The 72,089-nt window shown below is 39.5% G+C and overlaps 1 long non-coding RNA gene and 1 other non-coding gene across 2 annotated transcripts; both read right to left on the bottom strand.

The window, feature by feature from the left end:
* Positions 1-47,480: 47,480 nt before the first annotated feature.
* Positions 47,481-49,806, bottom strand: LOC121982793. The gene is made up of 3 exons (XR_006112255.1): positions 49,424-49,806; positions 48,512-48,576; positions 47,481-47,542 (listed from the first exon to the last, which is right to left on the bottom strand). It is a non-coding gene; the product is annotated as an uncharacterized LOC121982793 (long non-coding RNA).
* A 6,700-nt stretch (positions 49,807-56,506) lies between these two features.
* LOC121983476 lies at positions 56,507-56,612 on the bottom strand. The gene has a single exon (XR_006112526.1). It is a non-coding gene; the product is annotated as a small nucleolar RNA R71 (small nucleolar RNA).
* Positions 56,613-72,089: the final 15,477 nt, after the last annotated feature.

The raw sequence follows: 72,089 nt of genomic DNA on the forward strand, positions 1-72,089 counted from the left end.
TTCCGAATTTAACTTATCTGTTCTTAATAGTTTAGATTTGAATCGCAAGCGGAACTTAACACTATTGATTCAAATCTACCTAGGTTATTAATTTCATAAATATTAATTTCCAAAATTAACTTCCAGGACTGCATGGCGAGGCACATGACCTTCTTGGATATGGGAGCAACCACCACCGCCTAGGTAAAGCCTTTTAAGGAAAGCTAATATTTATTTCCTTAAATAACTCTAGGTTAACCAAAAGGAACAATCGAATCACAAGTTCGAAAAAGAAGAAAACACAAACTCGAAAAACTATTTCAAAAAACTAGATATAATTACCTCTTGTATTTAGAATTCTTACAAAGAGAAAAACTAGCATGATGCGGAAAACAATTACTAATTATACCTTCTCTTTGTATGCTAATGACCTTGAGATCTTCTGCCGTATTCCTCGCCTCACCTTAGACGTCGTGTGGGCGACGATCCTCCAAGATGAACACCACCCAAAAGCTTCCTCCTTCTTCTTCTAAAATCAGGCCACCACCACCACCAAGGAGAAGAGAGCAAAGGGAGAGGAAGAAGGGAGAGGGTCGGCCACACCAAGAGATCACCCAAGCAAAAGAATAAGAGTTGTCTCTCATGAAGCCCCCTCTCCCCTTCTTTTATATTACTTGCCCAAGGCAAATAAGGAAAAACCTTTTACAAAAAATAAAATCATCCAAGGGTTTTTTCTTTTCCCTTTTTATTTTTCCTTTTCTTTCCTCTTGATTGAATCAATCATCAATCAATGGTTGAGATCAATCCTATTTGATTTAGGATTAAACTTGGTCGGCCCCTTGCTTGGGCACCAAGCAAGGTGGCCGGCCACCATGTTTTAGGAAAGGAATAATAATTTTTAAAAAAAATTTACAAGAGAAAAACTCTTATAAAATTTTACAAATTCTCTTTCCTAAAGTAGGAGTTAAAAAAGGAAAGTTTCTAAAAATTAAAACCATATTTTAAATTTAAAAACTCTCTTATAAAATTTCCTTTTTTAACATGGTGATAGAAAATTTAAATTTTAAAACTTCTTTTCCCTTTTTTTCTTAAACCATGAGGATGGTTAAAAAAGGAAAGTTTTAAAATCTTTTAAACTCTCTATTTAAACATGTGGCCTAATTCAAATAAGGAAAGTTTTAAAAATTAAAATCTCTCTTTTAAAACTTATAGTTTTCTACAAAGAGAAGATTTTAAAAATTCAAAACAACCCTCCCTTTTTGAATTATTATGGTCGGCCCCTACAAGCTTGGTCACCAAGCTATAGGGCTGGCCCCTACAAGAGGATGTGGCCGGCCATTGCTTAGTCACCAAGCAATGGTCCAGCCCCCTTCTTGGACACCAAGAAGAGCCTTACATTTGGATGGACTTGAGGCTATAATGAGGCTACGACAGGGACCTAGAGGAGAAATTAGTTTTGGCCTTCCGATGAGCTTGAGTATCCCGTGCTCGCCCCGAACACACAACTCAAGTTCATCGATAACAACTCATTCCACTAGAGAGTTATTACCACACTACCGCACCAATCCCAAATTACATTATGGGCTCCTTCTTATCATGAGTGTGTTAGTCTCCCTGTGTTTAAGATTACGAATGTCCACTAATTAAGTAAGTTACTGACAACTCACTTAATTAATATCTAGCTTCAAGAGTAGTACCACTCAACTTTATTGTCATGTCGGACTAGGTCCACCTGCAGGGTTTAACATGGCAATCCTTATGAGCTCCTCTTGGGGACATTCTCAACCTAGATAACTAGGACACAGATTCCTTCTATAATCAACAACACACACTATAAGTAATATCATTTCCCAACTTATCGGGCATATTGATTTATCGAGCTAAACCTCACCCTTTGATAAGTCAAAGAAATAAATATTAAATATATGTGCTTTTTATTATATTAGGATTAGGAGCACACACTTCCATAATAACTAAGGTCTAGTTCTTTTATTAAGTCAGTATAAAAAGAACTTACCTAAATGATCCTACTCAATACACTTAAAGTGTATCAGTGTAATTTATTAGTCAAGATAAACTAATACTTAATTACACTACGACTATTCTGATGGTTTGTTCCTTTCCATTTTAGTCGTGAGCAACTTGTTTATAATTTATAGAGAACTGTCAATATGATCTTCTGAGTGTGACACCACATTCCATGTTGTCTACTATATAAATTAATTGAACAATTACATTTAACAAATAAATGCAGATATTGACCAATGTGATTCTTTTATTTCAACAAATAAATGTTTACAAAAGCCAGGCTTTTAGTATACACTCTAACAATATCCCACTTATACTAAAAGACTAAGCTGTCATATTTGTTGCCTTACATCTGATTCTCATCCCCTCCACATGCCGATCAAAAGCTTTCGCCGGAAGGGCCTTTGTGAAAGGATCTGCTAGGTTATCTTCTGATGTAATTTTGGCGACGACAACTTCTCCTCGCTTGACGATGTCTCGTATCAGGTGGTACTTGCGCTCTATATGTTTACTTGCCTTATGAGTTCGTGGTTTCTTCGAGTTTGCAACTGCACCGCTATTATCACAATAAATTGTGATGTTCTTGGGCAAACCAGGAATCACATCTAAGTCCATTAGAAAGTTTCTGAGCCATATAGCTTCTTTGGCTGCCTCAGAGACTGCCACATACTCAGCTTCCATGGTTGAGTCCGAGACGCATTTCTATTTAACACTCCTCCATGCAATGGCTCCACCTCCTAGAGTAAACACATAGCCTGACGTAGACTTACTATTGTCCCTATCTGATTGGAAATCCGAATCCGTGTAACCCACAAGGAGCAAATCGTCTGCTTGGTAGACTAGCATATAATCTCTAGTCCTTCTCAGGTACTTTAAAATATACTTCACAGCAGTCCAATATCCTTGTCCAGGGTTACTCTGATATCTGCTAACCATGCCCATGGCAAAACAGATATCAGGTCTCGTACACAGCATTGCATACATAAGGCTTCCTACAGCCGAAGCATAAGGAACTGCTTTCATGTCCTCAATCTCCTTTGATGTCTTTGGGGGCATCTCTTTAGATAAGGCTACTCCATGCCTAAAAGGTAAGAAACCTTTCTTGGAGTTTTGCATGCTAAAACGAGCAAGGATTGTATCTATATATAAAGCTTGGGATAGACACAACATTCTTTTCTTGCGATCCCTTATAACTTTGATCCCAAGAATGTGTGCACATTCTCCTAAGTCCTTCATATCAAATTGTTTGGGCAATCATACCCTTACGTCTGATAATACCTTGACATTGTTGCCAATTAACAAAATATCATCTACGTATAGTACAAGAAATACCACCATGTTTCCATTACACTTCTTGTATACACAAGACTCATCTGGACACTGAATAAATCCATATGATTGGATTACTTCATTAAATCGGATGTTCCAAGATCTTGAAGCTTGCTTTAGTCTATAAATGGACTGATTGAGCTTACACACTAGATGCTCTTTGCCCTTTTCAATGAACTCTTCTGGTTGATTCATATGGATGTTTTCTTCAAGACTTTCGTTAAGGAAAGCTTGACATCCATTTGCCAAATCTCATAATCCATATGAGCGACAATGGATAAGAGTATCTAGATAGACTTAAGCATGGCTACCGGTGAAAAGGTCTCCTCATAATCGATTCTCTCTTTCTGAGTATACTCTTTCGCAACAAGCCTTGCTTTGTAGGTTTCTACCTTCCCATCTATCCCTCTTTTCCTTTTGTAGATCCACTTGCATCCAATGACTTTTACATTATTAGGTGGTTCTACAAGCTCCCAGACCTTATTAGAATATATAGATTCTATTTCAGAATTCATTGCCTTTTGCCAAGATACTGCATCTAAATATTGGAGTGCTTCGTCATATGTTCGGGGATCTGGTTCATGTTTACCTGGGATCAAGTCCGAAGACTCACCCAAAAACATGAATCTCTCAGGTTGTCTCACAACCCTCCCACTACGACGAGGCACTGTCTCTGGCTGTGTATCATGTATGACACGTGTTGTAGTTTCTTGTGGTACTTCATCTTGTACTGTTGGTACTAAAGTAGACGTTTCCTCTCTAATTTCTTCTAGAACTATTTCACTCATGAGCTTATGGTTCATTATATAATCTTCTTCTAAAAATTGAGCATTGGTGCTAACAATGATTTTCTGATTTTTAGGATTATAAAACAAACCACCTTTCATTCCCTTAGGATATCCCACAAACAGACAAACTTCTGTACATGATTCTAACTTGTCAGTATCTCCCTTCAGCACATGTGTTGGACTACCCCATATCCGGATATGATTCAGACTAGGTTTACGCCCATTCCATAATTCCATGGGAGTAGAAGGAACTATTTTAGAAGGTACCATATTCAGAATGTACACTGCTGTTTCTAAAGCATATCCCCAAAACGAATTCGGTAATTCTGAATAACTCATCATTGATCTAACAATTTCCATAAGAGTCCTATTCCTTCGTTCTGCCACACCATTCTGCTGGGGTGTTCCAGGTGCAGTCAATTGGGATTGAATCTCGACTTCTGATAAGTAATTCCTAAACTCTCCAAAGAGGTATTCGCCACCATGGTCAGACCGTAGTGTCTTGATACTTTTACCAAGACGTTTCTCCACATCAGCTCTATATTCTTTGAACTTGTCAAAGCATTCAGACTTGCGGCGCATCAGGTAAATGTATCCGTATCTTGAATAATCGTCGAAGTATTTATAACCACCTCTTGCTTGGATAGACATAGGACCACACAAATCAGAATGAACCAGTTCTAACGCATCTTTGGCTCTATACCCCTTGGCCTTAAAAGGTCTCTTGGTCATTTTACCTTCCAAGCAGGATTCGCATGTTGGAAAGTTTTCCAACCCTAATGAACCCAAGAGTCCATCAGCTACAAGGCTTTAAATCCTACTTAAGTAAATATGTCCAAGCCTTAGATGCCAAAGATATGTTTGGTTCATTTCCGAAGGTTCTTTTCTCTTACTAGAGTTAGAAGATGTGTTATTAATTTCCATATTTAGCTTTGTGGGAGAAATTAGATTTAAAATGTATAAATTGCCAACCAATGCACCAGAATAGATAATCACCTTATTTCTCTTTATAACAACATTGTTACTAAAAGAGACTGAATATCCATCCAAATACAATTTAGAAACTGAAATTAAATTATTTCTAAAACTGGGTACATAAAGACAATTTCTTAAAATCAAATTTCTATTCCTATCAAATGATAAGTAGACGTCTCCCACTGCAACAGCCGCCACCTTAGTAGCATTGTCCATGTAGACAGTTATCTCTCCATCAAATAGTCGTCGGGTTTCCTGGAACCTCTGCAAAGAATTACAGACATGATCAGTGGCTCCCGTATCTACACACCAGGTACTGGTAGATAACACCGCTAAACATGTTTCAACTACTAGAGTATGAGATATACCTTTATTGTTCTGGTTCCTACGAGGACAGTCCGCTTTCCAATGTCCAGACTGTTTACAGATGAAGCATTTGCCCTTCGGCTTCTTCATTCCAGCTTTTTGTCCTGTACTCTGAGGTTTATTCACCTTCTTTGCTGAAAACACCTGTTTATTCTTCTTCTTGCCTTTCGACTTAGAAGTAGAACCATTTTCAGCATAGTGAATTTGAGAACTGTGACGAAATATGCCTTCTGCTGCCTGTAGTTCTATCAGAAGTTCTGTCAACGTATACTCTCTTTTGTTCATGTTATAGTTCAGGCGGAACTGCTCAAAACTTCTGGGTAGCGTTTGGAGAATTATATCGACCTGGGTTTCCCCATCGATTTCTCCTCCAAGGACTTGTATTTCATTCAGATAAGTCATCATTTTGAGGATATGATCCCTTACGGGTGTCCCCTCAGACATGGTGGCTGTCATTAGCTTCCTCATCGCTTCTTGCCTAGCAGTCCGACTCTGGTGCCCAAAGAGTTCTTTGAGATTGTTCATTATATCATAAGCTGTTGATAAATCTTGATGCTGATGTTGTAATACATTTGACATAGATGCCAAAATGTAACACCGCGCCATCTCATCAGCTTTTACCCATTTCTTATGATACTCAATCTCCTCTGGGGTAGAGTCACCGTCAGGTGCATCAGGGCAAGCCTCAGTTAGTACAAACTTATAGCTTTCAGCAGTAAGAACAATGTCCAGGTTTCTTTTCCAATCAATATAGTTGGGACCAGTAAGTTTGTTCTCTTTCAGTATAATGGCTAGTGGGTTGAAAGTCATCCTAAGAATCACAAAAAATAAACTTTGGTCAAGACTCTAAATTTAGAATAATATTGATTCCTCAAACAATACTATTTTAAATTAACCAACACCTCAAATCACCGTGAATATTGCATGTCACGTTAGTGTGGATGTATACAAATTCAACATTTGTAAGAGAAGGGTGTGACCCATTAATTTTATTATCTTATCATCCTAACTTTATGACAAATAAAATTAATAGTTGGTTTTACTTTGGTCACACAATGCAATAGCAGTGACTCCGTTGGGGAGGATACTATTGAATGCATCTAAGTGTATCCATTACTTGATACTAAGTCTATTAAATAGGATTGTGCCCCTTCAGTTGGAGAAGATCACACGCTCCTAAATAATTTCCTATAACCATCCATAAAAGGAAGTTTGATCTAGTGATCCGCAACAAACCCATCCGTTGTGGAGGGAGGCACTCAGAGCCAACACGCAGGCTTATTGCATCACTTACAAACCAGTAATGGAGACCATGGGATTTATTAAAATCCCTCTCCCACTTAATTATTTAAAAATGAGGATTTTTAACCTATCCTAGCATACATCACATGCATATAAACAACACAGTAAATAAAAGCAATAAATTTGGAAATTAATTTTCCAACTATTATGGCATTTTCCATCACTGTCTTCAGTATGCTCCAACCCTAGCTGCTGCCTTCTTTAGCCACCGCCATCGGGTCGAGTTGTCGCATCCATCTTGCTTCTTATTTCGCTGTGCCTCTGGTGCTCCAAAAGTACCACGCCTCGCAAGAATCCGATCCGCGATAAAAATAAAATTTTACATATATCGATCCTATATTCCACGAGGGAATGTACATGTATTCTAGATCGAACAAAAATAAAATTCTAAAAATAATACAGCTCCTGCTGTATTTTATACATACAATCATGCACACAAATAATGCCCTTGATATGTCTAAGGGTCCAATCACACACAATATCAATAAGTCATAATAGTTGGAGCCTGCAACCAAAGAGTTAGAACATCCTACTATTTTCCTGCCTAAATTATGTATGACATATGCATAACCTATTTGAATTCTAAAAATACACAGAGGTAAACCCTAGCTCTGATACTAATTGTTGGTTAAACATAGGAAAACGTATCGGTTTCACTGTACAAAAATTTTTGTACAAGTGTTGAACCTTTTCTTAAATAACCTATTGTGTTCTTTAGAAGTTAAATAAGGAATCGCAGACGGAACTTAACATCATTGATTCCGAATTTAACTTATCTGTTCTTAATGGTTTTGATTTGAATCGCAAGCGGAACTTAACACTATTGATTCAAATCTACCTAGGTTATTAATTCCATAAATATTAATTTCCAAAATTGGCTTCCAGGACTGCATGGCGAGGCACATGGCCTTCTTGGATATGGGAGCAACCACCACCGCCTAGGCAAAGCCTTTTAAGGAAAGTTAATATTTATTTCCTTAAATAACTCTAGGTTAACCAAAAGGAACAATCGAATCACAAGTTCGAAAAAGAAGAAAACACAAACTCGAAAAACTATTTCAAAAAAACTAGATCTAATTGCCTCTTGTATTTAGAATTCTTACAAAGAGAAAAACTAACATAATGCGGAAAACAATTGCTAATTATACCTTCTCTTTGTATGCTAATGACCTCGAGATCTTCTGCCGTATTCCTCGACTCGCCTTGGACGTCGTGTGGGCGACGATCCTCCAAGATGAACACCACCCAAAAGCTTCCTCCTTCTTCTTCTAAAATCCGGCCACCACCACCACCAAGGAGAAGAGAGCAAAGGGAGAGGAAGAAGGGAGAGGGCCGGCCACACCAAGAGATCATCCAAGCAAAAGAATAAGAGTTGTCTCTCATGAAGCCCCCTCTCCCCTTCTTTTATATTACTTGCCCAAGGCAAATAAGGAAAAACCTTTTACAAAAAATAAAATCATCCAAGAGTTTTTCCTTTTTCCTTTTTATTTTTCCTTTTCTTTCCTCTTGATTGAATCAATCATCAATCAATGGTTGAGATCAATCCTATATGGTTTAGGATTAAACTTGGCCGGCCCCTTGCTTGGGCACCAAGCAAGGTGGCCGACCACCATGTTTTAGGAAAGGAATAATAATTTTTTAAAAAATTTTACAAGAGAAAAACTCTTATAAAATTTTACAAGCTCTCTTTCCTAAAGTAGGAGTTAAAAAAGAAAAGTTTCTAAAAATTAAAACCATATTTTAAATTTAAAAACTCTCTTATAAAATTTCCTTTTTTAACATGGTGATAGAAAATTTAAATTTTAAAACTTCTTTTCCCTTTTTTTCTTAAACCATGAGGATGGTTAAAAAAGGAAAGTTTTAAAATCTTTTAAACTCTCTATTTAAACATGTGGCCTAATTCAAATAAGGAAAGTTTTAAAAATTAAAATCTCTCTTTTAAAACTTATAGTTTTCTACAAAGAGAAGATTTTAAAAATTCAAAACAACCCTCCCTTTTTGAATTATTATGGTCGGCCCCTACAAGCTTGGTCACCAAGCTATAGGGCCGGCCCCTACAAGAGGATGTGGCCGGTCATTGCTTGGTCACCAAGCAATGGTCCGGCCCCCTTCTTGGACACCAAGAAGAGCCTTACATTTGGATGGACTTGAGGCTATAATGAGGCTACGACAGGGACCTAGAGGAGAAATTAGTTTTGGCCTTCCGATGAGCTTGAGTATCCCGTGCTCGCCCCGAACACACAACTCAAGTTCATCGATAACAACTCATTCCACTAGAGAGTTATTACCGCACTACCGCACCAATCCCAAATTACATTATGGGCTCCTTCTTATCATGAGTGTGTTAGTCTCCCTGTGTTTAAGATTACGAATGTCCACTAATTAAGTAAGTTACTGACAACTCACTTAATTAATATCTAGCTCCAAGAGTAGTACCACTCAACTTTATTGTCATGTCGGACTAGGTCCACCTGCAGGGTTTAACATGGCAATCCTTATGAGCTCCTCTTGGGGACATTCTCAACCTATATAACTAGGACACAGATTCCTTCTATAATCAACAACACACACTATAAGTAATATCATTTCCCAACTTATCGGGCATATTGATTTATCGAGCTAAACCTCACCCTTTGATAAGTCAAAGAAATAAATATTAAATATATGTGCTTATTATTATATTAGGATTAAGAGCACACACTTCCATAATAACTAAGGTCTAGTTCTTTTATTAAGTCAGGATAAAAAGAACTTACCTAAATGATCCTACTCAATACACTTAAAGTGTATCAGTGTAATTTATTAGTCAAGATAAACTAATACTTAATTACACTACGACTATTCTGATGGTTTGTTCCTTTCCATTTTAGTCATGAGCAACTTGTTTATAATTTATAGAGAACCGTCAACATGATCTTCTGAGTGTGACACCACATTCCATGTTGTCTACTATATAAATTAATTGAACAATTACATTTAACAAATAAATGCAGATATTGACCAATGTGATTCTTTTATTTCAACAAATAAATGTTTACAAAAGCCAGGCTTTTAGTATACACTCTAACATAGCTAACCCTAAAACCCAAACTAATTAGGGAAAATCCTAATCGAATAATCATCAATTAACCCTAATTAATGATTAACTCCAATTATGTAGCGTCCAAAAATTTCACTACTAAATCACATGATCTATTATTACTGTTAGTAGTAGCATTGTGAATTTTATTCCATTATCATATTATTTGATTTATTTAAATTATTTAATGATGAGTTCTTTTAGAATTTTAGTTTTGATGATATGAAGCTTGAAAGGCAAGGATGGGAACACCAAGATAAGGGCTATTTTTATAAAATATATTCATGGGCTTACTTTTCTTGCCTTAGGAAATTTTAAAAAATAGTGGGGGAAATTTAAAAGATTTTAGAGTTAATTTCACCAATTAGTGCGTAGAAGGGGTTTAATGGCTAGGCCTTTGACTAGCACTCTTATAATTATCATTTAGCAAATTTATACATATTGTAAAAAAAAACCTTAAAACCACTTAGTCTCCTCTTATATAAATCTAATTGATCGGCCATATCACGGATGTACATAAAATGATCCCATTTCAAAAAAAAAAAAAAGGAAGGAGCCAACCCTAGAACCTTGGCTGCCCCCCCCCCCCAAGCTTTCTCCTTCAATTTTCAAGCTTCGAATTCAAAGATTTAGTGGTGTTCATGTGTTCCCCATCCTCCTTTGACACCTCGTGACATCGTGGTTGTAAGTTATTCAAGTGAAGGCAAGTACAAAGTTTTCTTGATGCACCATTCATCCATATGTTTTGCATGTCATGATATATACCTTCATTCTTCGTTTCAATCATAATATGATGTTAAAGTTGATGTTTTATGATATTTCTTTCATGTCAAGGCTACCTAGGATCCCCAAAAATATGTTGGTTCAAAGGGAAGGGCTGCTGGCCGAATGGGTGCTGGTCGAATGGAGACTAGGGCCATGGAGAGGTGTGGATCGAAGGAGTTTAGGGCTGGTCACATGGTGTTCAATTTGAGGGCTTGGATCTAGTTATAGGGTCAATTTCAAAAGATATCCCATCGAGTTAGGGTCGTGTGGGTTCAAACAGGGAGTGATTTGGATTAGAAGTGAATAAGTTATGAATTTTACGGTCAGAACATGTGCTGATTTACTGCCTGTGCATGACCAGTGGGTTTGTTTGAGTTTCACAGGCTGTTCTCATGGGTTTGTATAGTTAGGGTCAAGTTCAGAAGATATCCCTTCGAGCTAGGGTCATGTGGGTTCAAGCGGGGAGTGATTTGGATTAGTAATGAATTAGTTATAAATTTTACAATCAGCCACTCAAACTACGTCTCGTCAGGGCAGATTTGAGCAAGTCTAGTTTTGGGTTCCTAGGGGCAGCCGATTGACTTGAAATGATTGTTTTAATATTTTAAGCATATTTTTATGATGTCCCAGTAGTTATTTCAATTTTTATATTTATGAATTTACATGAATTTTTTGAGCGAAAGAAAAGAAGAAATTTTTTTTAAGGCAAGAAAAGAGTTCTGAGGTTTGAGGCGAGAAAAATATTTTGAATGAGGTGATTTGATTGTGGTTACTCTTTGACGGATATGGGGCTGAGAGATGTCTCAATTGGCCATATCGAATTGACGCATAGTGGACTTCGGATAAGCACCGAGGGGCCCTGCACTTGACAGGTATAGATTCCAGATAAGGCCTGGAATGCCATACCAGCCTAATACTATGGTTGGAGCTTGATCAAGCGACTTGAGGTTGAGTAGCCACAGTCCGGTAGTTGATTTCATAAGAAAATTATTTGAGCAAGTCCATTCATGCATTTTGGTCATGAACATTTACTTGAGTGCACTTAGATTAAATTTGCATGTGTTTGTATATTTAGTACTTGCAATTTACGAATTTTATACTTGTTGAGTCTTTGGACTCACTATGGTCGATTGGTGCAAGTGAGCATGAGCCAGAGTGTAAGATATGCAAATTTAATTTTAGGGTTATAGTGGAATAACCTTATGGAAATTTTAGGAAATTTTAGAAATTTTTCTAGAATTTTTTGGATATCGTATGAGTAGTTTTGCGGGGATAGAAGTGGAGGTTTATTTAGAAATACGCGTGTGAGGGTTAATTGAGAGGTTAGTTAGGGTTTGATTTCCTTAACCCTAAGTGGGTTCTATTAATAGGGCTTTTTATCACCCGAATCCTAGAACCCGACCCGATTCCTCCTCTTTCCTCTTTTCTCTCTCGCGCGATCTCCCCGACGCCGACATCGACGCCTGCCGCGACCATCAGCGATCTTCTCCTTCTTCTTCTCTCGGAGGCACCGGCGAGGAGGGATCCTGGAGCATTGAGGAGGAGGGGATACTGTCCCTTTTTCTGACCTTTCCTTCTCCTCTGGTCTCGGCAAACAGCGGCGACGAATCCTCGATCCCTCGATCTCGCCTACTGTCGGAAGGGAATCGAGGGCACCGACGTTAGATCTGGCCAGCGTCGACCGATTGTGTGAGGTCACGATCATTATCCCTCTCTGATCTCCTTCCCCTATCCATTGGCGAGAATGGATCGTGCCCTAACGGTGGGCTTGGAGGTAAGCGATTTAACCTTGTAGTGGATTAGGGCATTTGAATCTTTTACATCGAGTTGATTCGGATGGTTTCTTTTGGAGAGTAGGTGATTTGGGGATAGGATACGGCTACCACAACACCGTTGAATAGCCTTCTTCATCCAATCTGTGGTTTCCTCCGGCGATCAAAGAAGAGGTATTGAGATCGGTTATTTGTGGGTGTTAACAAATTGATTCATGACTTCTTCATGCTCTTTCTTCTTGAACCGGTTGGTGGAGATACAATGTGTAGTTCTGTTTGTTTTCTTTTGGTTAATCATTAGCTGTTCTTGATTCGACCAGTGCTGATGCTTTCGGTAGTTTACTGCTCGTAGGAAATTCATGCAATGTTAATTACTGCTCTGTTCTCTTGATCGACCTATAGTTGCAATAGAGGTTATCTAGTAGGCTTTTGTGTATCCCTTGATCAAGAGCAATGGTGGAGTCAACAAGGTGGTGAGTTGTTTGGTTTAGTTGTTGAAGATTTTGAGCATACTGTTTTGTTAGGAATGTGGTGGGTTGTTGATCGGAATTGGTTAATAGTGGTAAGTGTTAATATGTTGAGTAATTAAAGGTTGTAAATGTAGATTAACCTCAATCTGAAGTCAAGTTCATAACGTTGAGGTTAGCTTCTTGTTAGGTATTAATGGAAAGTGGTAATCACAGCTAGCTATTACTGTAGGATCGGTTATTTATTTATAGGTGTTTCATGTATGTGTAGTATATGTATATGTATATTACATGAATTGTATGTGTGACACAGGACCTTGATCTATACGAGCAGCGTGACGTGGGGTGGTTCTGTTGATACGAGATATTTGGAGGCGGGTATTTCTTCCTTATCTTCTATTTAGTTCTTTGAACTATAAAGCATGGTTATTTTCAGATGCTTAGGTTGCATTACCTTAAATCTGTATATTTGTTTTATTCCTGCTTGTCTCTTTCTACTTGAGCTTTGATATGATCTAGTTTACCTCGATACAGTCTCACCCTTGATATCGGAACTCTGTGCATGTGCATATGTAGAGTTTGTGTCATAAGTTATCTGGTTGGTACGATTAGTGTATTTACCATGCATATTGATGTTGAGTGTACATGTGACGGGTATGTGGTATTGGGGTGTGTAGTTTGTTGACCATGTTGTGTTGGAGTATGTATATACGTTTGTGGTGGTTATTGGGGGTTTTTGGGGTACATTATGGATGATAATATTTATATTGTGACTATTCACATCATGTCATCATTCATTGCATACTGACGACTAATGCCTCCCTTGTGGTGAGGGGGGTCGTCAGTTGTCTATGGATGCCCATTCGGCCACTGTTGGAGAGTGGTAGCTAGGAGTGGAGCTAGTCCTGTCACGCTTGCTCAGCCGTTCGGTGATTTTACTCTGTCAGCCTCGACCACTCTGGAGTAGTGGGTCTTGAGGGTACAGTAGTCAGAGGGCTTGAGTTGTGAGTGGTCAGGGACCCTTAGCTGTGTAGTTATATAACTACTTAGCTGACCGTCCGCTTCGGCCGCCATAGCGGTGCATGTACTAGAGTCTAGTATGGTTTGTCACGGACCCAAACCTCTCGGCCATACAGGGGTCATGGTGTCTAGAGAGGTGGTGGGGGTGACCATGGAGCATGCATGCACTTTTGCATATGATGCGCGGTGTATCTGGGGAGATATTTTTGCATACATGCCTAGTAGATATTAGTTGCATGTGATTGTGTGCTGTTGCATTTGTTTGCGCTATATATGTTGCATTTGGGTGTCATACTGCATACATGTCATCTATTTTACATGTATGTGTAGTCGTATATATATTTGCACAGGTGTCTCTGTTGTTAGTCCGGTGAGTTCCCTGATTTTGGTATCATGGTATTGATTCTAGTCGAGTATGTGCATCTACTGTGTCAGGTATGTTTATGTATAGTCATTGTATTAGATATGGCTAGTTGTGTTATGTTTCGATAGCATGATTCTATTCTTATTATGGAGACTGTATCCCTTGATTCTTATGTTGTTGTACCTACCATGCTTTATTCTATTCTTACCCGCTGAGTTCTTTGTACTCACCACCCCGTCTATACTGTTATGTTTTCAGGTAGTAGGTAGATGACATGGAGTTACTTGGAGTATGCTGCCAGCCGGTCCCACTTCCCGCGTTACATCCGAGGCTCCTTATCGGTTTTTAGTCTTTTACTATTAGCATTTTATGCTTCGTGGATTTGATGTTGTTATAACATACTATGTCTTGATACGTGTATTGTGGACTTATAACTGTGGTGTGTTTTGTGGACTTTCGATTTTGTGGGTTTCATATTCTTTTTCCGCTGTGTTTTTGATATAGCCGTGTGAGCTACATATTCAACTGCGTGGTTGTGGTTATTTTTATGTATATATATCCCAGCCGCATGTGGCTGACGTATTTTGCATGTATGAGAGTTTCAGATTGTCACCAGTACATGGGAGGTGCTGCCGAAATTTTTCGGGAGGTACTTCCCTCGGCGTGACAATTTAGTGGTATCAGAGCGGGTTTACGAGGCATATTTTCTTTCCTTTTCGTGTTTTGGATTTTTGGAGGTTTACGTTATTTTGTGTTTTGGATTTCAAGGTTACGACGTCTATTTCTCGGGTCTTGAATTTCCGAGGATTGCGAGATTTATGAGTTTTACGAGGACTACGAAGTTTACGAGGTTTTACACTCGGGATTCGTATTTTTCCGATGTGACTGTTCGGATATTGGGACCAGGCAGCGGCAAGATATCTCCAAGCTATAGGACGTAAGTTAAATTACTATTGTATTATGTTGTTGTAGTCTTACCTTGTTGTTCATATCAGGAATGAATCACGGAGATACGACCCCTCGTCCGCGTCATGGTCCGGGGCGACCACGGAAGCAGCCTATCGAGTCAGTAGAGGTTGAGCCAGAGGAGCACGAGGCGGATTCTGTTAGGGATCCTACAGAGGTCGAGATTGACAGCCATGCACAGACTCCTCAGGTTCCCATGAGAGATCCAGGTTTCCAGGCTCAGTGGGTTCCTCCTACATTACCACCCGTAGCCCCCACTCCTGCTGCCACTTCTTGGACAAAGGACAGAGCTCGGATTCCATTACTGGCCCGGTCGGTAAAGGATCGTTTTACCTTATTCTATGGAGTTCCCGACCCCAGTGTTGCTCGTTCCTGGTTGGGAAATGTGGAGGATACGTTCGAGTATTTATCGTGTATCGAAGAAGAAAAAGCTGAACTAGCTGTATATCACCTCCGGGATCAGGCTGTTACGTGGTGGAAGATGCAGAAGTCACTCTTTGGGGATCAGAGTATTACCTAGACTTTATTCCGAGACGCCTTCGAGAGACAGTATTTTCTAGCTCCTTACCGTATGGCCCGTCGACAGGAATTCTTAAGTCTTAAGCAGGGGGATAGATCAGTGATGGAGTATGAGGCAGAGTTTAACCGATTAGCTGAGTATTGCCCGCAGCTTGTTGCTCAGGATAGCGATCGATTAGACCAGTTTACCCAGGGCCTTGCGGCGTATATTCGTATTAGGATGTCGGGTTTTACTCCCAGCACTTACAGAGAGGCATTGGATAGAGCATTGATGATTGAGATGACATAACAGCAAGTTTCTCAGGAGCGGGGAAAGGATTAACAGAAGGCTCAGGGTACAGCTCCAAATCAGAAGCAACAGAACAAGGGTCAGAAAAAGCAGAAGAAATGGCAGGGATCCCAGATTGCTTCGGGGGAGTCTTATCGATCAGCGAAGACAGGACGATCCTCAGCGAGTTCATCTAAATCTTTTCAGAAAGATTCATCTAGTGAGATTAGATGTTATAGATGTGGTACGAAGGGGCATGTTAGACCTAATTGCCCATTGGGCCAAGACGTATGCTATTATTGTAAGCTTCCGGGCCATGTGACTCGTGACTGCACACTGAAGACACAGATGGAGGCGTCTAAGAGTACTCCACAGGGGAGTCATACTACTCAGATGCGACAGTCGAAGAACTCACAGAGGACACAGAGTGCTCCGTATCAGCAACGTATGCCACCTTCTCAGGCACAGGTATATCACATCCAGGGTCATGAGCACTCAGCGGTACCAGTTGCTATACAGTATGCTTCTACGGTTTCTTCACATCAGACATATCCGGCACCGCAAAACCTTATGACGACGCCTAGCTCTTGTCTAGTGATACAGCCTCAGCCGTATGCTACCACTCACCAGCCTCAGCAGTATGCCACCACTCACCAGCCTCAGCAGTATGCTACCACCCACCAGCCTCAGCAGTTCACTACTACTCCACCAGCACCATTTTAGCCCACTACTGGAGTACCGCCATCGTGCCCTGAAGTAGGACGAGTGTATGCTATTACTCGCGAGGAGGCACAGCGGGCCGAGGGATCGGTCTTTCGGGGTATGATTACTGTTTATTCCTTTCCTGCTGAATTGTTGATTGATATTGGTAGTTCCGACTCTTTTATTTCCCAGGCATTTCTGAGTAAGATTTGTAGACTACCTGTTCGTCGGACTCACTCCTTGGCGATATCTTTACCCTCGGGAGATATACTAGATATCAGTCAAGAGATTAAAGAATGTCCGTTGGATTTCGAAAGTCAGACTCTTATGGTGGACTTGCAGGTTCTGGATATGCTAGAATTTGACATCATTTTTGGGTATGGACTGGTTAGCCAGATATTATGCTAACGTCGACTGCAGCGCTAGAGTGGTTACATTTAGACCTCCGGGTCTACCATCCTGGGTATTCATGGGTACCAAGGATGAGGGGATTTCTGTCATCTCAGCAATGCAAGCTCAGAGATTACTGTCTCAAGGATGTCGGGGGTATTTGTTATCTATGATTAAGATTGATCAGGATACTACTACACAGCTTTCTGACATTCCTATAGTTCAGGAGTACCCTGACGTATTTCCAGAAGAATTACCCGGCTTGCCCCCGAAAAGGCAGGTGGAGTTCACGATTGAGTTGATTCCGGGGACAGCACCAGTGTCCAAGGCTCCGTATCGCATGGCACCTAAGGAGTTGGAGGAGCTAAAAGTATAGTTACAGGAGCTGCTGGATAGAGGGTTTATCCGTCCTAGGGTGTCTCCATGGGGAGCTCCGGTACTCTTTGTGAAGAAAAAGGACGGATCGATGAGATTATGCATTGACTATCGGCAGCTGAATGCAGTGACTATTAAGAACAAATATCCACTGCCACGTATAGAGGATCTGTTTGATCAACTCAAGAATACTTGTGTGTATTCTAAGATTGATCTGCGCTCTGGCTATCATCAGCTCAGTGTGAGAGATTCAGATATACAGAAGACAGCCTTCCATACTCGATATGGACTCTATGAGTTCTTGGTAATGCCATTTGGGCTTACCAATGCTCCAGCAGTCTTCATGGATCTGATGAATAGCGTATTTCTTGAGTTCTTGGATCAGTTCATGATTGTGTTCATCGATGACATTTTGATATATTGTCGATCTGAAGAAGAGCATGTGCGACTCTTCGTATAGTATTGGAGACGCTCTGGCGAGAACGTCTCTATGCTAAATTCAGCAAATGTGCATTCTGGTTATCTTCTGTGGGTTTTCTGGGATATATTGTTTCTAGCAGTGGTATATCCGTGGACCCACAAAAGATAGAGGTTGTTACCAGTTGGGAGCAGCCAAAGTCTGTACAGGAGATTCATAGCTTTCTTGGTTTGGCCGGGTATTACCGCAGATTTGTTGAGGGCTTCTTTAGCATAGCTCTGCCGTTGACTCAGTTGACCAGGAAAGGGGTGAAGTTTTGCTGGACGAAGTCTTGTGAGACGAGTTTTCAGGAACTTAAGCGAAGACTCATTTCTGCACCTATACTGGTAATTCCTTCTGGAGATGATGGCTTCGTGCTTTATACGGATGCATCATTGCAGGGGTTAGGCGCAGTACTTATGCAGCATGGACGGGTAGTTTCTTATGCCTCACGTCAGTTGAAAGAGCATGAGAAGAACTATCCGGTGCATGACCTGGAGTTAGCAGCTATTATATATGCGCTAAAAATCTGGAGACATCATCTATATGGGATTACCTTCGAGATATTCACAGACCATAAGAGTCTTAAGTATCTATCTACTCAGAAAGAATTGAACTTAAGACAGAGAAGATGAATGGAATTCTTGAAGGACTATGACTGTACGATCAACTACCACCCAGGGAAAGTCAATGTGGTAGCTGATGCGTTGAGTAGAAAATCCCGAGGAGTTCTAGCTTGTCATCTTGTGATGGTTACGGAATTAGTACAGAAATTTTCTGAGTTGGGATTAGTAGAGCAGGGTCAGACTGAGCGGAGTATTCTGTTATCTATGGTTGCCCAGTCACCCATTGTAGAGAGGATTAAAGAAGCTCAGGCTACAGATCAGTATCTGCAATTTTTGTGTAGCAGAATTTCCTCAGAACAGCCGACAGGATTTTCTTGCGATGAAAATGGAATTCTATACTTCCGGGGAAGGTTGTGTGTTCCTGAGTCACCTCCTTTGAAGGAATGCCTACTCCAGGAGGCACACCGTTCCAGATTTGCGATACATCTGGGTGGTACACGCATGTATAGAGACCTGAGGTGTTCTTATTGGTGGACGGGCATGAAGAAGGACATTGCGGATTTCGTTGCACAATGCCTTGTTTGTCAGCAAGTGAAGGCTGAACATCAGAGACCCGCTGGTCTGCTTCAGAAGATTCAGATACCAGAATGGAAATGGGAGCACATCACGATGGATTTCGTCGTGGGATTGCCCAGAACCCGACGAGCACATGATACGATTTGGGTAATCGTTGATCGGTTAACCAAATCTGCTCATTTCCTTCCGATCCGTAGGACGGAGTCATTAGACCGATTAGCGGAGTTGTATTGTAGAGAGATTATCAGGCTTCACGGTGTACCTCTCAGTATTATTTCAGATAGAGATCCGCAATTTACTTCGCGATTCTGGCAGAGTTTACAGCAGGCTATGGGTACAGAGTTACGATTCAGTACCGCTTTCCACCCCCAGACAGACGGTCAGTCAGAACGTACTATACAGACATTAAAGGACTTATTGAGATCATGTGTCATAGACTTCGGAGGTAGTTGGGAAGATCATTTACATTTAGCAAAATTTGCCTACAACAACAGTTATCATTCAGCGATACAGATGGCACCTTATGAGGCGTTGTATGGCAGAGCCTGTAGATCTCCCACCCTATGGGTAGAAGTTGGGGAATCCCAAATTTTGGGGCCACAGAGCCTTCAGCGTGATGCAGAGATGGTTCGTACTATCTGGCGCAGGTTGTCAGAGGCTCAGGATCGGCAGAAGAGTTATGCAGATCGTAGATGGAGACCGTTAGAGTTTGCTGTTGGTGATCATGTATTCTTACGGATATCCCCTACTAAAGGAGTAAAAAGGTTTGGATTGAAGGGTAAGTTAGCACCTCGCTATATTGGACCCTTCCAGATTCTCGAGAGGATAGGTGCGGTAGCGTATCGGCTAGCGCTACCACCATCCCTTTCTGGGGTGCATGATGTCTTCCATGTATCTATGCTGAGGAAATACGTACCGCACCCTTCGCATATTCTCACAGGTGTATCAGTTGTACTTCAGCCCGATATATCTTATGAGGAGATTCTAGTTCGGATTTTAGACCGCAAAGAGCGTCGGTTGCGGAATAAGGCAATTCGGCTGGTCAAGGTCGGATGGCGGCACCATTCAGATGAAAAAGCCACTTGGGAGTTGGAAGATAAAATGCGAGCTAGTTACCCACACCTGTTTACTGAAGGTGAGTAAAGTTTATTTCAGTGATTAGAATAAGTTTATCTACTACTTCTTTGCTTTTAGTTGTAGTGATAAATTTGGGGATCAAATTTTTATTAGTGGGGGAGAATGTAAGATATGCGAATTTAATTTTAGGGTTATAGTGGAATAACCTTATGGAAATTTTAGGAAATTTTAGAAATTTTTCTAGAATTTTTCGGATGTCGTATGAGTAGTTTGTGGGGATAGAAGTGGAGGTTTATTTAGAAATACGCGTGTGAGGGTTAATTGAGAGGTTAGTTAGGGTTTGATTTCCTTAACCCTAAGTGGGTTCTATTAATAAGGTTTTTTATCACCCGAATCCTAGAACCCGACCCGATTCCTCCTCTTTCCTCTTTTCTCTCTCGCGCGATCTCCCCGACGCCGACGTCGACGCCTGCCGCGACCATCGGCGATCTTCTCCTTCTTCTTCTCTCGGAGGCACCGGCGAGGAGGGATCCTGGAGCATTGAGGAGGAGGGGATACTGCCCCTTTTTCCGACCTTTCCTTCTCCTCTGGTCTCGGCAAACAGCGGCGACGAATCCTCGATCCCTCAATCTCGCCTGCTGTCGGAAGGGAATCGAGGGCACCAGCGTTGGATCTGGCCAGCGTCCACCGATTGTGTGAGGTCACGATCATTATCCCTCTCCGATCTCCTTCCCCTGTCCATTGGCGAGAATGGATTGTGCCCTAACGGAAGCTTGGAGGTAAGCGATTTAACCTTGTAGTGGATTAGGGCATTTGAATCTTTTACATCGAGTTGATTCGGATGGTTTCTTTTGGAGAGTAGGCGATTTGGGGATAGGTTACGGCTACCACAACACCGTTGAATAGCCTTCTTCATCCAATCTGTGGTTTCCTCCGGCGATCAAAGAAGAGGTATTGAGATCGGTTATTTGTGGGTGTTAACAAATTGATTCATGACTTCTTCATGCTCTTTCTTCTTGAACCGGTTGGTGGAGATACAATGTGTAGTTCTGTTTGTTTTCTTTTGGTCGATCATTAGCTGTTCTTGATTCGACCAGTGCTGATGCTTTCGGTAGTTTACTGCTCGTAGGAAATTCATGCAATGTTAATTACTGCTCTGTTCTCTTGATCGACCTGTAGTTGCAATAGAGGTTATCTAGTAGGCTTTTGTGTATCCCTTGATCAAGAGCAATGGTGGAGTCAACAAGGTGGTGAGTTGTTTGGTTTAGTTGTTGAAGATTTTGAGCATACTGTTTTGTTAGGAATGTGGTGGGTTGCTGATCGGAATTGGTTAACAGTGGTAAGTGTTAATATGTTGAGTAATTAAAGGTTGTAAATGTAGATTAACCTCAATCTGAAGTCAAGTTCATAATGTTGAGGTTAGCTTCTTGTTAGGTTTTAATGGAAAGTGGTAATCACAACTAGCTATTACTGTAGAATCGGTTATTTATTTATAGGTGTTTCATGTATGTGTAGTATATGTATATGTATATTACATGAATTGTATGTGTGACACAGGACCTTGATCTATACGAGCAGTGTGACGTGGGGTGGTTCTGTTGATACGAGATATTTGGAGGCGGGTATTTCTTCCTTATCTTCTATTTAGTTCTTTGAACTATAAAGCATGGTTATTTTCGGATGCTTAGGTTGCATTACCTTAAATCTGTATATTTGTTTTATTCCTGCTTGTCTCTTTCTACTTGAGCTTTGATATGATCTAGTTTACCTCGATACAGTCTCACCCTTGATATCGGAACTCTGTGCATGTGCATATGTAGAGTTTGTGTCATAAGTTATCTGGTTGGTACGATTAGTGTATTTACCATGCATATTGATGTTGAGTGTACATGTGACGGGTATGTGGTATTGGGGTGTGTAGTTTGTTGACCATGTTGTGTGTTGGAGTATGTATATACGTTTGTGGTGGTTATTGGGGGTTTTTGGGGAACATTATGGATGATAGTATTTATATTGTGACTATTCACATCATGTCATCATTCATTGCATACTGACGACTAATGCCTCCCTTGTGGTGAGGAGGGTCGTCAATTGTCTATAGCTGCCCATTCGGCCACTGTTGGAGAGTGGTAGCTAGGAGTGGAGCTAGTGCTGTCGCGCTTGCTCAGCCGTTCAGTGATTTTACTCTGTCAGCCTCGACCACTCTGGAGTAGTGGGTCTTGAGGGTACAGTAGTCAGAGGGCTTGAGTTGTGAGTGGTCAGGGACCCTTAGCTGTGTAGTTATATAACTACTTAGCTGACCGTCCGCTTCGACCGCCTATAGCGGTGCATGTACTGGAGGCTAGTACGGTTTGTCACGAACCCAAGCCTCTCGGCCATACAGGGGTCGTGGTGTCTAGAGAGGTGGCGGGGTGACCATGGAGCATGCATGCACTTTTGCATATGATGCGCGGTGTATCTGGGGAGATATTTTTGCATACATGCCTAGTAGATATTAGTTGCATGTGATTATGTGCTGTTGCATTTGTTTGCGCTACGTATGTTGCATTTGGGTGTCATACTGCATACATGTCATCTATTTTACATGTATGTGTAGCCGTATCTATATTTGCACAGGTGTCTCTATTGTTAGTCCGGTGAGTTCCCTGATTTTGGTATCATGGTATTGATTCTAGTCGAGTATGTGCATCTACTGTGTCAGGTATGTTTATGTATAGTCATTGTATTAGATATGGCTAGTTGTGTTTGTTAGGATCGATGGACGCGGCTAGAGAGGGGGGGTGTGAATAGCCGACCCCAAATTGCTCGTTTCTTCCTACGATTAGGGTTAGCGCAGCGGAAATGAAACCGTAGAAACGAAAAGGAAAAAGACAAACCTCAAACTCGATGGATGTAACGAGGTTCGGAGGTGATACTCCTACTCCTCGGCGTGTCCGTAAGGTGGACGAGCCCTATCAATCCGTCGGTGGATGAGTCCCTGGAGAACCGGCTAATAAATACTCCTTGTGGGTGGAGAAACCTCGCCACAATAGCTTGCAACAGCAATATGGAAATACAAAGAAGAGCAAGAACAAAATACACAATGAATGTACAAATACTCGCTTGCCTTCTCGTCGACTGAAGTCCCGGATGAAGCACCAACTTCACGGACGAATGCCAACAAGCAACTCAGTCAAAGAAGCTCACCCGAAGCTTCGGAGCTCAGCAAAGCTCAAGAGCACAGCTTTCAGAAGAACAGCAGCTCAGTTCAGAGGAGGAAGAAGAAGAAAGAAGTAGAAGCCCTCGATCTCCTTTTATAACCTCTGATATCCTGAGCCAACCTGCGAACCTGCAAGCAAAAAGGCCAGAACATAGAAGCCCGAAATAACCTAGCCGTTGAGTCACAACGGCTAGGCCTGGACCGATCAGGCTCCACCCTGATCGATCCAGGGTTCTTCTGATCGGTCATGGAGACCGATCAGGCTCTATGCTGATCGGTCCCCAGACCGATCAGAATGCTTTCACAGAGAGTTGCCCAACTCTCTGTGCGTACCCTGATCGGTCCCCAGACCGATCAGTAAGCTCACAGAGGCACACTGATCGCTTTCTGATCGGTCTCCAGACCGATCCAGGTCTTGGTTTTTGCCCAAACCAAGTCCAAACCAATATCCGGTCAACCTTAACCTCTTGGTACATCATGCTTAGCATCCGGTCACTCCCTTGACCTGCTAAGACTCCCCACCAAGTGTCCGGTCAATCCCTTTGACCCACTTGGACTTTTCTCTTCGTGTCAAGTATCCGGTCACTCCCTTGACCTACTTGACCTTCTCAACACCAGATGTCCGATCACCCTTGATCCATCTGGATTTTCCCTTGCCCGGCTTCACTCACCAGGACTTTCACCTAGCTTCACTCACTAGGGTTTTCACCTGGCTTCACTCACCAGGATTTTCCCACTGCTTGGCTTCACTCACCAGGACTTTCACCTAGCTTCACTCACTAGGGTTTTCACAACTGCCTGGCTTTACTCACCAAGACTTTCCCACTGCCTGGCTTCACTCACCAGGACTTTCCCACTGCCTGGCTTCACTCACCAGGACTTATCCGTCTACCTGGCTTCACTCACCAGGACTTTCCACATCCGGTCCAGAGAACGAGCTACCGAGCCCTCTCTGACCTAGTCCGGAGAACGAGCTACCGAGCCCTCTCCGACTTCCACTTGCCAAGTTCCCATACTTGGACTTCTCCGTGCCAAGTCTCCATACTTGGACTTTTCCCGTGCCAAGCTCCCTGCTTGGACTTTTCACCAGATGTCTGGTCAACTCACCTCGGGTCAACCAGGTCAACCTTGACCACGGGTTGCACCCACAATCTCCCAAGCTTGTATCCTTGTCAAACATCAAGATACAACTTTTCTGTTCACGTCAAACATTGTCAAACATAACTCGTCAAACATCAAAACACAACTCGAGTCAAGTCAACTCGAGTCTGGTCAACCAGGTCAACCTTGACCTAAGGTTGCACCAACAGTGTTATGTTTCGATAGCATGATTCTATTCTTATTATGGAGACTGTATCCCTTGATTCTTATGTTGTTGTACCTACCATGCTTTATTCTATTCTTACCCGCTGAGTTCTTTGTACTCACCACCACCGTCTATACTGTTATGTTTTCAGGTAGTAGGTAGATGACATGGAGTTACTTGGAGTATGCTGCCAGCCGGTCCCACTTCCCGCGTTATATCCGAGGCTCCTTATCGGTTTTTAGTCTTTTACTATTAGCATTTTATGCTTCGTGGATTTGATGTTGTTATAACATACTATGTCTTGATACGTGTATTGTGGACTTATACATGTGGTGTGTTTTGTGGACTTTCGATTTTGTGGGTTTTATATTCTTTTTCCGCTGTGTTTTTGATATAGTCGTGTGGGCTACATATTCAACTGCGTGGTTGTGGTTATTTTTATGCATATATATCCCAGCCGCATGTGGCTGACGTATTTTGCATGTATGAGAGTTTCAGATTGTCACCGGTACAGGGGAGGTGCTGCCGAAATTTTTCGGGAGGTACTTCCCCGGGGCGTGACACAGAGGCTGAGAGGCAGGATTCTAGAGCAGACTGCATTATAGCAAAAGTACTCAACCTAGTGACCTTTACGTTTTCCGCATGATTTTATATGGAGGTGTTGAGGGATGATTAAAAATAATAATAATAATGTTGAAATTATTCGAGTCGCGGAAAGATACTTTTAATTATTTAGGATGACAAAAAATATTTTTATGGGTTGTCGCATTATTTCGAGTTTTTACTATTTCGTCTCTTAAATTTGATATTTATTGATTCGATGTTTTATCTTATAAAATATTTAATTCCTTGGCATTAAATTCATGATGTGATGTAACTTAAATTTTCATTTTTATCCAAGTCAGTATTTACATGAATATGGACATGAAAAAAATGGGTTCCACAAACTAATATCAATTCCTTGATTGAATTAGGTTTAACCTAACATTATCAACTTCTTAATTGATTCATATAGCAATCCATTTACTAACAAGTCAACTCAACATAAATCCAACATACCTAATTCATCCAATTGACTAGTTTACGTTTAATCTATCATCCAACAAATCTAATAATTTTCAATCAACCGGTTGTTTCCTTTTCCAATTCACATTCACATTGTGTAATTCTTATACAGCCAAACCTAGCATCATCATCAATTAACAAATCAAATTCAATGTAGAACTGAAATTCAACCCTACATAAATCTGATACCCAACTTGCCCTAATTTGATTGCTCCTCAAATAGCTCATGGCCAAAGAACTTGTTGCTAGAATTAGTGGTCGGAGCTAGGTGGGGTTGTTGTCATCCAAACCAAATACTCCAAATCAACACTGAGTATAGATCCAACACTCAAATCATATGCTAGGCTAATGGATTACCTCAAATGTGGCAGTCGATAGCAAGACACCCTTGACGATGATGTCGCTGAAGTCATCCGATAATCTACTATTGGCTAAACATGGCCGGACATCCCTTCCAAAGGTCCGTAGCAAGGTGTCATCTCTGGTGAAGCCTTATCGCGCATAAAGGAGAAGGAGACTATTGGCGAAGCAGTGCCGGCAAGAGGGGGTGAATTGTCTATATAACAAAAATTAACCTTTCCCGATCTTCTAACTTGGATTAGTAGCACAATTATAACAAAAGAAATTGAACAACTAAAAATAAAAGAAACTAAGAAATTACTTAGTTACAACTTAGGTGGTTGTTAATCCAAGACAAATAAAAGCACTAAAAAAGTCTCCTTTGTTGAAGGCGGAAAAGCCTCTTACACTCTTTGAATGCTCAGAAATAAGATAGGAAATGAATACAGGAGTTGTTAATTATTTCCTAGGTCCAAGGGTCTTTTTATAGGCCCTAGAAAACTCTATCTGTAGCTTGAACGCACCTCCAATGAGGTCCAACGCGCCTTCCATAAGATAAGTTTTATCTATTATGGATAAAACTCTATCCGCGGCTAACGACTATCGGAAGGCACCTTCAAAGGTTGGAAGGCACCTTTGTACTATTCATCAAAGGTGCCTTCTAGCCATGGAACGCACCTTCCACTGGGCAGCTCAGCTCAACACTAATCTCTTCGCGCCGTTCTTCGTATAGGTGATTCTCCGGCTAACCAGAGTGAAGCTCACCTAAATCCAACTCCAACCTTCTCCTCGAGCAGCCTTTCTCCTCGGCTTCTCATCTCTCAGACCATCGTGTATATCCTTCTCGTTTGCCGATGTACTCTTCCGTAGCATCTTGTCCTTCGAATGCACCGAGCCCGTCGACTCCCTTTTTGTCACGCCCCAGGTAGTCCCTGTCCGAAGTAATTTCGGCAGCATCTCCCCTGTACGGGTGACAATATGAATCTCAGTATACATATATCTATAACTCGGCCACACTCGGCCGGAACAATACACACAAATAGTAAACAATCCACGCAGTTATATTCAACATTTCTACACAGATATAATATGAATAATCCACGCAGTTATATAAAGAAAAGATGATATAGAAATCAATGAAGATATGCGTACACATCCTACTCCACTACAACGAAGAAACGAAATCCACGAAGTAATGAGAAAATCCGCAGCGGAAAAAGAACAAAAGTAGCAAACCCAAATGTATGATATAAAGTCCACAATACAAAACCCACATCACAAGTATATAAGATGCAAAAACAAAACAGATCCCGACAACAGGCAAATCCTCGCAATAAAGGGGCTAGCGACTGAAATCTCCCGACGACCTAAAAAATAATAACAACGGGGTGAGTTCAAAGAACTCAGAGTAATCCAATAGATATGTACAGCAACATATAACTACCAGTAATATCCTAAGGTACAGTCTCTAAACCATAGGACCTACAAGATACCTCCTAACAATATAACAGTATGCATAGTGAATAAATCAGAATGAGTAACTGTAAGCATGTAATACAAGAAGAATAATAAGAAATGCATAACTGAAATAAACTGTATCACCTGCGAGGCTTGGGCGAATGATTGTGGACATACACAGATAAAGATAGTCGAACAAATACGCATGTATCCTGTATGCAGTCAATCATATGCAGTCACCCAAGTGCATCATCCAATATGCAACAATCACAATAAATGCAACTGTGCATATGATGCAATATGACATGGTCACCCCGACGCCATCAGATCTCACACACAATGGTGAGACCGCGTGGGTAGGTCTGCCATCACTACCCCTGAAGAGTGACCGAGTGGACGGGATGCTGTCGGAGTACACCTATCCTCCTACCTCAAACATAGTGAGGGAGCGCAATGCTCTCAACTCCCGGTACGCGATGACGGGGAGGGATCCCGGCTGCAACCCCGCTGTGTCGTGCTACCCATGAGCACCCCGGCGGTGCACCACCGAGCAACCTGCCATACACACCCTGAGTGCTGTGCCACTACCCATGCAGTAGACACGTTGTGTGCAGGCCCTCATGTAGCCGGCCGACGAGCTCAACAATAATGGAGTCGTCAATCGCCCAGCATGCAATCATGCGGTATGGTGCATGCGGCTACAGAATGTCATACCTGAACGTATCCTCCTCCATATACGTAGGTGCCAAAAAGGTAAACACAGATATATAACAGAGATATAAACAACATGAATCCAACAATATATAACAAGTATCTCCAGCATCTAATCATGGGTAGATAAGCACTATAAGTAACCATAACCACAAACACATATACACATGGCAAGAGATAAAAGTAAACCAGACTAATGTAAAGCATCTAACAGTAGAAGCATGTGATAGGTATCAACTAAGCTAAGACCAGGGAAGAAATAAATCTACTATCTACCACTAGTAAATATATATAAGCTACACATATCATAAGACATTATCAAAAGATAAGTCGAAGGGTACCCGCCTCAAATAGCAGGTAGTATCACGCCAAATCCAACGTCGAGACGCCTGTCTCGAATCAGAGTCCTGTGTCAAACAATATATATATGTTTTATTTAGCTAAATCCAAATGAATAGCTAAATAAAATCCCTAAAACTAAATTAGGGCAAAACCCTAATCAATACAATCTCAACCTACCTAATTAATCTAACGGTCAATTAGGGTTAGTTACTAATCCCTAAGCACCAATTAGATTAGAAATCCAATCTTAGATTAAATCCAATAGTTGACTAGGGTTAATTGTCTTAACCCTAATCATTCCATTAATTTAATCTAAGCAATTAAATCTAATCACAATCAACATAACCCTAATTCATCCACAACAGGCATAACCATCTAGTAATCCAATTCAACCCTAATCCAATACATGAATCTAATTCATCAATACATCATGTACCCAAAATCCCTACACATAATCATCCATCTAAAACAATCAAATTACACCATACCTCACGCTTAGCCCTCCCTTCTGTTGATCCACACAAGGTATTATCTCTGGATCAAAGAACGCCACAGCAAGATATTGGAATTCCTCCTCACTGGACTCAATCCTTCCTACTGATCTGATGCAATAAACATCTCAAAGCGATCAAGAATCAACACCACAGAATAGAACAGAACCTCACCTCAATGGATTCAATCGGATCACAAAGGAATCAAGCAAGAAGACTACTGATCAAGCATCAACACATGTAGTCTCTGCCCTACAGCCCAAGCACAACTCACTGATCTCAACCTCTTCAACCGAATTCCCCAATCAGCCGCAAGAAGAGGAGGACCAATCTGATCAGGAGAAAAATCCAGCACAAGAAGAGTCAATGCCGAAAGAAGAACCCTAATCTAGCTAGAATCCATGAATCAACACAGATCTAACGAAGCCTTACCTCTCTAAATCACCTCCCGATGGCATCACTGTCTGATTCGGCTAGAGAAGACGCAGATCGCTCCGTGAATAACTAGAGGAAGATGAACGAGGGAGTCGGTAGGTTGGGAGATGACACGAACCTTGTTCCTCACCGTGCCCCAGCCACCAAGGGGTCATCGTTCGGCCGCAAGAACCACCGGAGCAGAGACCCCTCGGCCGAAGGCAACCTGGTCTTCCTCGGCACCGTCAAGATCCGGCGACGAGCTCCTCAGGATCGGCGGCAAAGGTGAGAGAAACCGAGAGAGATCAGAGCGAGAGGAGAGAAGAAGGAAGAGCTCGGCGTTGGGGGAGGAAGAAAGGTCAGGATCGCGAGGGTTAGGAAGGGTGGATCGGCGATTTGGGGGGGGGGGGGGGGGAAAAGAAATAAAGGAATTTATATATTAACACATTTCCTCACTTAAACGGGTATCCTAAACATGCTTTATCCGAACCCGAAATTGATCCCCTCAAAACCCTCCGTACGAGCTCCGAAAAATTCCCAGAAAATTTCTAAAAATTCCGAAAAAATTCTATAAGGCTATTTTCCAAATAACCCTATTAATTAAATTTTCCGAGATCTCACATCCTCCCCTACTAATAAAAATTTGGTCCCCAAATTTCGCTATAACCAACAGCAAACACTAGAATATAACCCAACAGTATAAATGCTGAAAGGAACTCTTACCCACATATCTCAAGTAAAAAGATGAGGGTATCGAGTTCGGATCGTATCCTCGAGCTCCCATGTAGCCTCCTCGTCAGAATGATGCTGCCATCCGACTTTAACCAGTCGGACAGTCTTGTTCCGCAGCTGACGCTCTCTATGGTCCAGAATCCGCACCGGAACCTCCTCGTAAGTAACGTCAGGCTGAATAGGAACCGATATATCTGACAGTACATGTGCCGGATCGGATACGTATCTCCTCAGCATAGATACATGGAATACATCATGAATGTCGGCTAGAGATGGTGGTAGCGCCAGACGATAAGCTACTGCTCCAATCCTCTCCAAGATCTGGAATGGCCCAATATATCGTGGAGCTAACTTACCTCGAAGACCAAATCTCTTCACCCCTTCCGTGGGTGAAACTCTAAGAAATACATGATCACCAATGGAGAACTCCAGGGGTCTCCATCTCTAATCCGCATAACTCTTCTGACGGTCCTGAGCCTCTGACATCCTCCGTCTGATAGTACGAACTAACTCTGCATCTTGCTGAGCTCTCTGAGGTGCTACCAACTGGGCCTCCCCAACCTCTTCCCAGAGGATGGGTGTCCGACAAGGCCTACCATACAACGCCTCAAACGATGCCATCTGGATAGCAGAATGATAGCTGTTGTTGTAGGCGAACTCCACTAATGGCAGGTGGTCCTCCCAACTGCCTCCGAAATCCATAACGCAAGACCTCAGCAAGTCCTCCAAAGTCTGAATGGTCCGCTCCGACTGTCCATCTGTCTACGGATGGAATGTCGTACTGAAACGAAGCTGTGTGCCCAGGGCCTGCTGCAGACTCTGCCAGAATCGGGACGTGAACCGTGGGTCTCTATCCGATATGATGCTCAAAGGAACACCATGTAATCTAATAATCTCACGACAGTATAGCTCTGTTAATCGATCCAAAGAATCTGTCTTCCGGATCGCTACAAAATGTGCGGATTTGGTTAATCGGTCAACGATTACCCAAATCGCATCATGACCTCGTCGAGTCCTAGGCAATCCTACCACAAAATCCATAGTAATATGCTCCCACTTCCACTCTGGAATAGGGATCCTCTGAAGTAATCCTGCAGGTCTCTGGTGCTCGGCCTTCACCTGCTGATAAACAAGACATCTAGCAACAAACTTCGCGATGTCCTTCTTCATACCGTTCCACCAATAGGAACGCCTCAAATCCCGATACATACGGTCCCGCCTGGGTGGATAGCAAATCTAGAGCGATGAGCCTCCTGAAGTAACTCCCCCATGACCGGGTGAGACTGAGGTACACACAATCTGCCTCGGAAATAAACGATACCCTCGTCATCTCGTGTAAACTCGGTCTACTGTCCGGAAGCTATCTGGCTGCTAATGAACTGTAAATGTCGATCTCCGGCCTGGGCCTCTCGAATCCTCATCCTGATCGACGACTGAGCAACCATGGTAACCTAATACCGCCTCGTCTGCCCCTCGCCCTCAAGGCCCAACTCGAGAATCCTAAATCAAGTCCGTGACTAAAACTCTGTGACAAGCTAAAGTCCCTCTGGACTTCCCGCTAAGTGCAGGAACCACATTAGCTTTACCCGGATGGTAGCTAATAGTACAATTATAATCCTTCAGGAACTCCATCCATCTCCTCTGTCGGAGGTTGAGTTCCTTTTGTGTGAAAATATATTTGAGACTCTTATGATCAGTAAGAATCTCAAAAGTAATACCATAAAGATGATGTCGCCAAATCTTCAAAGCAAAGATAATAGCGGCTAGCTCTAAATCATGTACTGGGTAGTTCTTCTCATGCTCCTTCAACTGACGAGAAGCATAGGAGACTACCCTACCGTGCTGCATCAAAACAGCGCCCAAGCCCTGAAGAGATGCGTCTGTGTAAAGTACAAATCCGTCATCACCAGAAGGTAAAACCAAGACTGGTGCTGATACTAATCTCCGCTTCAGCTCCTGGAAGCTGGTCTCACAAGCCTCTGACCACGTGAATTTCACGCCTTTCCGGGTCAGACGTGTCAACGGCATAGCAATGCTGGAGAAACCCTCAACGAATCGTCGGTAATATCCAGCCAAGCCCAAGAAACTACGGATCTCCTGGACTGACTTTGGCTGCTCCCAGCTAGTGATAGCCTCGATCTTCTGAGGATCCACAGAAATACCTCGGCTAGACATCACATGTCCCAGAAAACCAACTGAGGATAGCCAAAATGCACATTTGCTGAACTTCGCATACAGATGATGTCGTCGAAGAGTCTCCAGGACTATGCGAAGGTGCTGCGCATGTTCCTCCTCGGAACGTGAATAGATCAATATGTCGTCGATAAACACAATCACAAACTGATCTAAATACTCCAAAAAGATACGGTTCATCAAATCCATAAACACTGCAGGAGCATTGGTAAGCCCAAATGGCATTACCAAAAACTCGTAATGTCCGTATCTGGTGCGGAATGCTGTCTTCTGAATATCAGAATCTCTGACTCTCAGCTGATGATATCCAGACCGCAGATCAATCTTGGAATACACTGATGTATCTCTAAGCTGATCAAATAAATCCTCAATCCGTGGCAAGGGGTACTCTGCCTATAATCGATGCACAACCACAGAGTATCATCCTTCTTCTTGACAAATAGTACTGGAGAATATTAAGGCGGAATACCGTGGGGTTCTCCATAAGGACACCGGAATGCTCCTGCCCGTGCATGATATATGCAGCTGCTACAGGGGGAGCTGTCCTCTGCTAACGATGCGAAGATTGGGCTTTCGGCCCACCTCGCTGAGTCCTAGACTGACCAAATGGTCCTCCCGAAATAGAAACGCCGGAGGCTACATGCTGAGCCTTCAGCGAACAGTCTTGGCTCAAATGTCAAGGCAGTTTGCAATAATAGCAAACTGACTGTCCCAGGGTGCATGCAGAAGTGATGTGACCTGGGGATCCACATCAAGTGCAGTAAGGGTCACCAGTGGACTGTTTCCGGTTTTGCTGAGAAGACCGAGAACGTCCAGATGAAGATCGTCCTGACTTCTGGGGTCGGCCAAATGCCCAGAAGTACTCTGACCCGACCGAGTGTGACCGCTCTGCTGCTGCCCAGTAGTCTGTGTCTGTTGGGTCTGTCCGGAAGTCCGATCAATCTGCTTCCTCTTCTTATCTGTATTTGCTCTCTACTGAGCTGCCTAAATCATAAGAGCTCTATCCAGAGCCTCTGTATATGATGAATGACCAAAATCGGCAATCTACACCTGAAGATGCTCGTCCAGTCCCTGGACAAACTGAAGCATACGAGATCTGTCATCGGCAACCAACTCAGGACAGAATCCGGCCAACTGGTTAAATTCGGCATTATACTCCATCACTGAGCGGTTATTCTGTCGAAGACTCGGGAAATCCCGCCGACGTGTCATCTGATATGCCCGGGGAAAACACTGACTCTCGAATGCCTCTCTAAATCTTGTATATATAACATGCTGCTCGCCTATAATCGAGAGTTGTGTGTCCCACCAGATCTCTGCCCCGTCTCGTACCTCAAGTACGCAGTAGTAGGCACGACTGGAGGGGGTGCCGGGTATACTGAAGGTGATACCACTAGTGGTATAGTCGAGGTATGTACCTCTGAAGTCGGAACCGTCGGGGTCTTATAATCCGACATGCCTATAATATCCTGACGAGTCTGTCCCTAACGGACATGCTCGATCCTAGCAAATCTCCCTAGAGACTCTATCTCCGGAGAATCTATCGCCCTCTTACAGGGCGACCACATCTCAGTATCGGAACATGTGTAGGTGTCATATCTATAACAAAATGTTACCCAGATAACACTACAGGTATAAAAACTATAAAATTACCTGTTTTACCTATTTGCCGTCCGGAAATGTCCTGTCGCTGCTTAGCCCCAAATAGAACCAATAAAATCTCGTCAAAATACCTCGGAATTCCGAAACGATAAAATCGACGGAAATCCGTACAATCTGAAAATATCCAGATAAGCTCGTAAACTCCAGAACACGAGAAACAAGTATCAGAAATCCGCTCTGATACCAAATAAATTGTCACGCCCCAGGTAGTCCCTATCCGAAGAAATTTCGACAGCATCTCCCCTGTACGGGTGACAATATGAATCTCAGTATACATATATCTATACCTCGGCCACACTCGGCCGGAACAATACACACAAATAGTAAACAATCCACGCAGTTATATTCAACATTTCTACACAGATATAATATGAATAATCCACGCAGTTATATAAAGAAAAGATGATATAGAAATCAATGAAGATATGCGTACACATCCTACTCCACTACAACGAAGAAACGAAATCCACGAAGTAATGAGAAAATCCGCAGCGGAAAAAGAACAAAAGTAGCAAACCCAAATGTATGATATAAAGTCCACAATACAAAACCCACATCACAAGTATATAAGATGCAAAAACAAAACAGATCCCGACAACAGGCAAATCCTCGCAATAAAGGGGCTAGCGACTAGAATCTCTCCTGACGGCCTCAACCTGAAAAATAATAACAACGGGGTGAGTTCAAAGAACTCAGCAGGTAATCCAATAGATATGTACAGCAACATATAACTACCAGTAATATCCTAAGGTACAGTCTCTAAACCATAGGACCTACAGTACAGTCTCCTAACAATATAACAGGTATGCATAGCTGAATAAACTGTAATGAGTAACCAGAAGCATGTAATACAGTTTACAGCAAGAATAATAAGAAATGCATAACTGAAATAAACTGTACACACCTGCGAGGCTTGGGCGAATGACTGTGGACATACACAGATAAAGATAGTCAGAACAAATATGCATGTATCCTGTATGCAGGTCAATCATATGCAGTCACCCAAGTGCATCATCCAATATGCAACAATCACAATAAATGCAATCCGTGCATATGATGCAATATGACATGCTCACCCCTGAAGCCAGTCAGCCGTCTCACACGCAATGGCGAGAACGAGTAGGTAGGGCTGTGACACTGTGCACTCTACCGTCACTACCCCTGATGAGTGACCGAGTGGACAGGATGCTGTCGGAGTACACCTATCCTCCTACCTCAGACATAGTGAGGGAGCGCAATGCTCTCATCTCCCGGTACACGATGACGGGGAGGGATCCCGGCTGCAACCCCGCTGTATCGTGCTACCCATGAGCACCTCGGCGGTGCACCACCGAGCAACCTACCATACACACCCTGAGTGTTGTGCCACTACCCATGCAGTGGACACGTGTGCAGGCCCTCATGTAGCCGGCCGACGAGCTCAACAATAATGGAGTCGTCAATCGCCCAGCATGCAATCATGCGGTATGGTGCATGCGGCTACAGAATGTTATACCTGAACGTATCCTCCTCCATATACGTAGGTGCCAAAAAGGTAAACACAGATATATAACAGAGATATAAACAACATGAATCCAACAATATATAACAAGTATCTCCAGCATCTAATCATGGGTAGATAAGCACTATAAGTAACCATAACCACAAACACATATACACATGGCAAGAGATAAAAGTAAACCAGACTAATGTAAAGCATCTAACAGTAGAAGCATGTGATAGGTATCAACTAAGCTAAGACCAGGGAAGAAATAAATCTACTATCTACCACTAGTAAATATATATAAGCTACACATATCATAAGACATTATCAAAAGATAAGTCAAAGAGTACCCGCCTCAAATAGCAGGTAGTATCACGCCAAATCCAACGTCGAGACGCCTGTCTCGAATCAGAGTCCTGTGTCAAACAATATATATATGTTTTATTTAGCTAAATCCAAATGAATAGCTAAATAAAATCCCTAAAACTAAATTAGGGCAAAACCCTAATCAATACAATCTCAACCTACCTAATTAATCTAACGGTCAATTAGGGTTAGTTATCTAATCTCTAAGCACCAATTAGATTAGAAATCCAATCTTAGATTAAATCCAATAGTTGACTAGGGTTAATTGTCTTAACCCTAATCATTCCATTAATTTAATCTAAGCAATTAAATCTAATCACAATCAACATAACCCTAATTCATCCACAACAGGCATAACCATCTAGTAATCCAATTCAACCCTAATCCAATACATGAATCTAATTCATCAATACATCATGTACCCAAAATCCCTACACATAATCATCCATCTAAAACAATCAAATTACACCATACCTCACGCTTAGCCCTCCCTTCTGTTGATCCACACAAGGTATTATCTCTGGATCAAAGAACGCCACAGCAAGATATTGGAATTCCTCCTCACTGGACTCAATCCTTCCTACTGATCTGATGCAATAAACATCTCAAAGCGATCAAGAATCAACACCACAGAATAGAACAGAACCTCACCTCAATGGATTCAATCGGATCACAAAGGAATCAAGCAGGAAGACTACTGATCAAGCATCAACACATGTAGTCTCTGCCCTACAGCCCAAGCACAACTCACTGATCTCAACCTCTTCAACCGAATTCCCCAATCAGCCGCAAGAAGAGGAGGACCAATCTGATCAGGAGAAAAATCCAGCACAAGAAGAGTCAATGCCGAAAGAAGAACCCTAATCTAGCTAGAATCCATGAATCAACACAGATCTAACGAAGCCTTACCTCTCTAAATCACCTCCCGATGGCATCACTGTCTGATTCGGCTAGAGAAGATGCAGATCGCTCCGTGAATAACTAGAGGAAGATGAACGAGGGAGTCGGTAGGTTGGGAGATGACACGAACCTTGTTCCTCACCGTGCCCCAGCCACCAAGGGGTCATCGTTCGGCCGCAAGAACCACCGGAGCAGAGACCCCTCGGCCGAAGGCAACCTGGTCTTCCTCGACACCGTCAAGATCCGGCGACGAGCTCCTCAGGATCGGCGGCAAAGGTGAGAGAAACCGAGAGAGATCAGAGCGAGAGGAGAGAAGAAGGAAGAGCTCGGCGTCGGGGGAGGAAGAAAGGTCAGGATCGCGAGGGTTAGGAAGGGTGGATCGGCGATTTAGGGGGGGGGGAGAAAAGAAATAAAGGAATTTATATATTAACACATTTCCTCACTTAAACGGGTATCCTAAACATGCTTTATCCGAACCCGAAATTGATCCCCTCAAAACCCTCCGTACGAGCTCCGAAAAATTCCCAGAAAATTTCTAAAAATTCCGGAAAAATTCTATAAGGCTATTTTCCAAATAACCCTATTAATTAAATTTTCCGAGATCTCACATCCTCCCCTACTAATAAAAATTTGGTCCCCAAATTTCGCTATAACCAACAGCAAACACTAGAATATAACCCAACAGTATAAATGCTGAAAGGAACTCTAACCCACATATCTCAAGTAAAAAGATAAGGGTATCGAGTTCGGATCGTATCCTCGAGCTCCCATGTAGCCTCCTCGTCAGAATGATGCTGCCATCCGACTTTAACCAGTCGGACAGTCTTGTTCCGCAGCTGACGCTCTCTATGGTCCAGAATCCGCACCGGAACCTCCTCGTAAGTAACGTCAGGCTGAATAGGAACCGATATATCTGACAGTACATGTGCCGGATCGGATACGTATCTCCTCAGCATAGATACATGGAATACATCATGAATGTCGGCTAGAGATGGTGGTAGCGCCAGACGATAAGCTACTGCTCCAATCCTCTCCAAGATCTGGAATGGCCCAATATATCGTGGAGCTAACTTACCTCGAAGACCAAATCTCTTCACCCCTTTCGTGGGTGAAAATCTAAGAAATACATGATCACCAATGGAGAACTCCAGGGGTCTCCATCTCTGATCCGCATAACTCTTCTGACGGTCCTGAGCCTCTGACATCCTCCGTCTGATAGTACGAACTAACTCTGCATCTTGCTGAGCTCTCTGAGGTGCTACCAACTGGGCCTCCCCAACCTCTTCCCAGAGGATGGGTGTCCGACAAGGCCTACCATACAACGCCTCAAACGATGCCATCTGGATAGCAGAATGATAGCTGTTGTTGTAGGCGAACTCCACTAATGGCAGGTGGTCCTCCCAACTACCTCCGAAATCCATAACGCAAGACCTCAGCAAGTCCTCCAAAGTCTGAATGGTCCGCTCCGACTGTCCATCTGTCTACGGATGGAATGTCGTACTGAAACGAAGTTGTGTGCCCAGGGCCTGCTGCAGACTCTGCCAGAATCGGGACGTGAACCGTGGGTCTCTATCCGATATGATGCTCAAAGGAACACCATGTACTCTAAAAATTCCCGATGTACTCTTCCGTAGCATCTTGTCCTTCGAATGCACCGAGCCCGTCGACTCCCTTTTCATGTCATCCTTCTCGCTAGCTGCATTTTCTATCTGACTGCTTGTGTTCCTAAGCTCCTGCACACTTAGACACAAGGATCAAATATAATATGTCATAACTGAACTTAGTTGACCACGTCAAAATTATCCCGGGGTACTAACAAAGATGACGCCGGCTAGAACGAAGTAGGTGGCCAGCAATGTGGCCACCACGATTTCTCCCACACTGAGGAAGGAGAGCAAATAGTGGTTGTAGGGTGAGTCGCAGACATGAGAGGCCGATGTGTGTGTGCTGAAGGTGAACACAACGCCTACGTTGATGGCTAGCATGAAGGAGGACCGATGTTAGAGGTCGGGTGATTGATGGTGTCGCACAGCTCCATGAAGAAGTTATTGCCAATGATGAGATCGGGAGGAGAGTGGGCGGCGATGAAAAGGGATAGGGGATCAGAGAGGGAGTCGGAAGGAGAAGGGAATTAGAGAGGGAGGAAGGGAATCAGCGTAAGTAAGGGAGTTTAGTATTTATAAGGTTAAACTTTATAACCTTACACTAATTAATCCAATCAACTCTCAACTTAATTGGGATATCTAAATAGGTTTTCCCTAAGTCTAATTGATTCATCCCCTTAAACATGTCATATGGATTCTATTTAAATCCCAAAATTTTTAAAAAAATTTCTAGAAAATTCCATAAAGTTATTTCTCTAATAACACGTATTATTTAATTTATTGTATTTTACATTCTCTCCCACTAATAAAAATTTGATCACCAAATTTACTACTCAAACTCCGAGATCCTTATCTAAGGATAACAACTAAGCAGCATACCTATATACTACTCTATCCTAGTATCATAAATAAATCTCCAACTATGAGGGATTAAGGTTCCCTTATAAAACTACAAGATCATCTACTTCTAAGTAGATAGTAATGACTCTGTGGGTTATGAGTTCACCATGCTTTCGTGACTCTCACATTGCTGCCTAGCCAACTGTGGGTAATCAATTACTAGAATTGTGAAGTGAATCACAGATCCCTATTTGATATAATACTCAAAGGTACGCCATGAAGTGATCACTCTACAGTATAACCCCGCTAAGCGATCCAAAGGGTATGCCCTATAGAACGATAAAAAGTGAGTAAATTTAGTTAACCAATCAATGATTACCTAAATCGTATCCTCCATGTCCTCGGTAAACCCACAACAAAGTCCATCGTAACATGCTCTCATTTCCATTCCAGTATCTAAATTCACTTAAACAATTTTGCTAGTCTTTGATGTTCAGCCTTCACTTGCTGACATACTAGATATCGAGCTATAACTTTGCGATATCTTTCTTCATGTTGTTCCACCAATAGAAATGTTTCAAGTCTCTATACATTCGAGTACCACCCGAATGTAACGCATATCCGGATCGGTGTGATTCCTACAATAACTCCTTGGACAGGATGTGACTTAGGAACTCTCATAACCTCCCACAGAAATAAAGAATCTCATTCTCATCACACGAGAACTCTGTCCCCTGTCCTGAGATTACTCTACTGCATATAAACCAAAGATGTTGATCAATAGCTTGAGCCCGCTAAATTGCTCAGTAATAGGTGACTAAGCAACCATGGACACCAGTGCCTCTCGCTCTGTCTATCTCTGCTCTACCAATCCCAACTCGTAATCTCTACACCAAACCTATAATTATAACTCGGTGAGAAGCTAAAACTTCTCGAGATTTCCTACTCAAAACACATTAGATTTAACTAAATGGTAGCTAATGGTGCAATCATAATCCTTCCAGAATTTCATCCATCTTCTCTGTCTAAGGTTCAACTCCCTCTGAGTAACCATGTACTTAAAAAAATATATAGATTAGCTGCATTAACGACCCCCTAGTACCGACCCAACGGATATAGAGGGAACCAAGTACTTAAAGCTCTTATGATATGAGAAGATCTCAAAAGTGATCTCATACTAATAATATCTTCAAATTTTCAACACAAAAATGATAGCTACTAACTCCAAATCATGAAATGGATAATTCTCCTCATCATTTTTCAGTTGACTAGAAGCATATAATACTATTTGTTTGTGCTAAATCAAAACTGTATCTAATCCTTGGTACGATACATTTATGTAGAGTATAAATCTGTCTACACTAAAAGGTAAAACTAAGATGGGTTCAGTTATTATCTTTTTTTTAGCTCCTGAAATTGGTCTCGCAAGTAAATTTTCATTCCTTTCCTAGTCAGTTAAGTCAATGATAAAGCAATACTGGAAAAGCCCTCAATAAGTCCTCGGTAATATCCAGCTAATCTAGAAAAGTATGAACTTCATATACTGTCTTCGGCTATTCTCAGCTTGTAACAACCTTTATTTTTCTATGAGTCTACTAATATACCTCTACTAGAAACAATGTGCCCCAGAAAGCCCACAGAAGACAATCAAAATGCACACCACTGAACTTTGCATAGAGATGTTCTCGTCGAAGCATCTCTAGAACTATGAGAAGATGGTGTCCGTGATCCACCTCGGATCAGGAATATATCACCATATTGTCAATGAAGACAATTACAACTAATCTAAATTCCATAGAAATACCAGATTCATTGAGTTCATGAAAACATCTAAGGTAATAGTAAGCCTAAATGGCAATACTAATGACTCATAATATCAGTATAACAAGCACACTCAATCATTAGATCACTAGCAATGAGTCTGTAATTTGATCATCGACTATAAATCACCAAATCCATAAATATCATAGACATGCTACTCCCCATATACTATTAACAACAAATACCTAATAATAGACCATCAAGTCAAATATCTACTAATAAATCATTAGAAAATCATATATCATAACATCTTATCTCACAATATCCACTAATCCCAAATCATCCTCAACATCAATCAAACCTAGTAGCTTCTCACACGATGATAAAGAAAAAGGAAGGCGTCTAACATTCAACACTCACTGCCAATAAATTTAAATATACCCACCATGGTTCAACATTGCATGTCTATGTTGTACAAACTAAAGGGATTATACCCTATGGGTAAATTTGTTGCACCATATATTTTTAGTGGGATAAATTCATCATATGTTCACAAATCTAACTTCCTAGTAACCAATTTTCATCATTTTAAGTATTTAAATATCCATAATATGGAAATGACAATCTAAAGTCCAAAGGGTCACTTAACCTCCTTACTAAGAGCCTACCCATTAAGAGGGTATCGCTACAACTCTCAAAATTATGTCCATAAATGTCCTTCAACAAGTGTCGGCAAAAGATCGAACACTTTGATATGAAATATAGACTTTAAGACCTTGAGTAAATGATCATATGGTCAAGGTTTTGAGCTACTTGATAGAGACAATGCTAGTTGAGTCGACTAACCATTATCTTGTAACTCATCACACGACAGTTGCTCTACTTAAGGTTCAAGAACCTCTAGCTACGAGCCATGCACACAATGGTATTACTAAATAACTGATCGAAATAATTGTCAATCGATGCTCTGCCCCTCAAAGATCATTATCTGATATTTCCACCCAGTAAAGTTAAATTTCATAGGTGTTAATCAACTAACACCGCCGCCTTCGCATCATTACGGGTCATATATTTGTATGTACCATCAAAGATATCTAACTATATCCGATCGATCCATAAGTCAGGATCTCCCATGGAACAACATTAGGTGATTCGACTAACCATCTCCTTATTAACCATTATACCTTGATTCCTCTTTCTTAGGTTCACGAACTCCTGATGATAAACTATACAGAAGGAGGTAAAGACATATTATCTCCCTAAATATCTCAACATAATCACCAAGTGATTTTTGTTTCCTGAAGATCATCTTTGGTGTTTTCCACCAAGTAACGATTGGATCTTGTAATTATTAAGCAACTAGCTCTACACTTTCCACATCAGTGAAGGCCATCTATCCAAATATACCTTCTAAATTATCTAACCATGTACATACAGTTCATGGTCAAAGTCCCCATGGAAACATCGATCCTCTATAAACTGGTCAAGCCAATAATGGTGTATATCTAATTTAGTTATTTCTACGTCTGTACAAATCATGTACTTATATGTGCCTTTCAGGTTATCTAACAAAATAGGAGGAATCCATGGATCAAAATCTCCATGAAATAGAGTAAGTTGATCATCTACTAATCGAACTAATAAGAGTAAATCGGTCCTCTACTATAAGAATAAATCAATCCTCTACTAATCAAACTAACAAGAGTAAATCGATACTTTATTGACTGAGTCAACATGAGTATGTAGGTACTATCCACTACCCAGCTAATAATACAAGGGTTGGTATGGTTGGTGGTATTTTCCTGAGACTGTAATCTCTGATTTTCAATAGTGTTTGATGGGCTTAAATAATGGCTGACCCAACACATATCATACATGCTACAAATAACTAAACAAGTACCAATGGAAGTGTATGATAACAATTATATAAACTTACCTCCTATAGCTTGGAGATGTCCTGTTATTATCTGGTCTCAAGACTCGAAAAATCATATAGAGAAAATAAATCATGAAATCCAAAACATAAGAAATAAACCTCCTAAATGTGTGGCTCTGATACTAATAAATTGTTACACCCTAGAGGAGTCTCTGTCCAAAAAATAGACATCATCTCCCCTGTAATAGTGACAAATGAAACCTAGATACATAGCCACATGGTTGTACAATAATAATATCAACAAGCCACATGGCTTAAAACAAATACAACCATGCAGCATACAACCCACATGGATGAACTTATACACAACTAAGCAGTATACAGCCCACACGGCTAGGAATAAACCAAAATACAATGAAAGACATAAAGGAAAACCCATAAATCAACAGCGACAGACTACTAGCCTGTTAGGCTTTACACAACATCCAACAGAAACATCAAAAGTATACACAAGGCTAAATACCAAGTCTATAATAAAATCATTACAATGGCAAGTACATAAATCCAAAGAAATGCAAGAAAAACATAAAGTAGAGTAAAGATTGTTCTCTGATATGACATGAGACCGGCAGACAAGATACTACAAATGACTCCACAATTATCTACCTACAACCTGAGGAAAAAGATAATACATAAATGGGGTGGTAAGTGTGGGTCACTCAGCGGATAATAAATAAGATAGTGCATGGCCAAATATACAACATGGAGATCAAAGTATACAATCTCAGTAAGGAAATAAGAATATGATCATGCTGACATAATCAATGTACCTAAACATAACTAATATAATGAACACATATAATCATAATCGACATAAGGAATTCACCTAATCATATCTGACATCATGGATGTATATAATCATAACTGACATAATGAATGCACATACCCAATCTAGAACTAACGCACTCGGTATAGTGATCAGTAAACTCACTAGGGATCAGCAACAGATCTACTCGCAACACTTGAGTAATATTGATGATAATATTACATGTATGATAAATAAGCATGTATAAAATATGACAACTATATGCAACGAGCATATCTCAAGTAAATGCAATATATCACAATCATATGTAGCTAGTATCTACTAGATATGTATGCAAATATATCTCTAAGAGATGCACTACATATCATATGTATATGCATGTATGCGCCACTCCTACACTCCATTCATAACCACCGCTACATTTGAGTGATTGAACGAGCAGGACTATAATAACTGCTCGCATCTCTAAGCTACCACTACATCAATGTGGCCAAGATAGGTAGAATGTGGAGTAGCTATCTAGTAACATAACAATGAGGGTCATTGACTGCGCGACTCCAACTACCACTACACAGAGTGGTCGAGTGGGCACGATAGGACAAGCCATACTCTAAGCTACCACTCCACCCTTGAGTTGCCGAATGGTTAGATAAAGATGACTGACAACCTTCTCAACCACAAGGGAGACATCTGATTATTAATATATAGTGTAATGATAGACATGATATAATAATCTTGATACAAAACAATCATCATCAATGTAATAACACAATCAACATAAATACATCTAGTACATGATCTATCGAACACCTATATCTATAGGTATGAGTAGATCCAATAGGTGTCTACTAAATATCAAATACAGTAAGTAGCAACACCTATTGTACATACCAAACATGTATGCATCCTATAACATAGGTATAATCATCATGATACATCCAATTTTACACTAGACACATATGATCACCAATATAGGTATCATCGACATGATTTCTCTAATAGTACATATTAGACACGTGTCCACACACAGCATAGGTACAATCAACATAATTCCTTTAATAGTAAACACTAGAAATGTGTACACACACAACATGCAAATGGACAGTCAACATGGTAACTCCTATAGCATATACCAATCATGTGTACACTCAACATCATATGAATAATCAATATGTTAACTCAGTTAACAAGACATCCCCTACAATACATACTCTACATGTGTATACACAACAAAGTATAGATATCCAAAGTCAAGACTGTATATAAAATAACTAGATCATCTATAAGGTCAAGTAGATAAGTATCAAGCAGGATAATAAATGAATAGATTTAATGTAAAACAACCTAATCTATCAATCAAAAATAATCATGCACTAAGTTTAATGAACTAAAGAGGTCACGAAAGAAGTACCCATCTTTATCAATTGATCGTGCTAAATAATCTCATGTCGAGATATTCATCTCGAATCAAAGCCCTACAAATCACATAATGTACAGTTTAGCTAATCATATAAACAATAACTAGGTAACCCCCAAACCTAAACTAATTAGGGAAACTTCTAATTGAATAATCATCAATTAACTCTATTAATGATTAACTCTAACTAATATCAATTTCTTAATTGAATTAGGTTTAACCCAACATTATCAACTCCTTAATTGTTCCATGTAGCAATCCATTTACTAACAATTCAACTTAACATAAATCCAACATACCTAATTCATCTAATTGATTAGTTTGGGTTAATTATATCATCCAACAAATCTAATAATCCTCAATCATCTGATTGTTTTCTCTTCCGATTCACATTCACATTTAGTAACTCTTATACAACCAAACCTATCACAATCATCAATTAACAAATCAAATCTAATGTAGAACTGATATTCAACCATACGTAAATCTAATACATAACTTACCCTAATCTAATACGTAGCTGAAGTCATCCAATGATCTGTTGTTGGCCAAACATGGCCGAACATCCCTTCTAAAGGTCCGCTACAAGGTGTCATCTCTGGTAAAGCCTTGTCGCGTGTGGAGGAGGAGACGATGCCAACTATAACAAAGGTAGTGTTGGATTTTGAGAGATGTCCTAAGGCAATCACCGTATGATTTTTACTATTTATTCGATAAATATATATTCACTATTTAGGTGCACATTCTTTATGTGTATGATTAGATCTTAAACTCATGTACTGAATATCTGTGACATCATTCATAGCATGAGAGAACTTGTTATTGGATCACAACTTATGAGTATCTCCACATGTGCAATTATGAATGTATTGAAATATTTTCTAGTCGATGAATTGATGAGTTGGATATCATCATTCTGATAGACTAGCACGGATTATACTCTTTGGTTTAGCCAAGCAGCTGTTTTCTCACTGGCTGGAGATATTGGGATGTCGAGAGTTAAACGTGGATGCTAGTTATAGTAACCAGTTCATCGGAGTGACTTGCTGTAAGACTTCATATGGTTCTCTTCATATATAGATATGTCAATGAAGCTCTTATTATAGCTCGAGTGCAAGTTTCCTTCGACTAGAGGTATACAAGTCACCTTGGTCATGGAGACTTATACTTTGACATCTTAAGCAAGCATCTCCTTGAAGATGTGGACCCGGGATGAGTGGGTATAAGTCGAAATGCCCAAATGTGTTTGGATAGCTCATAGAAGATTCACCGCTCCTTGCAAGAAGACGTATACCCTATGACCACTTGTTAGGATTATTACTCAAAGTCTTTGACCAAAGCATCACATGTTAAAAGTACGAGACTCTTAGATATATGTTAGAGTAATTTAAATCCATAGAACGAGGAAGTATTATGAGGCACGACTTACTGTAGCTGTTGAAGGGTTTGGAAATGGTTCCGAGATCAACCTATGATTTTTCGGTAATTGAAAATTATGATGTACTACTAGGTGTCACTCATGATCGTTCCATAATTAAAGGTTGATTATGAACAGTCAACATAACTGGGAACCTATAAGGTTACACACACTACAAGTTTATCTAAGAGACATAAAATGAGTTTAAGAATTAAATTTTCAGATCGAGAGACATTAAGTCTGGTTGGACTAGATGAAGGGAAAATATGGAATCAAAATGACACAACGGAAGCGAGAATGAGTCATATCTTTTGAAGATGAGTTGGACTCTCTTTGGTTTAATTATGAACCAAATTGGTTTGGTTTAATTAAAAGGGTTCTTGGTTTTGAACCAAGATGGTTTGATTTTGAACTAAACATGGTTTAATCTTGAACCAAACTTAAGGTTAATGGTATTGATTGTGGATTAGTGAGAACGGGTGTCACGCCCCAGAGGAGTCCCTGTCTGAAGAAATTTCGGCAGCATCTCACCTGTACGGGTGACAATCTGAAGCATTACTACATACAAAATGTACCTCAGCCACACTTGGCTGGAATATATATACAAAATATAAGCAACCTAACACACAGTTTAATATACTCAGCCTACCCGGCTGGACAAAAATGAAATAAACACAACAACGCAGTTTATATCATCAGCCCACTCGGCTGGAACAAAATAAATACAACCACGCAGTTTAATAAGCCTACACGGCTAAACGTAAACACACAGCAGCGGAAGACATAAAACGATACGAACGTAAAACTAACAACGACACTAACAAAAATACCTGTCTTCACAGACTTGACCCAAAATTCACATCGACTTATTGAAAAACAAAATACACAAAATCAATATATCACCCCAGACGATAACAAAACCAAAACGAAAACTATCCTTGAGTGTGACGTAGGACCCAGGACTGGCAGTCGACATCTCTCCAAGCATCCATGACTCATCTATCTTTTACCTGGCGAAAGAAAACCATTTTGTGGGGTGATGAGTATTGGAACTCAGCGGGTAAGGAAAGAGATAGTGCATGAATATAATATGTAAGTAAAGAGTGCCAACAGTATACAGCCTCATAAGAAGAATAGCAGATACTATAATAGAACCAAAATAAATGCTCATACCTGAAACCATATCCTAGGCTAGGTATAGTAGGTCAGAACTGGTACTAATCTGCTACAGTACTGTTCATACTACAGAGGTAATAAGCAAGGTATATACAAATTTCCAATGCATAAACATCGACAACGAGAATATATCTCAACACAAGCATATCAGCATATACGAACAACAGTAGTAAGTAAGCAATAACAGTATATATAAACAGCAGCAGCCAAAGTAAATATAATAACAACGTATGCACGGATGGTCACTCCCGCCCACCTCTCCGCACCATGACCCCTGTATGGTCGAGAGGCCGGGTCAGTGACAGACTGTACACCACTCCAGCTACCACTCACACGAATGGCCGAGGGGACAGTTGCATAGTAACTAACTAGCTACATCTGCGACGGGGTCCCTGCTGCTCGTACTCCGGCTACGAGTGCGGCACGACAGGACAAGCGGCATCAACTCCAGCTACCACTCTCTCGAATGGCCGAGGATGTGGCATGCATGCAATGCCATGATGCGAACAATGCAACAGTCATCATATATATATAAGCAAAAACAGGTATGCTACATGAAGCCAGCATGCTCAATACGGTACATAAACAAATAACAGTTAAAGTATACAAATATGATATTTAGTATCTGCTACGGATCATGGACAACAAGAAGAGACTGTATGGATATAGAAATGACTTTTTCAAAGATTGCGTGGAAGTATCAAGCGTAGGAAAGTAAGAGTGGAGTCAAGGTAAATAGTCCTAATCCAAAATAATTCATGCACTAAGGTCAAAGTACTAAACGAAAACAAAGCAAGAAGTACCCGTCTTTACTTGTCGATCGTATCAGAATAAATTCACGTTGTGCTGCTTGCCCTAAATCAGAGTCCTGCAAATCATGTGATATATAATTTAGCTAATTCCATAAATAACATCTAGCTAAACTCAACCCTGACTTAATTAGGGGAAAACCCTAATCCATCTATGAACCTCAATTCACCCAATGTAAAAAATTAATGATCTTAACATCACATTCCTAACCACAACCTCCAGATCTAGCAGAAATAAAATAGGATCAAACCATCGTTCAAAAACAAATCAATATCAACGAACTTTTGCCTACCGAATCTGTCCCAGAAAATCTAGTGCCAAAAGAAAACAAGAACACCGCAACCCGACATCTATAAGACCAAGCGAAGTCTTTCATTAAATCCAAAAGAGTCCAGCGACTGAAACATAAACTATTGGAAAAGAAAGACAACAAAACTTATGGTTCACCTGCTATACCTCACCCACCGAAACACTTACCAGCATACATAAGAAAACCTTTCAATCTGCCCAAAAACTCATCCTACATGAAGAAAGCATACACGACTCCTAAATTAGAATCAAAACTTCCCCAATTCTGTTCTAGAAATTCTGTTAGTAAGAGAAACTGAGCCCAACATCGAATCCACATCCTCAACTTCCAAATTTGTCGAAGATACAATCTGATCCATCATGAAGACACAAGATCCGTAGCAATAGCTAAGAACACATCCAATACAAGACACGATGAAATCATCTAGAAGAAACATCCTACATCTCTAAATACCCAAAACACATCAAAGGAAAAAAAAACTAGATCAAAAGAGGAAATCAAGCACACCCTCCTGCCCCAAATCAAGGTCAACATTGGCTTCGATTTACAAGCAACAAGATAAACCAAAATCTCATATCTACTAGGGGAAACCGACCTGTCAGATTCGTTAGGGCACGGCTCGGGAGAGATGAGGATTGGCGGCTGGGGTCCGCGGTGCTCGTGCGAGGGGGAGGGATTGCGTGAGGAGGAAAGGTCGGCAGCTGGGGCTCGGTGTGACCGGCGCTGGTGCGGCGTCTCGGTGCTAGCTGGAGGAAGCAAGGTCGCGGCTGTGGTGGCCGCGTGAGAAGGAGGGGTCGCGAGAGGTTGAGGACTCGGGAAGAAAGGAAATCGCCGGAGGACTTGGCTCGCTTGCGCGAGGAGGAGGAGAAGCTTGCCGGCCGCTGGTGCTGGAACTCGCGAGGGAGAGTGAAGGAAGAAGACTCGGCTGTGGCTCGGGAGAGAAGAGAGGAAGGAGACGCGCGCGTGAGGCTGCTAGGGCACGACAAATTTAGGTTTTTATAATATAAACTTAGGTTTAGATAAATTAAAACCTAAGTTTATTCCTCAATCAACTGCCATAATTGGGTATTCCAAACGGACCTTTTCCAAAACCTATACTTTTATCCCCTCAAAATACGTCATACGTGTTCCGATTAAATCTTAGAAAATTCCTAAAAATTCCAATAAGATTATTTGTCCATTAATCTTATTATTTAATTATTATCTGGTTCGGTATTTTACATTCTCCCCCACTAATAAAAATTTGGTCCTCAAATTTACTGTTCAACTTAGAGATCCTCGTGTAAAAGTAACCACCAAACAACATACTCATATACCATACCATTCAAATATCATGAACAAATCTTCAACCGTAAGAGATGACTCTGTGGGTTATGAGCTTACCCTGCTTCCGCTGCGCAACTCTGATACCTAACCAGCTATAGATAAATCAACTACCTCACTAACAAAGACAACAATTATATTAACCCACATCACTGACTCTCCAAATTGCAGTCTTCTTCAAAGAGAAATCCGATTCATAATTACCACCATTATAAGCACTGATAAAGCACCAGACAAATCTGAACTAATCACAAACTTAGACCACTTCTAAAAATCCACTACTAAGAACTCCGAGATTTTCACCAGAAATTCCACACCTAGTGTCTAATTGAAGCCATGAACCTCCCCACTCAAACCAATTATCAGTCCCAAGCAATATGTATCATCTTCAAATTAAACACAAAGCTTATCAACCCAAGACATTTCCATAAAGGATTTAATATCAATACAACCTACAATCTGCCATAGATCTAGACTCAATTACAAAATGATACTTCCAATATTAGCTTGAGAATTAGTCACGTTTTCCAATATTTATAATCTACCAAATAGAACAAAGCAAAGTGCATCAAAGACACATGTCCATTTTATTTCAAAGTTTTTTTTTTGGTATGTAAACACGTAGCTGGCATAAGTATTGGCTAAGACACCAAAGCAGGTCTCAAAGAGACTGTTGTATAGGAACAAGAGTGAGCATGGATAACAATCTTAGTCGTGAAGCCTACAATGACCAGGAGCAAGCCACCTTCCATTCTTTTTGCAACCTAATGTACATGAAAACTTCCTACAAGCCTATTTGGGTGTTAACAATGTCTGTTGCTAAAGATGTTCCAATTGGTTCATTCAGTTGTGACAAATAACTAAAACCCAAATATCTTTCTAGTGCTACACCAAACGCTATTACTTCACTAACTCACTGTTATAGATAACCATATGCGTACTAAAAGAAGTGCGTGATAACAATATACACATACCTCCCATAGCTTGGAGATTCCTGCCGCTGCCTAGTCCCAAAACTCGAAAGTCACATCGAGGAGTCAGATTACAAACAAAATCGAAACACCAAAAATTGGTATCAAATTAATTCGAAAATCATATCTCCAAACAAAATCGAAACTGCTCTGATACCACTAAATTGGTATCAGATTAACTCGAAAATCATAACACGAAAAACAAGCATCGCAAACCCGCTTTGATACCAAACAATTGTCACGCCCCAGAGAAGTCCCTGTCTGAAGAAATTTCGGCATCATCTCCCCTGTACGGGTGACAATCTGAAGCATTACTACATACAAAATATACCTCAGTCACACTCGGTTGAAATATATATACAAAATATAAGCAACCTAACACACAGTTTAATATACTCAGCCTACCCGGCTGGACAAAAATGAAATAAACACAACAATGCAGTTTATATCATCAGCCCACTCGGCTGGAACAAAATAAATACAACCACGCAGTTTAATAAGCCTACACGGCTGAACGTAAATACACAGCAGCGGAAGACATAAAACGATACGAACGTAAAACTAACAACGACACTAACAAAAATACCTGTCTTCACAGACTTGACCCAAAATTTACATCGACTTATTGAAAAACAAAATACACAAAAATCAATATATCACCCCAGACGATAACAAAACCAAAACGAAAACTATCCTCGAGTGTGACGTAGGACCCAGGACTGGCAGCCGACATCTCTCCAAGCATCCATGACTCATCTATCTTTTACCTGGCGAAAGAAAACCATTTTGTGGGGTGGTGAGTATTGGAACTCAGCGGGTAAGGAAAGAGATAGTGCATGAATATAATATGTAAGTAAAGAGTGCCAACAGTATACAGCCTCATAAGAAGAACAGCAGATACTATAATAGAACCAAAATAAATGCTCATACCTGAAACCATATCCTAGGCTAGGTATAGTAGGTCAAAACTGGTACTAATCTGCTACAGTACTGCTCATACTACAGAGGTAATAAGCAAGGTATATACAAATATCAAATGACTAAACATCGACAACGAGAATATATCTCAACACAAGCATATCAGCATATACGAACAACAGTAGTAAGTAAGCAATAACAGCATATATAAACAGCAGCAGCCAAAGTAAATATAATAACAACGTATGCACGAATGGTCACTCCCGCCCACCTCTCCGCACCATGACCCCTGTATGGTCGAGAGGCCGGGTCAGTGACAGACTGTACACCACTCCAGCTACCACTCACACGAATGGCCGAGGGGACAGTTGCATAGTAACTAACTAGCTACATCTGCGACGGGGTCCCTGCTGCTCGTACTCCAGCTACCACTCACACGAGTGGCCGAGTGCGGCACGACAGGACAAGCGGCATCAACTCCAGCTACCACTCTCTCGAATGGCCGAGGATGTGGCATGCATGCAATGCCATGATGCGAACAATGCAACAGTCATCATATATATATAAGCAAAAACAGGTATGCTACATGAAGCCAGCATGCTCAATACGGTACATAAACAAATAACAGTTAAAGTATACAAATATGATATTTAGTATCTGCTACGGATCATGGACAACAAGAAGAGACTGTATGGATATAGAAATGACTTTCTCAAAGATTGCGTGGAAGTATCAAGCGCAGGAAAGTAAGAGTGGAGTCAAGGTAAACAGTCCTAATCCAAAATAATTCATGCACTAAGGTCAAAGTACTAAAAGAAAACAAAGCAAGAAGTACCCGCCTTTACTTGTCGATCGTATCAGAATAAATTCACGTTGTGTTGCTTGCCCTAAATCAGAGTCCTACAAATCATGTGATATACAATTTAGCTAATTCGATAAATAACATCTAGCTAAACTCAACCCTGACTTAATTAGGGGAAAACCCTAATCCATCTATGAACCTCAATTCACCCACTGTCAAAAACTAATGATCTTAACATCACATTCCTAACCACAACCTCCAGATCTAGCAGAAATAAAATAGGATCAAACCATCGTTCAAAAACAAATCAATATCAACGAACTTTTGCCTACCGAATCTGTCCCAGAAAATCTAGTGCCAAAAGAAAACAAGAACACCGCAACCCGACATCTATAAGACCAAGCGAAGTCTTTCATTAAATCCAAAAGAGTCCAGCGACTGAAACATAAACTATTGGAAAAGAAAGACAACAAAACTTATGGTTCACCTGCTAAACCTCACCCACCGAAACACTTACCAGCATACATAAGAAAACCTTTCAATCTGCCCAAAAACTCATCCTACATGAAGAAAGCATACACGACTCCTAAATTAGAATCAAAACTTCCCCAATTCTGTTCTAGAAATTCTGTTAGTAAGAGAAACTGAGCCCAACATCGAATCCACATCCTCAACTTCCAAATTTGTCGAAGATACAATCTGATCCATCATGAAGACACAAGATCCGTAGCAATAGCTAAGAACACATCCAATACAAGACACGATGAAATCATCTAGAAGAAACATCCTACATCTCTAAATACCCAGAACACAGCAAAGGAAAAAAAACTAGATCAAAAGAGGAAATCAAGCACACCCTCCTGCCCCAAATCAAGGTCAACATTGGCTTCGATTTACAAGCAACAAGATAAACCAAAATCTCATATCTACTAGGGGAAACCGACCTGTCAGATTCGTTAGGGCACGACTCGGGAGAGATGAGGATTGGCGGCTGGGGTCCGCGGTGCTCGTGCGAGGGGGAGGGATTGCGTGAGGAGGAAAGGTCGGCAGCTGGGGCTCGGTGTGACCGGCGCTGGTGCGGCGTCTCGGTGCTAGCTGGAGGAAGCAAGGTCGCGGCTGTGGTGGTCGCGTGAGAAGGAGGGGTCGCGAGAGGTTGAGGACTCGGGAAGAAAGGAAATCGCCGGAGGACTTGGCTCGCTTGCGCGAGGAGGAGGAGAAGGTTGCCGGCCGCTGGTGCTGGAACTCGCAAGGGAGAGTGAAGGAAGAAGACTCGGCTGTGGCTCGGGAGAGAAGAGAGGAAGGAGACGCGCGCGTGAGGCTGCTAGGGCACGACAAATTTAGGTTTTTATAATATAAACTTAGGTTTAGATAAATTAAAACCTAAGTTTATTCCTCAATCAACTGCCATAATTGGGTATTCCAAACGGACCTTTTCCAAAACCTATACTTTTATCTCCTCAAAATACGTCATACGAGTTCCGATTAAATCTTAGAAAATTCCTAAAAATTCCAATAAGATTATTTGTCCATTAATCTTATTATTTAATTATTATCTGGTTCGATATTTTACATTGGGTTTGGATTTAATCCAAATCCAATAAAAAGATTATATATATATATATATATATATATATAAGTCTGGTTGGATTAGATGAAGGGAAAATATGGAATCAAAATGACACAACGGAAGCGAGAATGAGTCATATCTTTTGAAGATGAGTTGGACTCTCTTTGGTTTAATTATGAACCAAATTGGTTTGGTTTAATTAAAAGGGTTCTTGGTTTTGAACCAAGATGGTTTAATTTTGAACTAAACATGGTTTAGTCTTGAACCAAACTTAAGGTTAATGGTATTGATTGTGGATTAGTGAGAACGGGTTTGGATTTAATCCAAATTCAATAAAAAGATTATATATATATATATATATATATGGAGATGAAAAAAATGTAAGTTGTTTTTAATGAAGGAAAAATGTTTTCTCTCGCTCGCATTTTTCCCTCTCTCTCTTCTTCGTTCTCACGCCGCCGACGAAAAGGAAAAGGGGGTTTTGCCCTTTAAGGTGTCACTGTTGCCGTTGTCGCTCAGCTTCGCCAGCAAGCGTCTGACGCCGGCCAGTGGACCTCCCGCAAGCCAACAGCAACCCTGACGTCGGCAGGAGTCGTCGTCGTTGCTAACCCACGCGTGCCGCCACAACTTAGCCATGCGCCACCACGCGATAGCCCCTTCGGAAGGGCTGTCTGGCCATCAATCGGCCTCTTCCAGTTGTTCGACGATTTCCAGCCGTCCAACAAGTACTGTAGCCACCAGACAGCAAGGAGAACCTTCTCCTTACTTGCTACCATGATTTCTAGCCACCGGGAAAAGGTTTTGAGCAGCTGCAAGCTTGCCGGAATATTGTTGTGGTCATCAGAGCAATTGCCGATGACTGCCCCTACATCTGGAACCTCTTGGTGTCGGTGTTGTTGCTGGCAGCAGTGAAAATTATGTGGACAACAGCAATTGTTGTCGTTCATCTCCATTCGTCGTTGCCGGGTATGAGCTATCACCGGAAGTCCTATTCCGATCTGCAATGGTTGATGTTGGAATAGTGCTAGCGCCAGACCCGCTATTGCAATTGACGGAAGTCCTCTTGGAAGTCCTGTTTCGATTTGCAATTACTGTCGTTCATCTCCATTTAGTAGCATAGGACATAGAGTATGAGATCATGTCGACTTATCCACTACAGGGGAGAGTCAGTAATGCATCTAACTTCCTACAAGAGCATGAACATTAAGGATAGGAACTAAGCAATGTATGTAACATCGCCTAGCATTACAAGGAAATCGAAGTCCTAGGATCTATCATCCTCAATCCTCTTAGCTCAACCCCTCTAAAGATCCATTCTCTCTCTTCCCTCTTCTCTTTCTCTTACTCTCTTTTCCCATCAATCTTACGTTTGTCTAGATAATTCGCCGTGCGAAGTTAACTAGTGCTTAATCAACAATTCCTATGGATTCGATATTCTTTTATTACTGACGATAAAACCGTGCACTTACGATTCGTAACAAGTTTTTGGCATCGTTGCCCAGGACTGTTTTCGATTAACATTAGTTGATTAGCATATTAATTACTCTAGATATTTTTCTTTTTCCTTTTCCCTTTTCTTTCTTATTTTCATTATGCACTTTCTTTCTTACAATTTAAATTCTACATTTTCTTTCTTACTTTTCATATAGCATTTTATTTCTTGTCTTTAATTCTTCATTTTTATTTTTTTTCTCATAATTTTTTCTTAGATATCCATGAGCACTAACATGTCAAGCAGGCCCTTAAGAGATTTTTCTACACCTATTTCTACAAGATTTATGTCTCCCATTGTGCAACCTCATATTGAAGCAAAAAGTTTCCAACTAAACCTAGAGTTATTTTTCATGATACAAGGTCACAAATTTGGAGAAGTATCAGAAAGCCCTTATCTGCACCTTGAGGCACTTCTAGAGCTTTGTGATATAGTGAACTGTGAAGGAGTGTCAGCGGATGCAGTTCGATTGATGACATTTCCTATTAGTATCGAGGATAAATTAAGGACTTGATTATATTCACTCCATCCTCAAAGCATTACATGTTGGAAACAATTGGAGCAACAATTTTTGAATCACTTTTTCCCTCTAAGTATAACAGTTTACATGAGGAATTCTATCACAAATTTTGCTCAAGCAAATGGAGAATCATTATTTGAAGCATGGGACAGATTCAAGAGTCTACAAAGACAGTGCCCTCATCATGGCTTGGAAAAATGGTTGACCTTGCACATATTCTATAGGGAAATTTATTTCTCAGACAAATGTTTATTGGATTCATCAGTTGGAGGTTCTTTTATGAACAAAAGTGTGAATGAAGCATACACATTAATTGATCAAGTGATATTAACACTACAACAAAAATATTAAAAGACAAATGTTAAAAATCGTTGTCGTAGGCTCTTTAAACCGTTGTAATTTGCAGTGTTGTTAAATGTGCAGTAAAAGACAATGGTTTAAAAACCGTTGTCTTTGACCACATTAGACAACAGTCATGCAACGGAGTTAAAGCATTGTCTTTTTAATACCAAAGACAACAGTTTTGCAACATATAAAACCGTTGTAATTGCCAGTTTTGCAATAATTTGGATCGCATGCAGATATGCTTTTGACAACAAATACAGTACTGTTGTCTTTCTTCCAAATTTAGTTTAAAAACCATTGATCCTTTGCATACTTTTCACAACGGTTAAAAAATTGTTGTCTATATACATTCACAAAACCGTATATACATTCACAAAAACTATTGTCAACATAATTTTTTTACACACAAACATGTACAACATATATATATATACATTAGCAAAAACCGTTATCAACATATATACATTAAGTTGTCTTTTATACATCTTGTCTCAACCAAAAACTGGTACAACATATATATACATTCACTTAAGTTTATAAACTTCTACAATTACTACAAGCTATCCAAACATGACCACAAGTTCATGACCACCACAAAAGATGAGACCACAAAATTAAGTTTATCAGACCACAACCATGCAAATTAACTTGTCCTTTTCTGAATAGATCAAGTGATCAGGATGTGCAACAATCTTCACGTACTGGTCCTTTTTCTACATACAGAATTTCATAGACTTAGCTTGCAAACCGAGCTTTATCCCTTTTCTGAAAATAAAATATAGTTAAATCCATAGAAAAAAGTAGAAACATGCATGTATAAACTGATAAACATTGCAAACTGATAATTGAAACAGATAATCTAATAAACTACTACAAACTAAAGTGATAATTGAAACAAACAAGCCCCAAAAGTAGAAAACTTATCAACATGTATAAACAATTATAAACTTGCAGTTTTGCATCTTTTGCACAGTATAAACCAAATTGTGAAGTACATAAATCTGGACCTTCTGAAATGTTGAAGTAAAAGAATGGTCAAATAAGCACGAGAAACGTTGCCGCTTCACATTTTCATGAGTAGTCAAGCAAGTGAGCATGAAAAAAGTTGATGAATATTATATAAACTTGACATTATATCTTGAACCATGTATTATGTGAAAGCAGCTAGAATAGCTAACAGCAACAACAGAAAGATGAAATCATAGAGGATCGAAGTCATGTACCTTATGTTTCAACATTACAACAGCAACACTCTAGTAAGATCTCAAAGCTTGAGGATGTGCAGTTTGCATAAAAACCACAAAAAATCTCAAAGCAGTATACAAAACTAGTTTCAACATTATTTCTATAAAAAAACCAGAACAAACTAATCCATTAAACCATCTAAACTGTTAATCACTTTATGCAATCCAGAATATGATTTTCTAAACTGATAATCACTACCACCTAAACTGAAACTCTTTACTGAAACTCTTCACTGAGACAAGACTTGAAATGAGGGTGCAATTATACAAGTAGAATTTCATCCTTAAGAAATCAACTTGACTATATCTACAGTTGGAGAAGGGAAGAGATGAAATCAGATTTGAAGATTGGTAATGGTACATAGCTTCAGCAATGCAATAAGTGGCATATCTTGAGTTAGATCTCATCATCATGTTAATTCCAGACAGAATGGATCTTATTCCTCCATCAAACTTGATGCAAATCTATATCTTTGATAATATTAACAATGAACACCAATAAGGAGAATCAAATAGTTCGGGTTGGATCAAGCTAAGCTTAGACACACTATTCAGAGAACAGAAGCTTGACATAAATTGAACAAACTGTTAAAAGGTAGGCATAAAGATTGTATGCTAAGCTAATGTAAAAATTAGTAGATTACAGGTATTCTTTCAGCGTACATGTTCATAGATCAATTTAAAGATATAACTATGAGGCTCTAAATTATCTTTACTTGTAGATAGTCAGACACTAGCTTAATATTTTAATTTGCTTTTATGCTAGAATAGACCAAATCAGCAGCAAACGACCCAACTGATTTACTAGTAAAATGACACAAATCAACTTAGTAATTAAGAAATCATGAAGCAAAAGATGAATAACTACAACATAAAAAAAAACCACATGTTTTAACTATTTGGTGTCAATTACTTGGAATATAGCTGCTATAGAGAAAAGGTGAAGAACTACTCTCACAATATATCAACCATAAGATAAATTTTGTTTAAGGTATTAAAATGCGGTTCCATGTGCTAGGCAGTCACACATACCAAAAAAACATATCATTTTTTTTTTATAATAGGCATGCAGAGCGGTAAAATATCAGAAAATTTAAAATATAATGGTTAAAAATATATTGTTTTATTATATTGAGCTAATTTTGTTTCTCCTCTACTTAAGGTCTGATTGTCCAATCGCAAGTTATTCTGACTTTAAATAAATCCAAGAGAAATGATATTTAACATGTTCATTAAAAAAAATAATAAGATATAAAAAAAATTAGAAATCTGTTATATTTTTATTTCTTTATATCAGAATGATTTGTTTCTGAAAAAATTATTAAGCAAGAACAAGACTTGAGCTTATTAATCTTCTGAAACTCTTTACTGAGGAGATCATATAGAGCAAAAGAAACTGTATATTTTATAGATTGTTTGGGATTTCATGGACTCTAAAAACATTGTGATTTTTTTCCAGTTTGAAAAGAAGAAATATATAAAGAGAGAGAGAGAAGAAATACTGAAATGAGAATGAGTTTGCCTTGTATGCATTATAACTTTACATACCTAGTCATAAATACTGAAATGTGTATTAGTCATTATATAACTTTACATACCTAGTCATAAATATAGTCTTATATGGATTCTGCCCACTCGGAACGTACTTCATCAATTTCTTTTCTAGAGTACTGCGTTTTGATGAACTGTGAACAAAGACATAGATTAGATTAGTATAAAACAATCAAAAGATGATAAGTGCAAAATGATAAACACACAAATATTTGAGAAGATTTAGAATTGAATGCCAAATATTACTATTGATCGAAGTGAATCCCTCTCAATAGTTTCCACTTCTTCAATAATATCTCTCATATATCTCATCACATAAAAGTCACACTGTTTCGATCTGGTTGGCGAGGACCCTATGTTAAAAATAAATTGTAAATGTCTAATTTACATGTTTAATTGTTTATAATTTAATCATAAGTAGACATGCATACCTTTATTATTTCCCATGTAACTTGTTTTTTCCTTTTTTTTCCTTGGTTGAATTAAACAATCTTATGCTCCTTTATACATCAATAAGAATGGACATATAAGAGTTTTACTGATTAAAAAATTCTTAATAAAATTAAAATATGTACTCACATATCCACTACGTATTTCCAGTCCTCGTCACAAATGCGATGACTAAGCGAATCCAACAAATAAACTGTCTCCTTATATGGATCAATGACAGTGAGAATCCAATGATAACTATGCACAAATCACATAATTATTGCATGCATATTTCTCGAAAGAATAAATTAAAACTAATATTATAAGTCTGACTTACCCAACATTATGTGACACCAAAACTAGTTGATTTCTTGATGCTTGACTCAGCTTATCTGCCAAAACACTAGCTCTTTCATTCAAGTGCTCGATTTTGTTATTTTTGTCCAGTCGAGTGACACATGCCACATATGGGATAATGTGTGGATTCACAAATCTGATTTTATGGACATTGTTATATATTTTCAGCTTTTTATAAAGATGCCTACCATTTCAAAATGAAGAATGTTACAATGCTAAATTAATAAAGTTTATACAATTTATATGGTAAACAAATAGAATAAGAAGACTTGCCACATGTAAATTACTATACAATTTGCAGTTATGGGATCCAAATGATAAAAACGAATGGCATCTTCAAGGTGCACAAGGATTTCATAATCATCGTCAAATAAACCATGCTCACAAATCATTGATATATTTGTTTCATCATTTAGAGCATGCTTACAATAACAATACAGTAGATACAATGACCTTGGCACACTTGATGAAATAATTGGGTTAATTCTTTGGGCAACACTTCTTTTCCTTTAAGGATTCTAAAAATTGCAAATGTACACATGTTAGGTGCAACACTAATCTTTGTTGGACAATTTAACTATAAATATAATATGACATTTACCTCAACTTGCATAACTACCAAGTTAGCCGGCCATCCCACATGTGTTCCTATAGCATCACCAATTGTATCACATTGATTTGGAATTGGCAATGGCAAATGTGCTAATTCATCCACAGCTTTATCAATGGAGACACGCATACAATTAATGGGTAATGGAACACCATGAAGTAATTTACCAACCGCATTGACATGAACAATTGTACCATAGGCAACAATATTGCTCTTAGAACCCAATGTCAATGCAACCAGTTTACCCTAGAAGATAAGTAATCATGTTATAAATTGATGCAATTCATAGTTTCAATAATACTAAGTAATATAACGACAACTAAATATATACCTGGAAGAAATCATCATTGTTCAAAATTTGCATGTCATCATCATCCAAAATTTCAATATTTGGGACACACTTTTCAATTTTGATATTTTCGTCACTCATGGGATGCAACTTTACTGAGCAACTACCTTTTTCATCAGTATCTAAGTCGCATGCACCCTTTCTGAACATTACTTCAAGTTTCTGTATGTGTTCATCTTGATTTGATATGCGTGAATTTTGTTCCAAGATGCGTGCATTTTGTTCTGAGATTAATATCTTTGCCTCCATCAACTCCTTTTGCTGAACGATAAACTGCTCATCGACAAGATGTTTCTTCACTATGCTGCCAACATTAAAATAGAATGTTGGAGTGGCATGGCCTCCAACACCCCTCACACGCCCAGAATGCTCCTCAGATGAAAGTGCTTTTGAAAGGATATCTGTGTTTGCCTTTGCTAATTGCAACTTACCCTCTCGTTTTTGTTGCACATAATCATCCTGCCATGCAAAAGAAAACAAAATAATTACTGGTACAGAATAAATTACTAGTACATAACATCATTTTTTATGAAGAAACGAATTTGATGCAGATGCATATTTTGATGCAGATGCATATTTTGATACAGAAGCAGATGCAGATTTTGATGAAACGATTTTGATGTAGATGCAGATTTTGATGAAACGTTTTTGATGTAGATGCAGATTTTGATGTAGAAGCAGATGCAGATGCAGATTATGATGATATTCTGGGTGTGAAACGATTCTGTAATAAAAAGAATATTGTATCCAAACTATTGCTGAAAATAAGCAGATGCAGATTCATGTTTAAAGATCCAAATTTTATTATACAACAATTGTTTTTTTTCTACAATGATGTAGTGTAAATAAATGTAACAATAAATTATTGCTGTGACAAGAAAGCACAGAGGCATAATAAAAACCATAAAGGTATAATAGATTTAGTAGGAAAGACGCATAATGAGCTTGCTTACAATCTTTTCTATTGCCATTTTCAAATCATCGCCTTCAAATTGACCCTTCTTATTCATCCGTCCTTTCTTCCAAATAATCGCTCGATTAATCTCTTCATCATCACATAATTCATCTCCCTACAATCAAAATGTATAATATAAACAACTTTATAAATCACATTAATAGATTTAGTAGAAATAAAATATAGGCAGATTATAGATCATATTTACCGAATTAAGTAGAAATACTTACTATTTCTGCAGCAAAACGTGCATAACCTTTACGGGCAAGCCGATGTGGGTATACATTCTGCTTTCTTCTCTTCTTTTGCTCATCACTTACTTTCTAGTTAATTGAACATTCCTCATATACCAGCTTTAAAACTAAAGCAGCGGCTTGTGATCAACTTAATTGAAAATAGGAAATTAAAATTCTTACCTTGAAGTCGTCAGACATGCGACTGATTACAAATGCACTCCAATCATCTCGTGTAATACCACTTGGTGGTTCTTTCAACTCCTCCGGTTTAGCAAGCTTGCTAACAATAAAATTATGAGTGAGGAGAGCTTTATATTGCCGTCACTTATTATTTGTCGAATTCAAACACCCCTTTTTCTAGCTAGGGCCAACATTGTAACTCAACTATAAAAAATATTAACCCCTCACATTAAATAGATCATAAACATACAAAAGGTAATTAAAATTGTCAAACAAATTTAATTTACATTAACTGATTCCCATATTAAATCCTTAACACCACTTGGAACTTGCTTCCATGATTTGTAACTTATCCTAACATTTTCCCGAGCGAGAATGCCAATATAACTTTGCATTTCACTAGCAAAGTCTCCTATTGGTTGTCCAAATTTATTGAATTTTATATCCTTTCTAATTCCATGGACCCTTTGCCTAACCAACTTATCCAAACGAGTGCGACCTCTTGAAGTTCTTGTTGTTTCGGTCTCTTGAGATTCCATTACTGTACCAGAATTTCCAGAATTTGTAGAATTGGCCATATTAAATTCTTTGGTGCTTACAGTATTTCCTTGTACCTGAATTCCATTTCTTGTACTCTTTTTTCCACGAGACGCCATAGTTTCTACAAAGCAATGAGATGATACAATTCCAGAATCTTGTTAAGTTCTCCAATGATGCAGTTCCTGCATTATGCATTGACAACTTGTTAGCCATTCATAAAATTACACTATGCAATGCATTGGTAAATAAAGTACAGTAGTTTTCCATTTGCAGCATACATCAATGTCATTCAAAATGCTACTCATACAAGAATCATAATACAAATAAACAAATGAACTTCATTTACAACTAATGAACAATAGTCAAAAGACTAAAAACCTGCTAGTTGATGTCATGTAGGATTGCACTTATTTATTATCAACCCAAGTCCCATCACAATCTTCACAACTACATGGTGGTTCTTTCTCATCTATTCCATCAACATCCATTGATAGAAACCCTCTTGTAAAACATTGGTAGTGAATTACATCATTTCCCAACTCATCATCATTTATATATTCAATGTTCTCCCTATTAGGTGTTGCAAGTACAACATGTCATGTAGGATCTTGAGGATCTTCAATGTAAAATACTTGCTTTGCTTGACTGGCCAATATAAAAGGGTCAGATTTGAATCCAATTCTCTTGAGATTTACCAGCGTGAAACCAAGATCATCAAATTTAATACCATTATTATTCTCAACCCAATTACATTTAAACATTGGGACTTGAAACTTTTGGTAATCAAGTTCCCATATTTCTTGAATGACTCCATAAAAAATCATGTCTGACACAACCGGATTTTTGTCCTTTGAACTAGCAACTTGCATTGTCTTTGCGACTAAGTTTACTCCGGAGTTTTGAACAACTCGTATATTATCATGCTCTTTTGTATGATAAGTAACTCCATCAATCAAATAACTAGAGTACTTTGTCTTAGTGAGATAACTTTTGTATTGACGCCACTTATTCTTTGCGGATTTCAAACAACCATTCTTCCACTTTGGGTCAACATTGTACATCAATTGTAAATCACAAAAATGGAAATATGTTAAAAAAATTAAGACAAATAGTAAATATATTATAATAATTGATAAAACATGCTAATTTACTTACATTAACTGATTCCCAGATCAGTTCTTTAACATCACTTGGAACATTGTAACTAATTTGAACCTTTTCTCGAGCCAGCACACCAATATAACTTTGCATTGCAATAGCTGCTTCTCCTATTGGCTGTCCAAGTTTATTGAATGCAACATCCTTTCTAACTCCTTGAATCCTCTGCTTAGCTAGCTTATCTAGGTGTGTACGACCTCTAGACATTCTTGTAGTTTGGGTGTTTGTAGAATCCAACTCTGTGTTACCATCCCAACTCTCGGTAGTGGCTGGAGTTTCAATTTTTTTCCTTACCCTTACCTTTTTTTGCATGCTTTATAGAGGCTTCCATGGAGTCCACACCTTCTGCTGATCATAAAAACATGATAAAAATAATCATAGAAAAAAGTAAATAGACAACAGATATAAGAAAAGAACTTCCTAGATGTTTTGTGTGGTGTTGTTCACAAAACTAAGCTATTGTGAAACTAGGACTGGTTGCCATAGTGATGTTTTCCACTGCCAGACTTGTATCTCTTTTCAATTCCAGTGGATGAGCATGATCAAAACCTAATGTAGCATGTTCTTAAAGAACTTCCTAGATGGATTCTTAATAAAGATTAGAACTTGAATCATGAATTTATAGATGGATCTCTTTTCTAACAATTCACACTGCAGGAACAAGTGATTCGTCATTCATTTATAAATAGCACTATACCCATCCATTTGAGATAACTTTGAGAACCGAGAATTGATAAAATAATCATAGAAAAAAGTAAATAGATAAAGTGATAAAAACTAACCGCAACATGAGAAACAAAACATATCAATATTGTCCACAACATATCATTCTTCAAAGGTAAATAACATATCAATTTAAATTGCTTACAAACTCATCTTGAAAAGTAAAAAGTTCAATAGTTAAATATTGTCGACCCAATTCCCATCACAGTCATCCCGAATGCATGGTGATTCATTATCATCTTCTCCATCAACATCCATTGGTGGTAACCCTCTGCTAAAACATTGATAGTGGATTGTAGTTTCTTCAAACTCTGTGTCATTTATGTATTCAAAGTACTCTCTGCTTGGAGTTGCAAGTACAACACTCCATAAAGGATCTTCAGGATCTTCGATGTAAAATACTTGCTTTGCTTGACTAGCCAAGATAAAAGAGTCGAATTTGAATCCAATTCGATTGAGGTTTACCAATGTGAAACCAAGATCATCAACTTTAATACCATTATTATTCTCCACCCAATTACATTTGAACATTGGAATTTGAAATTTTGGTGTAATAAACTACCCATATTTCTTCTATAACTCCATAAAAAACCATATCTGACACAATAGGTTTTTTATCCTTTGCACTAGCAATTTGCATTGTCTTTGCGACTAAGCTGACTCCGAAGTTTTGTACAACTCGTATATCATCACGCTCTTTTGTAGCATAAGTAACCCCATCAATCAAATAACTAGAGTACTTTAAGATTTGCTTGTTAGGTCCGCGCGCTATCCATTTCAATCTTTCTGATACTTGATGAGTGGAAGGGTTTACACGTGCAACCTATAGTTTTTATGTGATAAATTGTTAATTATGCGTAAATATGATAATGAATGTATGTCAATACGTAATACTAAAGGAACTTACACGATCATGTAACCAAGTAGCAAACGTTCGGTTATGCTCATCTTGTAACCACTTCTTGGACTTAGCCCTTTGACGAAATCTTGCATTCAAATATGCCATGTGTTCCCTAATAAAATTATTAGGAATAAATAAACCAATAGAATGCAAGCTAACCAAATGAAAGTATTAATAAGTTGGAGAAATTACTCAATATAGAAATCAATCTCCGCATTATTTGCCAATACGTAACGATGTGCTTGCTGCAACTCATCGTGACTAGTGGAGTGCACCACAACACCCGATAATGGCTTAGTAAGTTCTATTTATCGATGACTTAATGGGATCCCAATTGTGTGCACACTACAAAGATAATCTGAGTAAAATTCAACAGCCTCTTCAGCAATATAACATTCAACTATACACCCTTCAGGCCGATTGCGACTTCGCACATAACCTTTCAAAATCTTCATGTATCTTTCAAATGGGTACATATACCTATACAAAACTGGTCTACATAATTTCACCTCTCGTACAAGATGAACAGTTAGATGAATCATTATATCAAAGAATGATGGGGGAAAATACTTTTCAAGTAAACATAATATCGTCACAATCTCTCTTTGCATATCATCCAACTTTGAGACATCTATCACTTTATTGCATAACCCATTGAAGAAGAAACACAAGCGAGTGATAGTGTGTCTGACATGTTTGGGCAAGACACCACGAATGGCCACTGGAAGCAATTGTTGCATTAAAGTGTGGTAGTCGTGTGACTTAAGGCCAATAAGTTTCAAATCTTTCATCGACACAAGATTTTTAAAATTGGATGAGTAACATGTCGGAAGTTGTATTCCAAACAAAGATTTCAAAATCTTTCTTTTCTCATCCTTACTAAGTGTATAACGGGCTGCTGGCAAAAACGTTCTCTTCTCCCCCATCCTTGGTGCCAAATCTATCCTCACATTCATTTCCAAAAGGTCTAATCTCGATGCTACTCCATCCTTTGTTTTTCCTAGAATATCAAGTAACGTACCGATGAGACTTTCACAGACGTTCTTTTCAATATGCATCACATCAAGAACATGTCGAATGTGTAGATGTTTCCAATACTGATGTTCAAAGAATATTGATTTCTTTTTCCAGCATGATTTTACATCATCCTTCTTCGACTAAATATTCCCACTGATTTTTCCCCAATGACAATTAATTCTTTCAACTCTTTCAAAAACTTCATCGCCACTCAATGGTTTTGGTGCAAGGGTAAACTCTTGGTTTCCATTAAATGCCTTCCTTTGCCTTCGATAAGGATGAGTTACAGGTAGAAACCTTCTATGGACTGTATATGACATTTTCCTACTATGCTTCAACCTTTGTGAATAGGTTTCTTCACCACAGATAGGGCATGCATGATATCCTTTTACAATACATCCTGACATGTTCCCATATGCAGGGAAGTCATTAATAGTCCATAGTAAGACAGCTCTAAGCGAGAAAGTTTCTTGTCGATATGCATCATATGTTTCAACGCCTATATCCCATAAGCATTTTAAGTCATTAATTAGAGGTGCTAAGTAAACATCAATATCATTTCCCGGTTGTTTGGGACCAGATATCAACAATGTGAGCATCATAAATTTTCTCTTCATACACAACCATGGAGGAAGATTATAAGTGATCATTAAAACTGAACAACAACTATATGCAAAACTCATCGAACCATGGGGATTCATCCCGTCAGCTGATATGGCCAATCTAAGATTTCTTACCTCAGTAGCAAAATCTGGCCACTTGTGATCAACTATTTTCCAAGATGATGCATCAGCTGGATGACGTAAGTATCCATCACGAAGTCTTTTATCAGTATGCCAAGTCAATTCCTTGGATATCTCCTTATTTCGAAACATTCTTTGAAATCTTGGAATAAGGGGGAAGTATCATAGAACCTTTGCAGGAACTCCTTCCTTTATCGTATTTGTTTGGCCCAACTTCCACCTTGACATCCCGCAAGTAGGGCAATTGATAAAATCCTCATACTCCTTCCGATATAAGATACAATCATTAGGGCAAGTATGAATTTTCACATAATCCATCTCTAATGCACGTAAGCTTTTCTTTGCATCATAAGAAGATAAAGGTAATTCATTGTCATCTAGAAGGATTTCTCCTAACAAACTAAGTAAGTCAATGAAACTTTTATCACTCTAACCATATTTGGCCTTCAAGTTGAATAATTTCACAACTGCAGATAACATTGTAAATTTAGTGTATCCAGGATATAAAGATTTCTCGGCATCTTCAAGTAGCTTATTGAATTGTGTTGGATTCTCGGCATAACTATCAAATGCAGCATGTACCATATCTATTGGGTCCTCAGTAAAATATTTTTGTTCATCTGGCCCTACTTGATCACTATCCTTCTTTGAGTTCCCTATCGTAGCTCTTTCACTGTGCCATATCCATGTATGATATGTTAAATCTATACCATTACAATACATATGTGCTCTGATAGTTTGTACATTTCTCTTCTTTAAATTACCACATTTTGCACATGGGCAAGGTATTGTGTTACGATCATTAGCATTTGTCATTACAAATTACAAGAAAGACTCTACTCCAAACTCATATTCACGTGATAGTCTATCCTTTGACATCCATTCTTTGTCCATTCTTGTAACAACTAAATAACCAACAATGAGCTAACACCTTCAAAATAGTTGTAAATAATATACAAAATATTAACACAAACACAAGTTTAAAACACAACAGATAACAAAGGAAAGGTAGATAACAAAAAACAAAAACAAAAATAAAAATAACAACAGATATAAATTACAAATATTTTAGAATATCAACAACAAAAGAAAACAGCAAACAACATCAGATATTTATGAATTATGTTTTCTAGGCATAAGTTTGCTAATGCAGTGGAGATATTTATATCTCCCAACAGAAGTAGGTGGTTAATATTTTGTAAAGATAAGGGAAAATTGAGTTATTCACTTGTGATGAAAATCTAAACAGTTAGAGAATAAAGTTTGACTTCTTGGATGCAATTATTATATGATTAGCATGGATTAGAAGATGGATTTAATGAAAGAGAATGATTTTGTTTTTTAGGTGAAATTACAATTGGTATTTTGACTTCTTGGAGGCTACTGAATGCTGATTTGGGACTCGAATGCAATGGCAAGACAAAGGACAACAACAAGGAAAAAGAAACAAGACCAAAGAAGGGAGTTTGAGAAAGATCTCAAAATTTCACAAAAGGTCTCAAATTCTCACAAGGAAGCTACCGAAAGCACACTGCCTCAGCGTCATTGGGGTTACAGTAGCATACTAGATGAAATCACTCTCACAAGGAGTTTCAAGGCTTGGAGGAACAACTTAAAAGGTACTAGGACAAGGAATCATTGGGGTTACAGTAGCATACCAGAAGACAACGGGATCTGCTGCGGAGGAGAAGGAGGCGAAGAGATGGGTCGATTTGTCGTGGTCGATTGCCTCAGCACCGGGATCTGTCGCTTGACGAGGGTGTGGTCTTGACAGAGAGGAGTTCGGAGGAGTGGTTCACGGAGAGGGGTTCGCCAGAGAGGGGTTTGCCGAAGAGGAGTTGGATGGAGAAGGCCGCGTGAGATGAGGAGTTGGGAGAAGGGTTCGGGATCAAAAACGATAGGAAGATAGGAGTTGGGAGAAGGGTTCGGGTTTTCTGCTCCTTACCTAGATCCAACGGTTTGTATTAATCAAGATTTAGATGAGAACTTAACAATAGACAACACTTTTTATAAAACGTTGTCGTAGACACTAAAAAAAGGTCTAATAGACAACGCTTTTTATGAAGCGTTGTCTTTGACCCGTAAAAATCACTAATAGACAACGGTTTTTAGAAAAGCGTTGTTTATTAATAAGAAAATAATGAAATAGACAACGCTTTTCACTAAAAGCGTTGTTAAAAAAAATAGACAACGCTTTTTATAAAAAGAGTTGTCATTTAAGTGTTGTAGAATCCCAATTTTCTTGTAGTGCGACTGAGAGCTCTTTCACGACTAGCTTAACTTATTCACACTTCTATAAACTATCAACCTTAACTTTAATTCTATTTGAATTTTAATGGCTAGGCACATACACAAAGAAATTTGTAAACTTTTGAACTATATATAGACTACTTTGACAAACATAAAAGAGCATGAAAGACTAATACTTGTACTTTATGAATCCTACCAAAAAATAAATAAATAAGAAGAAAAGAAATAAAAATAGTGCTCATGTTTTAAAAACCACAACTAGAGTCTTGAAAAATTTTCCACTTCAATACACAAGGATATATTAGAATTGCCAAAAAGTTGTTTGCAAGGTTACCCTGCAATAAATGAGCTTAATGCTTGAACATAGAGAACATTTCATTGGTATACCCAACTTAATAAGTAGGGTCAAGATTACTGCTAAATCTAGGAATCCAATTTGTTTTCCCCTTTTTAACTAGAAAAAATTCAATCAAGAAAAAAAATAACCTAAACACATAAAAATTCTGGAAGATTCCAATTGGTATACTTGTTAGTTAGAGCCCTAGAGCCAATCATATGATGATTGTTGTATGGACTCATTGTATCATATTTCTATGTATATAAAGGCATTTGTTTTGGTTATTATACTTACTTATATTGATGTCAAATAACTAAGTATAATAGCGCCCTTGAGTAGAAGGTTCTTATCTATATCAATCGATTGGTTGAATTGATAGTGAGATGATATAGAGAATACTACTCTTAATCATTCCTAGTCAAGTATTAACATTCAGGGACAATGTTAATGCGACGAGACTAACATGTAGGTCAACTCGATGACTTGATCTCACAAGTCATGGATATAGAGATATCAAGTTGACACATGAGTATGCATTGGAGAATGTATACTGAATGACCCGCCATGAGAAAGTATCATGGATCATTATATGAGTGTCATATACTTTCTCATGTGGTTATTAGTATGACTATTAGTCCTTGGACCTGAAGTCACCATAGTTCCCTATATAAGGAGTTGCATACTTTGGCTTCGTCACACGTCACCCGTAACTGGTGGACTATAAAGGCGATTACTGAATATGTAACAAATTATACGGAGGGATGTGAGTGATGTAGATGAGATCTATCCCTCCTATATAACGGGAGTTACATCGTTATTCTTGATAGAGTGAGACCACTAAGTGCATGGCCATGCCCAAATGAGTCAATATGAGATATTGAGCTCATTTGATTATAGTGAGTCTACTTGGAGTTCAAGATTTAGATTGATCAGAGGATGACACCGTCTATGCCTCAAATTGATCAATCTAGATGTCAAGGATAGAAGGGCATTGTCATATATTGTGAAGAGTTACAATTAGTAGTCACAAGGTGATGTTGGATCTCAACATTCTTGTAACTTGGGTAGTAATGATGTGTTGCTAGATACCGCTCATTACTTATGCTTCTAAATGGGTTTAGGAGCATTGCCAACGTTACAAGAACCTATAGGGTCACACACAAAGGGCAATTAGATGGAGATTAGGTTCATATGATGAACCAAGAGGATTAGGTTTATGTGATGAACCAAATTGGATTAAGAGTAATCCTAATTAAACTAATTGAGTTGGACTCAATTTGGTTCGTGTGTTAAATGAGTTTAATTAGATTTGGATTCATTGAGTTAATTTAATTCAATGGATATAGATTCATTAAATTAAATTGGTTTGAATCAAATGGTTAGATATGATCAACCATGGGAGAGAAGAGGTCAAGTTTGACTTGATTTCGGAAGGGAAGATGAAAGGTCAAGTTTGACTTGACCAATGCCACCTCATTTGTGAGTTGGCATAGAGTGGGCCAATGATGATGTTCCACATCATCAAGGATAGTACATGTATGTGCCACCTCATGAGGAAGATCAAGAGTTGTGACTCTTGGTATTCCATGGAGTTTAAAAACCCCTCATGAAGTGGCCGACCACATTATTGTGTGGGTTACAATTTTGTGATTCATTCACTCCTTCTTCTTCCTCCTCTCATCTTCTTCTCTCCCTCTCCTCCTCCTTGGCCGAAACCTTCAAGAGTGCTAGCACACTCTAAGA

Source organism: Zingiber officinale, chromosome 5A, assembly GCF_018446385.1.
Source record: "Zingiber officinale cultivar Zhangliang chromosome 5A, Zo_v1.1, whole genome shotgun sequence".
NCBI classification, from domain to species: domain Eukaryota; kingdom Viridiplantae; phylum Streptophyta; class Magnoliopsida; order Zingiberales; family Zingiberaceae; genus Zingiber; species Zingiber officinale.